Source organism: Varanus komodoensis, unplaced genomic scaffold (genome assembly GCF_004798865.1).
Source record: "Varanus komodoensis strain SLA01 unplaced genomic scaffold, ASM479886v1 scaffold61, whole genome shotgun sequence".
In the NCBI taxonomy this organism is placed as follows: domain Eukaryota; kingdom Metazoa; phylum Chordata; class Lepidosauria; order Squamata; family Varanidae; genus Varanus; species Varanus komodoensis.
Genome location: NW_025336236.1, coordinates 3,940,822 through 4,012,910, shown reverse-complemented (window position 1 = coordinate 4,012,910; position 72,089 = coordinate 3,940,822). Strand labels below are relative to the sequence as shown.

The window sequence follows — 72,089 nt, the reverse complement described above, 5'->3', positions numbered from 1 at the left end:
CAATTACTCTGGAACTAGGAAACTGGCACGATTGCCTTATGGAATGTACAAATGTGGCAAGTGCTACTTTGCAGCCAAGGTTCATTTGTTTTATGGATGCCCTGCTTTTTGCTTCTTGCTTATCCTGTGTGAGTGAGCAAAGTGCCAAGAGAGACAGGTGTTCCAATTTGGTAAAGCTGTGCCCAGTGATCTGCGCTGTGTGATAAATAACACCACCAGGCATTTCCATCCGTGCAGTGACTTTGGAGGCAGAGTGACTGAGCAGGTGTCTGCCAAGCTATTCCACGTCATCCAGAAGTTCCTTTTATCTGTTTTGCCATTTATGAATTTCTGAAATGAAACCTCTGAGGCTCGAAGGCACAAAGGACATCGTCAGATGGAAAGGAGATGAGGGGGAAGCACTGTCTATGCTGAGGTTAAAGGACTTTTCCCAGGCCCTGGACGTTCTCCTTCAACTCTTCATAAGGCAAGGTCTGGTCTGGTCTCTCACCCACTTGTGGGTCAGGTGGAGTAATGCAGAGGCAAGAACAGGCCTGGGCATCTACTTCAGTGCCTATGCTGTAGTGTCCTTTCCACTTCATACTTGTTCTAAACCTTTGCTTTTGAAAATAAAACACGAAACCAAACACTTTCCCACAAACACATAATTACCATCTGTGATCCTAAATATAATTAGACTCCAGTGAAAGACATTCTTTCATGCTTTTAAGACGAGTGTTGCTCATATGCTTAAATTAAGCCATGCTTAAACGAATGGATGAATCCATGCATAATACCTTTCCTCTTCCCAGTATTACCTGCATTTAGTAAAGATGTGACTATTTAGTTCATTCAGAATCGTTGGACCTCTCATCTTCAATACAAATCAGGTTCTAAAGGCAAGATATATTGTTACATGCTCCCCACTTTCCAGAGCAGAGAGAAGTCCAGGGGGAGTGCCTCTAGGGTTTGGATGAGAGAGAGCACTAGAAATGTATGGTGTCTCTGTAGTATAATTTTATCAAGGAACTTAAGAGCAGAGTGGCATCACTGTACTAGTTTCCAAAGAGAAACTTTCTGCAGATGTTGCCTCCGGACTGTAGCAAACTCCGGCTAAGTATGCTCACCTTTCTACCTCGGTGCACTGATGAACCCCACAAATTCTGATAGGTGTCCTATTCCGAAGGCTGCACCCATTCAAGTACATTTCTAGAACTTCTTGTTAAATCTCTAATCCCCAACCTGGTGACTTTGGGTAAAACTTTTTGATGGGCCCATTCACAATATTTAAGATAGCTGACTAATATTTTTTAGCCAAGAGAACACAAGGTGGCTAAACTAGGAAACAAGCTGAAGATGATAGAGGGAAAATAAATCCATGAGAAATATTACATGAACCCAGAATGGCCACTTAATTAAAGCAACTGCAGGCACATGGTGGATGTGGATGACTTCTGGTAGATGGCCGAATGATCTGAAGAGTTGCAAGGGCTTATGTCTCCCACTTGTTTCATCACAGGAAGGACAAAAACTCCTCCTCCTCCCAAATGAGAATGTTAGAAACTTTGATCTGCATTCACTGAGACACAGATTTGTACTCACAAGAGGGGAGAGGTGAGGGAGATGAAATGTAATGATGAGAAGATGCAGCACCCATGTACCACCATTTGCATTTGGTCTAGCTGATGTGCACACAGACACATTCATATTTCCAGATGTGGGACACATTCATATTTCTGTTACAATTCTGATGGTTCATGTTGTGAGCCTATCAGTGATCATTAGGAAGTAGTACAATCTGTGTAGATGCAACCTACTTCATACCTTCAACTTTGAAGCCTTGGGTGGTAGTCTCATGTACTACATGAGGTATGTCTCAATTAGTATGGCAGCTCCTAGGGTCCTGTGAGGTCTAAAAGGAACTCAGCTTGTCCTTGTTATTTCCCCCATTCACCAATACAACATCCCTTTATTTGTTGCCATTTTAGTGGGAAAACTGAAAAACAAAATGAACACCATCGATACTGTACATACACATTCTTTGTCTATCTAATTGATTGATAGACTAAAAGTGCCACTGCTCCAAATCTTCTGCCTAGAAAACATTTAGGAAAGGTGTACATTAGCATCTGTTGATTTGGAAGTTCTTGAGCAATATCAAGCGTGTATTGATCCTTTATTTGACAAAGGTGATTATTTATGCAGTGTTATGTACAACACTAATAGTTTCTAAAAGGAATGATGATAATAGTATGAATCATAATAATTTTTAGCCAAAAGAACATTTCCTTGCTTTTTAATTATTCAGATCTTGGCTGTAGGTCTAGAAGCTCTTTATTGTTTGAAAGACATTAAGAAATCCAAGGTGTAGAGGATTTCCTATTTAGGAAATTCATTTTGAAGTAGGTTTTACTTGGGTGCTTTAAAACCAGGACAAGTAGAATTTAACGTACTGTAGTTTTTATATCAATATTTTTGTATTTATTATGATGTGCTATTAATGTTTATGTTCTTTGCTTTGTAGATCACTTAGATTTATATTTGGATTATACTAAGTGGTATATAAATGCATTAAATACATAAATATTTTTTAGGATTGCAGGGTATATGTTGCTTTTCACTAGAACTTGAAACTTACTAACTGTAGCTAGAAGCAGAATAGGGACTCAGGGTGACAGACATAGAATAAATAAGGTGACTGAATGTTTCCTAAGCCCAGATGTTCGTCTTAAGTGGAGTTTGCATACAAATCAGAGAGATCTGCTCTCTGACCCCCTACACACTATTCAGCAGTGTAATTTAGAAGGAAAAGTGTTTTTCACTGTCACTACCATTGAGAGTCAGGAATTCTTGCTGGTCCACTGCAAATCATCCAGAGAGCTGCTGGCGGATTCTAATCTACCTTTTGCCTACCCAGCATTTAAATTATACAACAGTTGCCCCTAAGCGACCTGTTCAGGAAAAAGAATATGTACCTATGGTCCTCTTTATCCCCTCAGTATATAAAGATAATCCCTGAATTAACTTTAGTTTCTCATTTGTTTTATACAATGAAATAATGAGTTAGGTTGAAGTGGAAGAGCAAACATAATCCACAGACTTCACTTTTAATTCAGGAATAAATTGCAATATAAAAAATAGAGTGGGGTTGGATCCATGCCTATGGTAAGCACATTGAAATCAATAGGGCAATTTAGCTGCTATTGATGCCAATGCCATTGATTTCAATGAGTCTAAGTGTGAGTTAAATTAGAACCAACCATTGGCTTTTCTATTTTGTAGATGGAGTTCCACTTTTAGAGTCATTTCTGAATGATCCGCAAGCATATGTGGCTGCAATACCCGAACTCTCAGAATAACAATAGCTTGCTCCTGGCAGTGTAAACAAACTATGTGTATTCCTGCACCCTGGTGTCCTTTCTCTTCTTAATAAGTCCCTAAAGCACTGAAAAACTGCTAGCAACAGCTAAGCATCTGATTAGCTTTGCTCCTTCTGAAACAATCCTAATGAGTTATTCAGCTCCTATGGAAAGGATGATTAGTAGTTTTACAGTTGAACATGAACAATCTTTAGCACAGACTGCTCATGGTACCCAGGTCCAACGAGGGGCAACCTGGGATCTGTAGGAACCCAGGAGGGATATTTCTGAAGTCTGGTGCCTTAAGTCCGCTGGATGTGAAACGCTAGAGAGAGAAAAGCAAACACAACCAGCTGAAACCCTGAAACAGCCAGCTGAAGGCTCTGACCATTTAAGCGTCAGGGCACAAAACTTACAGCAAGCTTGAAGCCAGTTTCAACTCTGCTATTATTACCAACTGGCATTTCCCCACACCTCTCTGCACTCTTACCTTTATAAAAGCTTGTCTGTCTGTCTTTCCTCATTTTGGGCAATACCTAGGATCAGTTGAAAACCTTTTGCTTGTCCCTAGATCCCTTCTCTCCCACTTTTAATGGGATTACACAACAGTTGGTAAACTATGTGCCTTTTTTCAAGGTTGACAGGTAGGATCAGCTGGAGGTAAGCATAGGGTAACATCTATTTTATTTTTCATTTATCCCTGTTCTATGGCATTGAGACAGACAAGCCATGCTTGATCAGTGGATTTGTGGGGTGTCTTCATCACAAAGTCATGGAAAATGTAATGTGGAAAATACAAACCAATCAATATAGAATTGCCAAACCTCTAATTAGCTAACTTACTGTAGTATTTTTGGATCTTCCATTTGCTGTATACTTCCTGACTGTGAATATTGGGATGGCATAACTGCACAGCAAGTGTCAAGATGTTACCAGAAAATCCTCTCGGTGTACATTTGAAACTTTCACAGTTTGATGATCTTGCAGAAGACTGCGTACAATGCAAACAAGGGTTAATCTATGGGATTCTCTACATGTGCATTTAACTCAGTGCTTTAGCAAGGTTGCTTCTTCTGTGTTCTTTGTAGGAAGAGGAACAAGGGGTTTTTCTCCCTGCCTTTATATATGTTCCTATACATTATACAATGCACAGTGGCAATGAGGTATAGAGTAGAATTCAAACTTACACAAATCTTCTGTAATGGTTAATGGCATCCTCCAAGAAACTAGTTCAGTATCTCTTTTTTAAAAGCTCCCAAAAAGGCTGGAAAATGTGGGAGAGGCCCTGGGGAGGAGAATGACATCAAAGAGACACACAAACTTCTGTCTAGGGGTCACAGGATCATTCCCTCTGTTGGGATCCAAGCCAAAGTAATGGCTCTAGCAACATGAATTTTCAGCCATTCAGCATGAAGCTTCACTCACATGGCTGCAACAGCTGTTTTCACTTCCTGACAACACAGCATCTCTCCAGTCAGTATTGAAAACAGAACTGGACTCCATGAGCTTTGGTCTGATCTAGCAATACAATTGTTGTGAGTTTGTATCAATCTTTTTATTTATTTGATTTGTATTCCACCTTTCTACGAAAAGAATGGCACTCATGGCAGCTTACAGGCATAAATATGATTGCTTGGAACAATAAAAGTGTTACTACTACAAAATAAAGACCAGCCCCCAACCCAAGTGACTCACTCACAGGCTAAAAGATGCCTTGAATTAGGTGCTTTTTCCTGCCGTTGGAAAGACAATAGAGTGGGAAGAGGATGAGCCTCTCTTGAGAGGAACGTTTGCAGCCTGGGAGTGGCCACCAAATAGGTCCTCACTCAAGGTTGCCATCCATTGCACTTCTGAAGGCAGCGGTCTCAAAAGAAGGGCCTCTCTAAGGTCACCCTAATCATGTGTGCATTATGTGCCATCAAGTCATCTCCAACTTACGGTGACCCTATGAATGGAAGCCCTTCAAAATATCCTGTCCTCAAGAGCTCCATTCAGTTCTTCCAAGCCAAGACTGTGGTTTCCTTTATGGGTTCAATTCCTCTCATACTTGGTTTTCCCCTTCATCTCCTGCCTTTGAATTTCCCTAACATGATTGTCTTCTCCAGTGAGTCTCATCTTCTCATGATGTGTCCAAAGTATGACAGCTAAGTTGTACTGGTGTTAAATTACTCATTTCATTCATTTTTAGTTGCGTGCACAAGTCCAAAACTGTGAGTGTGCAAAACTGTCAGGAGGATGCCTATTTAAGGGCAGGACCCAGAGGTCTGTCAGCCTTTATGCCATGACAGACTGATCCTTGGAGCTCCAGGCCCCTGCTTCAAGAGGCCCCTCATATTAGCCGGCCCCAAAGAGACCAGTTCTGACTCCAAGGCTATGCTCCTTTTTCCATCTGTACTATTATTTTGTTCCTTTGTCTTGGACTCATGTGATTTTTTTCCTGCTCACACAAAATGTATATGAGCACATAATGTAACCGGATAAAGACAATTCTTAAAATAAAACAGGAATGTCTAGAAAACATATGGATCATTAAAATATAGAAGATGAAAAGAAATGCTATGGTAAAATAACCAGATAGCCATTTGTTCCATAAAGGCTTATATAAGCATCTATATAATTTACATGTTTACAAAAGAGTAAATAATTTTACAAGCTGTCTTCTTTATGGCTTTTGACTTCACAGTATCAGTTCTTAATAAGTACATTGTGAAGCAAAATGTTACCCACAGCATCAATAGCAGGGATAGAAATGAGAGGGGAGGAACAAAAAAGCAAAGCAAAACAAAAAAATTCAGAAAAATTTCAGTTAGTGTAAAAAGAACAGAGTGGGGTTGAGACATGCAGAATGGAAACAACACTGGACTATCAGAAGATTCTCTTTTTCTCCAAACAACTTCCACATTCCTTTTGTCTTTCCAGAGACAATAATTCACCTTGAACAGATAATCCACTCACACATCTGCAGACCACCTGTGCAGTGGCTAACGGAAAGTCAGCTGCCCTTCTATCAGTTTGCTACCTTTTTATTATAAGTAGGCTCCGCTACCTTCCCAGATTGTGTGATGCGGCTTTAGCTAGCATGGACAGGCAGTGCAGGGGACAGCTGTCCTTGTTCCACTAACAGGAGGCTTTTGAAGTCACAAGATGTGGCCAGTTCCAGGCTTGAATGAATCCACTGCTTACTGCTCTGAGTGGCCTCACTTGTGCCGCGAAACTGATTCCACCCAACCCACCACCACCCTGGAGCCCCGAGTCCCTGCCAGAATACCTCTAGTACTGCTAGTACTGCTGCTGGCACCAGTTGGATCCACTTGCTTGAAATTTACACAGACCCAAAGTACCTGGACAGTCTGAAAGTGTCAAAATTCCACCATGATGCCTGCCTGAGGGTGCAGCACAAATGATCATAGGCAGGCAAGCAGCCTGTTCCCACAATCACATTTGCATCCCAGTCACGCACTGCTGTTGCTCATCTGTTGCCCAGGGACTAGATGGCTTCTTTCATGGTAGCATTTCTGTTTTGCAGCTATCATACTTTCCCCAGTTTCAAAGAGCAACATTCTGTGTCTCAGAAAATCCAACTCTTCTCTTAAATAGCATTTGTGAGCATTGGGTGTAATGTGGTTGCTGAAACATTACAGTCCTTTGCTAATGGGTATAATAACCATGTCCACAATATTTGCTGGACTTTTAAAAGCATTGCTGTAATCTAGACTGGATATTGCTCAGCCAGGGAAAACATAAAGTCCTCGTTATTTGCACACACCACCACACTACAGCTTGGGAACATCTGACCAGTTATTCAAGGGGGCAAATGTCAGTGAGGTTAAGTCCCCTGTTTCTGTCTCACAACAGTTCTTCTTCATGGTCTCTGAACATCACACACATGGGCTCTGCGCCTGTGTGCAACCTGTTAGTGGGATTCAGGGCTCCTTCTTCCTCTGCTCTGCTCAGCTCTACTCTACTCATGCCTTTTATATTTAGTATACTTTTATACTTAGACACTAGAAAGGCATTTCATGCAAGGGCAGGCAATAGGAATACTGCAAACCTCATGCATACTACAAAGGGGGAAGAGTGAGTCTGTATCACAGGTGGCCGTATATTGTATCTCAGAGGAGAGGAGAGGAGAGGAGAGGAAAAAACCCAAACTCTTTTGCAGCAATTAGAAGAAGTATCACCTCCCACGAAGCGCTGTTTCAGATTTCAGCTGATGTAAGTGTAGAGCATAAATAGAAAGCCTGAAATGAAGGCGGCTTGGCTGACAACAGATGTTGACATGGAGGTACCCTTGTTATATAATGGAACTGGCACAGATAGGGAAAGCAAAATGCCTGGGAAAATATGGGAAAATGGTCTGGGAAAAGGCCGGGGGGGGGGGGGAGTGTGTTACTTCAAAGAATACCCAAAACATCTTATTAGAACTCAATGTTACACAGAAACAGCCAAAGAAGTGGGCCAGGGGGACAGAGGCTTAATGGAAATTTTTCAGAGCAATGGATAGGAGCAATGTGTACTTTGGTATGTGTTACTTGACTCTCAAACACAAACACACTTCAGTCCCTCCATGGATTTGGTACCCTTTTTCTTTTCCCTTTCTATCCCCAGGCATCCTCTTGGTTTCTTTTAAAAATCTTTGCTTTACATCTTAAAATAAAAGTAAAACTCTGTTATCCAATATCTGTTTCATAACTGCAAGCTTAGTGTATCCCAAATGTCAAGGAAAAAAAATCATTTAGGGTGGTTTCTCTGCCTTGTTTTCTATTCCAAGGAACTGAGACTTCAGAATTTAAGGATTTCAATTGAATTATGTTGCATTAACCAGTGATTCCAATGGGTTAAAAACTACCCCTTATCTGTGTCAGAATTTGTACTGTGTTTTTCAGTTAGCCTTCCACAAATAAACAATGGCTAAACTTCTTAGCATCAGAATGACAGACAGGCACAGATCTGGCCTTTTCACCAGCTGTTGTGCAACTGATAGCACTATATCATAGAAGTGACCTTCTGCAAATGAAAGTTACTGACTAAGGCAAGAACACCAAGGAGTAACTGAATATTCCTCATTTCCTGAATGTGGAAACTGACATACACCTCTGAAATCTCCATAGGTTTACATTTGCTTCCAGATTTGTTGTTTTGTTGGCAATACCAAGTTTCAGAGAGGCCTTGCATCTGCCCCCAGAAAGTTGGGTCTTTTGCTGGGGTCTATATAAGTACAAGACAGGCTCAGCAAGTCTGAAGCTTTGTTTGTAACCCCCTGCAACAGCATCCACTGCCCCACACCCAGCAGTGTTGTTACTAAAGCTGAATTGCCAAAAAAGGAGGAAATAGAGCATGGGGGGGGGGGAAGCAAGTTGTGCATATGTTTGTATGTAAATAATGGTCAATGCAGTGCTTATCCTCAGTTCCATTCCTTTCTGTCCCATTGATTCCTTTCCACAAGCAGTGGATCCTACCAGTACCAATGAAGTATCTACCACTTACATGGGATATTTCACACTTCCAATGGCTCCTGAAAGACTGGAAACATTTAGGAGGCAGCTCAGTAGGGTTTCCCTATGTAAACTCCATTGACTGCCTCCTAGAAATGAGTATTTCTGATCATTTTGGGGTGCTCTGGAAATGCGAGGTTTGCACTGCAGAAGAACGGTGGGGTGGAGAGAGGTAGGAACTAGTAGTGGTAAAAAATGGCAGGGGCACATGCACTCCTTTGGATTCTGGCCTTAGAAATTGGTAATGCAAAGGTGGAAAAGATGGGGGAATTCCTTAAATTTATGATATGTATTATTTATGTAGCTTGCAGAAAGAAAATGCTAGCTCTGCACTGCGTTCAATTGTCCTATATCTATGAGGCCTCAGGGAGGCGAAATAGCAACCAGTTCTGATGCGAGCACCAAAGCTTGCACCTGCGTTGTTCCATTGCCCACTGCCCAGCAAAAAAAAGGTCGGCCTGCCCTGGTGCCTTTAACAACAGCTTGAGCTGCAGAAATCAACAATTAAAGCTTTGCATGGTGTGGAGATAAAAATCACCACCTGCTCATCCCCACAGATCAAACTATTGTTAAAAGGACAGCTACAGAGGATTATTTGAAAGCTGACGATCCCCATCTGTGAGAAACTGAGGAAGAATGGCAGCCCCCAATGTTACGGTTTCCATGTAGACTAACTAATACTAGGGGGACCTCTGGCAGCCCCATTTCTTGGCTTGTGTCTGTTTGAAAGATTTATATTTGGACCTTAATATTTCCATTTAGTGTAATTATTAGGGTTACTGGTTGTTGGTTATAAGTATTGCCTCCAGGCTTCTATAAAATCATTGGTATGCCTTCACATGCCAAAAAATAGATGCTTGAAACTCATGTATGTGAAAAGAAATCCAAACCCAAGCTGTGTGTTGCCAGTGTGAAGGGATTTCCTGCTTTATTCTTTCCATTGTTGTATGGATAATGGACGATGGCTCAGAATTCATTCAAAGGGAGCAGTAGAAAGACTGAAACAAACTTAAGAGAAACAGGAAGTCTCAGTGCCAGTGCTCTAAGGCTCACTCCGAACAAGACTGGTAAAAGAAGTTACGTAGCATGAGGCTAAATGGCTTCTTGTGAATGGCAGGAACGTCTGAATCAGCAAAACTGAAGCTGGCAGCTGTTCTCTGAATTCTGACTTGCAGCACCTTCTGACTCACAACTGAGGTTTTTGGGCTTTCTTTGCTGGAAACCTGATGTGTGTTTTCATGCATACTTTCCCAAAATTATGCATCATTTGTGTGGTTTCTGAGATGTATGGATCTTTTCTCTCATTGACTAAAGCATGCTTCTGTGCATTTTTCAAATGTATGTATCAGTACCTGCTCCAAGTTCTGAAGGGTGCTAGGGCAGGACAGTCTGTGTCCTCACTACCATTGTCCCCAGCTGCTCCTGCTCTTCTGTCCAGCCATGGCTACTATTTGCCTGCTAGCAAGCTAGGGGAAAAGCTGCCCTTCATCTCCACTCTTGCCTGGACCAGAATATCAGGCAGGTGCGCAATGGTGAAGAGGTGGAACGGCTCCCAGGCTTTAGGCATGTGCCCAGCCGTGCCTTCCCTTGGCACCAGCCCTGCTACACCTTCTTAGGTGCATTCTTCAAAGGTTCATAGTTTCAGAACACATTTGCCCTTGCTGCTGCTTCTGCTGTTGTGTGGATCACATCTCAGGCTGAGAAATGTGTGGACTTCAGACCACAGATTGCCTTTGGGAAGGTACAAACTGAGTAAAATCTAGGCAGAAAAAATGAACTCTCATCCATGCCTAGTAAGCAGAGCGCTATTACGCACAGGCCATTAAGCAGTATAGGAAAACAGGGTGGAGTCCCTTCACAGCTGAGTTGTCAGAGTGGTGAGAGAAAGTGCTGATAGCCCAAGGCAAGGTGACAAGCTCCGGAGAGCAGCCTGAAGAACAGAACTACAGAGAAATACCCAGTCCCATCCTTGTAATAAAATATACAGTGTTACTTGTCTGATTTCTTCACATGGATGTAAGCAAACATGCCATGTGTTGGCAGCAAAACAGATTTGGGCTACTGTTTTTCAGCAATTCCCATGCATGCCTCCCCCCCCCCCCGCCCCACTGTGGAATCTCTTGCAAAGAGACCCCTTGCAGAGGTCGCTGCTTCTGATGTTAATGTAACTGTAACTGTATTGAAGTATTTTCTTGTCAGCGTCCCTCAACTGGGTGCCCTCTGGGATGAGTGGGAATGATGGGAATTGTAGTCTAACCCATCTGGAAAGCAGCAGATGGGGGGCAGTTGCTCTGCCTACTGCAGTAACTGTTGATAAGCTTCATCTGAGCCATGCAGCAAGTCCTCAGTGAGGGTGTGGCAATGGGTGGGAAAATGAAGCTGAAGGGAGATGACTTGTTTGAAGTTAGGGCTTATTTCACTTCCCTGCAAGGAAGATTTGCCTGTCCTATAGCAATCACTCCACTATGTCTCAATGATCTATTTTTTATTTATTGAAAATACATCTATATCATGGACATACTGCAAAAACCATTTATTTTACATTGACCAAGTTTTAGTAAGCTGTATATTTAGAATTTTGAACATGGCATTGGTCTCAGATCCTTGCTCCAGATGAACCGGGTTCATCCACAGGCCATTTTAAAACTCATTTCTGGCTGACTAATATATGCTTGATGCAAAACAATTCTTCATATGATGCATTGGAAAGAATTAATATATGCAAAGAATCAGTGGCTCCACCAACCCACTTCTGTGTATGCCTATGGGATCCTTGCCGTTCAGGATATTACATTCTTATATCTTTCATTATACGCTATTTCAGTAAGAGGGAGAAGGTAGGACTTAGCCGTTCGGTCTCTAGCGTCAGCAGATGATCGGTGTTCTAGCTTAATCTTTTGTAATGTGCCAGCATCAACCTGCCTGGCAAGTAATGGTGAAAAGCTGCAGCTTGCTTCATGCTCTTGTGGTTTACAGAATGACTCACTGGCTCTGAGCCCAAAAGAACTCTCAGAAGAAGGCTGCGACTTGCAGTGGGCCTTCAGAGACTGGAGCCAACAGGGACCCTTGGGACCCATTTTTTGAATACAATGGCTGTTACCTGGGAAAGCTGTGCCTCCAAATGACACCCAGTAACTCCACAGGCACCCCGCCGTGTATCGTCTTGGTCTCAGACAATCCTGTCCAATGGCCTAACGCTAAATTCTGAAGTGCGGGGCACGCATAGCCATGCCCTAAGGGGGGGGGGGGGGCGCATCAACCATTTCTAGAAGCTTTCATTTCCACCAGGAGCCGGTCTTTTGTAAAGCTAATGGGTCTCAACTGCCCATTCAAGGCTGAGCCAGCCTAGAAATACTTCAGATTGCAAGAGTGAAAAATATATTGTTGGTGGGAAAAAGCCATTTCCTCTCAGCATGTGTGAGGATTACAACTAAGCTTAGAGAGAACAGAGGGGGGTGTTGGGGGGCAGATGATGTCAGCATCTGTGGGTGCTGTGCCCCTCCAAAAAGGGCATGTTCAGCTCTGTTCCATGAGAGGACCTGGTCCCTATCAGATGGTGAGATAGAGGAACCTTAGTTCTTTTTAAAATATTAAAACATCAAATATTTAAAACAATCAAAAATTATTATTTGATTGTTACAATCTTACAACAAAACCAAGCATCAGCGAAAAACTACTGAAATATAAAAGAAGAGTAGAACCACAAACATATGCAGCAAAAAGGGGGAAACAAAAGAAACAAAATACTCACACAAACTGTATAGCCACTTTTAGAGATAGATTGAACTGGTCTTAAGTATCACTAATAATATATGTGTACATATATACTCATACATGCAAATATTCAATGTTCCTGTTGTAATCAGGCATATAGCTTGAGGCAGGTTGACCAAATGTCAGAATGAGTGTTGGGATGAAGTTGTTATAGTCTCTCACAGGATTCCAATGTGGTGAGGTCTGTTGAGAGTCTTTCCATCCCCATAGGATGAGTCTCTTAATTCTTAGAGTGGGTCTCTGAGTCCGGGCAGAGTTGGATGAGGGGTATTTCATGAAGACTGGAATAGTCCTTGCATGCCATCAGCTCATAATGTGACTGTTGGCTAGAGAATAAAGTGATAATATAGCCTCAACACTGTCTTAGGCCTGACATGTAAAAGCACTCCGAAGGTCATGAAAACTTACCTCACAGAAATAAAGACATTCTGAGTGGTTCTATCTTTTCCCTAGACTAGATAACTTTGCATTAAAGGTGGTTCTCTTGTGGAATTTCAGTTATCTACTGTTGGATGCTCTGCCATTCCTTATACTGTAACCATCAACTATCTAGTCAACACCTAGCTATATTTGGAAGGAATTTGTAGTTGTTGTACCTTGTTCTTCAAACAGAGCGTGGGAAATACTCTTGACTGGAGAAAGTCAAAACAACCATTCCTAGCACCTTCATCATCCCTTTCACATTGCCAAGTTTAAGACACCGGATTAGTTGCTCATATTGTGCCAATAAATGAATACAATTTTCAGTTAATCAGTGGAGAAGATCCTTTGCCTGTTGGTCTTTTTGCCAGTAAACAATCTGTATTTACTGATAATAGTATCGCTTGCATTTATATGTACATTTATATGCAGAGGCTGATCAATGAGTTTTTGTGGGGAAAGACAATGAGAAGATAACAAAGATGTTTTGATCTAGCAGTTCTCTTCTCATGAAGTTATTTGCTGCTAATGGAAGAATCCCAAAGTACTGAGTAAATGGCAAAGTTGATATTCAGTTGTTTTACACAACCTTTTGGAACTGGGGACACATCTGGAAATTTGAAAAAGCTGTCCTGGGGGCATGGCAAAGGGAAAGTAACCTGCCCAAAAGTCTGAGTATAAGGCAGAAGTGAAGTCTGAGCCCCAACATACTAAAGAACAGCACCTACAGAAACCTATTTTGCTGCAATTCCAGCTGCTGGTAAGAAAATGTAGGGCAACTGGGTGGACACCAAGAAAGCAGTTCAGGGGTGACTTGGTGCCCACAGGCCCCACGTTGCCCATCCGTGTTGGAAATTGACAGCACACACATGACTGACCGGGCTTAAGGTTTGTGCATAGGGAGTGCCACGCCCATAGGCCATGTCAGTGTGGTAAACCGTTCGGTTAATCAGCGTTCGGTTGATCAGGCATAACTTCCTTTGTGCAACCTACTTTTATTGACTCTCAGCCTCTCAGTGCTTCAGACTAATTCATACAAATAACTCCAATGTGTTAAGTTCAGAAAATAAGCCAATAAATGAGAATCCAAAATGTGGCAACAGTGAGAAAACATATGTTTGATGTGTGCACCTGAAAACCGTGCAAGGAAAAATGTATGTAATATATATCTGTAATGCACAGGCACATGCTTTTGTTGGTGAGCTCATACTAGAAAATGGCATGCATTTGAAAAAAAATGCACACAAAATGTACATACATTTCATTGCAGAAAAAGGGCTTCCGTGGGATCAGGACAACATGAAAGTAATGGTGGAAAATTGAAAATGTGAACCAGATCCAGCCAAGAGGGCCAAGTGACATTGTTCAGCTATTTCATTTTTAACTCTCTAGAGGATTTTTTGTGAAAAGTAAAAAAGATGGAAGCAGCAGTGGAAAAACATGGGGGGGGGCAGTGCTCCATACAGTTGTAATACAATGTTGCCCAGTCAGCATCTGTGCCAGAGGCAAGGTGATTGCACAATCAAAACCTTATCTAGGAACTTGCCTAGTGCATTTATGAAATTTGCTAGCAATAGCATGCTGGAGTACTTCCTCAATAAAACGATGGGCACTGTACTTGATCAAGTGATCCATTAGAAGAAATATGCTTAAAATAAAATTAATAATGATACACTTTTGATACATCCAGGCATACAAGGCGAACTGATCTGGAGCCCTAGACATGACTTGAGCCGTATGACACTTGCTTCTAGCAGCAAAGCTGCATGAAGAGAATGCAAGCCCTCACATTTCTGGCAGATCAGAGGAAGAGACTGGAGTACAAGAAATGGTAAAACAACATTTTTTTTAAATTCAATATAGTTATATCATAGTTATTTATCTGTCTCAGGGCCTTGCTCAGCACATCAGAAATTCATTTGCTTCCATTCAAACAAACAAGCAAGCAAGCACACATACACACACCCCTTTGGCTTAAAGAAATGTGTTCCAGTGGAAATGAGCCCAACTGCAGATTCATCATTGATAGTCTTTTAAGGGGACATTCCTATTATCACATGCTTGTGAGTCCCCAAACTTGCTGGCATCCCATGCAGAATGGGAGGAGTAATTGAGGAGACCTTTACATGCCCTGCATATTTCACTAGATGGGGATTTGGCCATCTCACTGGAGTATTTCAGAGGGGAAGAGAAGTTATTGTCCTTCATGAAATTCACATTCGCCCCCTTGTCTCTGAGACCCCCCTCCCCAGTTTTATAACTTTATATAAAAATGACATCGTCAGACCAATTATGTCGGGCAGGCCCCTTCCCTCCCCCATAATTTGAGCATTGCTAATAACAAGTGATTCCCAACCCCTCCCACAATCTTATCCTATCCATAGCCACCAAAACAATTGACATAAAAATATTTTTCACTGTTTCCAGGACACAGGAATTTGGAATTTGTGAAAGTTCCATGGGAAGGAACCACAGTTGTGTCTAATAGCAATGAGACTCCAACATGTATTTAAAATGTGTACACAGGAGCATAACAACCAATAGCTGACTTCAGGATCAGGGCTGGTGTCAAGAGTAGGTATGGCCGACTAGCTGCCAAGGGCCCACACCCCAGTAGGGGCCTCCTAGGCCAAGAGCTCACCAGACCATCTCCTCCTCTTCAGCATTATAGTCTGATTGTTCTCCTGCTCTTGCCTAGACAATGTTGACGAGGAGCATTGAGGCAACCGCCTAATTGCTCGCTGGCTCTCTCTGCCAGCTTAAGCAAGTGTAGCACCAATGTGAAGAAGAGGAGGCGCAAACAGCAGTTAATAGCAATGCTGGTGAGAAGGTAGCCTCACTGAGGGAGGCCTGTTGAGAGTGTCTTGCACCCTTGGCTATTCTTCCAAGAACCACAGGAGTTAAAGACCCGGACATTTCCAGAACAATATGATAATATAAACTATGTACACATATGTCACATTTATAGAAATAATCCATTTACATGAGCAGTGCAATGCATTATGCTAGCGAGGGTAGCCCATGGAGCTCTGGCAGGATCCTTGTATGATTGGCTTGGAGCAGTCTGGAGTTACCATTCAGCCATACTAATTCCTTCTTACTTCAGTCCAAGGTACAGAAACTTCCCTTTTGCAATTACTTGTATATCTTTGCTAAAGCAAAAAGCCAGATCGTCTGGATACTGGCACTGCAGTACAGGTGCCTTCTCAAAAGTCCTCACAAGACCAAACACCTCCACTTAGCAAATTGGTTGAGTAGTGAATTGCCCAGGTGCCTAAACACAGAAGACTCTTCCAGAGTCCATCTCAAAACTGGGGATGAGACACCAGCCAAAGCCAAGAGATTATTCTGGAATCTCCACCCAAGCAAAGGGTGAAAGGACCGAAAGAGATATACTCCACTAGAAAAGGAAGCTGAGGGTCTTTCTCTTCCAGCATGGGTTCCATGAGCATGTCTCCCAGAAAGTAGGGGAGCTTGAGGCAGGCAAAGGGGTGATTGCACTAAGTTTTCTCTGGTAGAAACACCCAGGTGTAGTTTTCCTCACACAAATCATGAGAGAAGGGGAGAAAAGATGCAGCACCGGGAGAACTTTATCACAGACATAATGCGTCTTCAAAGAACCAGGAAGTCAGTAGTGGATGCTAGCTACCCTGTGCTTTTCTCTTTTGTTTGCCACTGAATTGCCACTTTAAACTGTTTTTTGCTTGTGCTCTGAATATAACCAACCCTTTCCCCTGTTTGTACTGAATCCCTAATAAATCTTTTACCCTGTTGTTACCAAAGCCCAGACCATGTCCTTTGGGGAGAGGAGCACAAGGGGGTGTTCCACATTATTAGTCATGCTAATACAGATTTAACAACCAGGTCGCATGCACCTTGCTGAGCAAAACCTGTAACTTCACTGCGCCTCTCTAAGTGACATGTGTTGCATGCACAAGGGACACCAGTTGGATCCTTGGCCAACATCACCGGGGGACTGAAAGTGCTTGGTGACAGATTGACTTTGCTTACTTTCCATGGTGGCAGCTGGTCCCAGTTTTGACGCCGCTGCACCAGGCCTTGTGACCCTAGCCAGGATGCCTCCAGGCACCAAGTTACCACACTTCCATTGCAATGAATGCGATGGCAGAGGTAATAATTCCTCAGCATGATCTGAAGACATGTGATGCCAAAGCTAAGCATGATGGGTCTGCTTAGTGTTTGGATGAAGACTGCCTGAGAACCTGATTTAAGGTTCTATCATGGCAGAAAGGTGGAAAAGCATGAAATATGGCTGAGAGCCATGTGTCACTGACTCACACATAACATTTATTATAATGCACAAAACATGTGTTTGTGTCCTGTTTCCAGAAGACATTCAGTTTATATTACTTACTTGCTGAAATACTTCTGATTGGCTTTCCATAATAAAAATCCTCTTGAGTAATATATATATAGAATGATGTGGGTTGTAAATTAGGCATGCTTACTGCATTCTTTTGAGAGATTGTCTGACTAGTATTCTGAATATTCTTTGCTACTCTGTACACCAACGTTGGTGTGCAGGGAGGGAGGAGCGTCTAAAGGGAGCCAGGTTGCCCTTAAAGACATTTGCTGATTTTCTGAAGTATATTAAAGAACATTCTTCATGGTGATAGTGATAGCCTGCCTGTCATCCAAGCAGAGGTCAGGTGAGGACATGTTACAGAGTTGGCTGCAGCATGAATCTGCATCACCAAGAAAAACCAATTTTTTCCTCCCAGCACAGATGATGAAATGCATCCCAATACATATGAATTTTCTTAGGAGTATGTAATTTTTCTTCATTGCTAAAATCTGAAACATTTTGTGATCCATCTGTTCGAAGTAAGCTAACTTAGTAATTGCTTGGAACTTAAACTTGGAGCAACAGGAAGTAGAGCTTGTTTGGCAAATGTCCTCTCTTGCACAGGGAAATAACATGAAATGTTTTCTTAACATGCTGTTGTTATTTCACTGGTGACATTCATACCTTACCTAGTCCCAGCAAGTATCCTAAAGGGTAGGAAGAAATCAACCTCCATTACACAGGTCAGGGTCTCCCAATGAAACTGGGTTAGAACAGGGAGTTCAAAATAGGAAATAGGAGATGCTGGACAATTTGATCTTTGCAAATCCTGATGTGAACAGACCTGATCTGGGACTATTCCTCAGAACAGAACTCTGTTGTCCACACTTTCTTAATGGCTCCTGGCTCAAAAGAATATATTGAAATAATGCAGAAAGAAACACGAATATTTTGAGATAAAATAAGTGTGTAAACTCATTTCATGCATTTTTTAAAGTATGGATTGATATAGCAATGGATGGAACAGACTTATGGATGAACACATACAAAAGTGCTACAGGGCAGAAATAGCCTGATCTGCCCATCACTGCAAATAGACAAACACAGCCTTTAAGAGAATTCATGACTTTGTGAAGGATGGTGTAAATTGGTGTCCTGCAACAGCAGGGGGTTGAACTCAATGGTCTTCATGGCTGCTTCCAACTCTACTACTCTATGATTCTATGAGGGCCTCTACTTTATATGACTTTTTATTAGAAGCAAACAAACAAGGCAAAGCAGATCCATGGAAAATGCACAAACTGAGACCTGTTGGGCGTGATGGTCTATGTTCAGAGGAAGTAGCTGGGAAGGCTTCTGCATCCCTGCCTGTGGATTCTCCTGAGGCTTCTGATTAGGATCAGATGGTGGGTAAGAAGGAGCAATGTTCTGGTTCCCAATGCTCTTATGCTCACGGATCACAATCTGGCTTTCCCAGACTTATTTTCATGAACCACGTCTGGCCAACAAAGTTTTTCTCCTTGATCCGCACACAAGAGTCTCCAACCTCCAAGGTGGAGTTGAGGCCACACCATCTGAAAGGATACCTTCTCCATATCAGCCTGCCAGGATCTTAAGTTCTTTAGGAAAGGCTTTAAAAAAAAAAGATTTCCACCTTCAAAGGAGCGTTTCATGACGATGAACAGAAGAGTATTTTGGTGGACGGTCCTGGCTGTGGAATTTCCTGCCAAGGAATGTGAGATTGGCACCTTCTGTGATCTTCTTCCACAGGCAGTCAAAAGTCTTTTGATTCAAGCAGGTGTTTGGTGTGTAAGTGGGTCTAATTAGGCTGGATTTTTAAAATGTTATTATTGTGTTTCTATGCATTTGTTTTGTTATTGTTCTCATTATGTTTTATTTATAATTATAAAACATTTTTCTTGGTGGAAAGGCAGGGTACAAATCAATCAATATATAAAAATAGGAAATAATGAAGAAAAAGGGTAGGACTGATGTTAGGCTCGATGCAACTAGGCTGGATGCAACCCAAGCTGCTTCTTACGGATCTAAACTATATTTTAGGTTATTTTCAGGTCACCAACAACCTTTGCGGGGGGGTTTTTTTCGAATCACAAAAGAAAAGAAATTGAGAGAATGCAGGTTTCCTTATAATTTTGCATATGCTAATTTACATGCATAGATGCAAATTTTGAAATAATTACTATGACTTAAACAGGAATTCAGTGCCTATCACCATAGTGTGGAAGACTCTGTGCCTGTCCATCCCATCTGCTATCCAATTGCTAACATACAGTAATATAATCACATTTTTGCTGCCTTCATGGTGCCGTCTCCTACCTCCTCATTCTGCTGCGCTCGTAGCCCTTGACTCTGTTTAGAAAGGATATCACTGTCTCCACTGGAAACATCTTACCAGCAGTACCTGAGCTAGCACAGGGGAAGACAGGAGCAAATGCATGCTACCAAATGGATGCACATTTCCCAACCTAAAAAGCTGACCTAGGCCTGGGGCCTGCATTAAGCTCCATTAAGAATGTCTGAATAATGCCAAGTCATCCATTCCAGGGAAAAGAAAGATTGGACAACATTGCATCTGGCGCTCCATTTGCCTTCCCACCCCCAAAACAATCCATGGGATTTCAGCAAACTCAGTGAAGGATTGCAACCCAGAGCTTTAGGGAACGGCTAACAAATGACACAATAACAATACAGAGGAACAAAGCTTGTATGTAGTGGTCTGACCAGGCCAGTATCGACAGTTTTAAAACATTCCTTAGTTAAAATAGCTGGGCTCACTTGACAAATATTTTCCATGAATGTTGCCTAATAAAACAGCAACAAAAATAGGAGTTTCTAAAGCCACCGAAGAGGCAACATAACAGTTTTCTTTCCTGTATGAAGGTGGCAATCCTTTACATGCTTACCTTGGACAGAGTCCACTCAACTCAATTGGTACACATATTTGAGTGGAAACAGATTAGATTGCACTGTAAAACCATGACATCAAATGGACTGCCAGCAATAACTAAAATCAATAATGCTTAATGTTTTATTGACTGGTCATTCCATGCATTTTTTGTTTTAGTTGAAGGACCAGAACTATTTTCCTTTGTAAAGAAACTAACACATATTCCAACTTGGTTTCATACAAATAGCTGGACTCATTACAGCTGATCACAGTGGATTTGCTTACAAACTGTGGGCTGATGGTGTGGGTGGAAGGAGGAACAAGAATAACTTGTTTGTGGCTTTTATACACTGGTTTCTCATAGCAGAACAAGCACTTTCTGTATTGCTGTATATGTGCCCAATGTCATCTCCAGAGCAGTTACAAGCTGCTAGCCCCTGGGGCTGAATCTCTGGCAATGCCCTTGAACCATTCCTTTACTCTTCAGCAATTACTGTCACTTCAAGGCCTTCACATCACAGTACATGGGCAAAAACAGAAGATGAAAAGGTTTCCACATGGGAGAAAACGCTGCTCAAGGTTAGATGCCTCCTTCCCCTTAAATTACCAGAGGTTTTACTGAAGATGTTTCACTTGTTGTGAGCTTTTCTTTGTCTTCCAGGATTGGTGATGATGATCTTTACTTGCTCATCTACATATTAGGGTATTAATTAAAATAACAAAGAAAGAAAAAGAAAAGTGAAGGTTCAAAGAGAAGCCCTTATATATTTGGAGCTTCAGTTGACTCAGGGCTTGATTTCTTTCACTCCCAATCTTACTTTTAGTGACAGAACTCAGCCTTCAGCTGTGCATGCATTAAATGTGGAGCGGTATATTAATATCTTTGCACTGCTGTGTATATCAAGGGGTGGGAGCATCTTTCAGCCCAAGGGCTGAATTTTATTTCAGGGAAGCTCTCAGGGACCATAAACAAAAGTGGTGAGTCAGAAAAAAACAGAAAATAAAACATTTTAACTGAAAATACTTCCTGCCAGTAACTAAAAGAAGAAACATTTTAGTCTTCATAATATGGGGAAATGCACAAAAGCTAGCATACCATCCAATGACTGGTGGTCAAGAGAGAGACAGGGAAGGGAAGCATGGCCTTCTGGGAACCTCTGGAGGGCTAGATTGAACCTCTAATGTGAGATTCTGCACCGCTGCACTATTAGAAAAGGGCATTCTTCCAGCTCATGCTGGTACCTTTTCCCAGGCATTTTTGCTTCTGTTTCCCAGATTACTAATAAGCAGCATACTAGGTGACTGAATCTGGAATATAAAGGTATAAGAACACAGTATTACAGCACCTTTCTCTATCATAAGTAAGAAATGATGGCAGCAGATCCACCTGTGAAAAATCCTCGATGGGGATCCCTTTAGCCCCAAGCACTGGAAGCAGTACAGATGTTTAATTCATTAAAGGCTATCTGGCACCTGCTAGGATCAGGCAAATGCCCTCTAGATGCTTTGGAGTACAATTTCCATAAGACCTAGTCAGTATGGCCACTAGTCAAGTATTTGTAAATTTGAAGTCCAAAGTATCTGGTGGGTGTTAGGCTTGGTGCTCAGTCACATTGGATTGGTGCTACATTTTAAAGCTCAAGAGGCAAGAGTGCCTTTCATAAGAATTGATTAGTCTTAAAGCATACTGAGATAAGGGGATGCACCTATGATGTAATACGATATACCTGTGATAATGGAGGGACCATAGCTCAGTGGCAGAGCAGACACTTTGCATATAAAAGGTCCCAAGTGCAATCCTAGGCATCTCTAGGTAGGGCTAGGAAAGAAAGCCTACAGGGGTTAAGACAGTCAGTCAATGTCAACAATATTGGGCTACAATATATGGACCAATTTTCTTATTCAGTATAATAGTTCTTCCAGTTTTCCTTTGTAAGGCTGTGTTCCTGTCCAAGCATCACAAGCTGCATCATCAGCAAGTCCTATTCATCCAACCAGGGGAAAAAAAGAGATGTAGCTGAATACAGAAGATAAAGCACCAGGTAGCAGAAATGGAAGTAAGGGTGGGGGAAAGGCTGGATTAAGTTTGCAATCCTATGTGCCCTAACCTGTGGGTATGTTTTGGTGAACTAAGTGGGGGCTTATATCTGAATAAATATGCATCAGATCATGCTGTAAATGTAAAAGAGAAATCAACCTGCTATATTATGGACACAATATTCTCGTTAAAGTAGTGTTACTTGATATTTCCAATTAGAGCAAGATGCTGCCTCTGAATGATATTGGGTTTCTTCTCCATTCTTGTGATGAGTGATGAGGTTTCAGACCCATATGTCATGACAATCAAAACAAAAGCATTTCAGAGCCCTGCTAATTATTGAAGAGGCTTGATGGAACTTTCCTGAGATATCCAGAGTGGGGTTTGCAAACCGGAGATGGACTCTGACAGGAAGTGAGAGAAAAAGTAGGCAGCAGAAAGAGGGAGAATAAGGCAGTGACAGCACACCTTCTCCTTCTGGCCTTGCTCGCTTCTGGCTTCAGCCCACCCCACTGCTGATAGCTGCCCCCCCCCCCCCCCCCCCGTATTATCCATGATGAAATACAGTCAGTTTTCCACTCCTTCCCTAAATGCACAAGATCAGAAGAGATAGTGAGAATAGGATGCGTTCATACATGAATGGAATGAGTTCCAAAGGGCTCATTCATCTCCTGCTAGAATAGAAGCATAATTGCCCACTAGCATAGATGTGACAAATCCCAGACAAACAAAGAAGGGCGGTCTTTTCCAGCCTGGTGCCTTCAGCCATGCAAGATGGCAACTCTAGTTGTTCTGAGACAACATGACTAGCCATGTTGGATGGGAATGATGATAGCTGCAGTCCAGCACTGGAGGGCATCAGGTGTACTAGTGCCTAGAAGAACCACCCGTGCTTCTGATTTTAGCATATTATTAGTGGCATATTATTAGCATATTATTAGTGGCACCAAATCACTTTAGAAGAACTTTCCAAGTGTCTGCGGACTCTGATATATCAGCACTATCTCTTTGCTGCAGATAATTGTTATCAGACTAGAGGTACTGAATCATAGAATGGAAATAGAACAAAAGCATTTATTTGTTAATCCCATGCACTACTGTCTGAGCATAGAAAAGAAATAAATGACTGGTATGAGAACAAAGGGGCAAAAAATGGAATATAAAAGTACGGAGACCTTAGATTAAGAAAAAGACAGTAAAGGTGTAAAAGATAAGACAAGGAACAGTTTTAAATTATTGATTGTATTTTATGTATGTTGTGAGCCGCCCCGAGGCTTTGTTGCGATGGAGGCAGCATAGAAATGTTTTAAATAAATAAAAAAAAAGTGATTACCCTCTCACCCACCAGCATCAATTTCTTCCCCTCCTTCCTTATTGACTTTGGTGGGTGTCATCTGTTGTGTCTGTTCTTCCTGTGTTCTGTAAATGAAGGAGGAGTAGGACATGCTCAGGCTTTAAGAAAATTAATCCATTAAGACTGATGGTTTATTGATTAATGGTAGAGACCCAATTTCATATCCACACAGACCTGCATTTGGTAGGACCATGTACTGAGAATGGAAGACTCCCATCTCCCAATTCCCACTTCAGTGTCCCTGAGCAGAGGAAAGCATATTTCAGCATGATTAATCATTTTCCATAAGCCAACTCCTGTACTACATTTAAGCTAAGAAATGCTTTAAGCATGCAGCCTGAACTTTATTTTAAAATGAATAACAACAACGTGTCATTCACAGATTAATTCACACATTTCAGTGTAAGTTCTAAGTGATCTTTGTTATGGTCCATGATCGGCTCTGGGTCCAAATAATTATTTTCATGTGCTGCGAAGTACCTTTCACTAGGCAGTTCCATGGATTTAAATTACAAAGCAGCACTGCAGTGAAAATGGGCTCTTATATCCTTTTCACCTTTCCCCAGAGTGAAACACTTCCTTGCTAGACACAGGGTGGGTGTATTAAAGATTACAGAAGTTTTTATTGCAGGAAGCAGCCTACGCTTGTATAAACAGCTGGCTTTGAAACAACTTTCTACATGTATGACACCAGAACTTCTAGGCCAGAAAGTTCACAAAGTACAGAAAAATGTTTGTCTGTTTGTTTGTTAAATGCATTTTTATATGGCCCAATAGTCCAAAGGCTCTCTCGATAGTTAGATATTTTAGTGATATTGTAAAAATATTATAAGCAGTGTATAAACCTATTACTTAATAAATTAATTCAGGTGGAATTTTTTGCTCAATGAGGATTAAAATTTGTATTATTCCAGCCTGCTTTGATGAACTTAAAGTGAGTGTCAATGAAAAAAGGCTTTAATTCTGAACAGCACCATTAAAAACAAAAACCACAGACATTAGTACACACACAATGTAACAGTTTTAGAAGACACCTGATGGAAGAGGTTATTTCCAGCATGGCAGGATTTATAACAGGGAAGCCACTTTAGATCAGGAAGCTTGAACCTGTCTTTAAACATTAACATATTAAGAAAACTCAGCAAAATGGTTTAGTGATGCAGAATGAAACCTGAATGTAGAAACTGGTATACTTTTGCTTGTGCCAGAATTGTGCTCTGCTGAGAAAAAATGTGCAGTCTAAATGGGAGAAGAATGGCAGCCTCCATGCCAAATCAGTGATGTTGAAGCCTCTTTCATGTGGCAGTTCTAGGTTTTGCACTCGCTCAGACCTTTTACTCACGGTGCATCTCATACTGGCACAGGATGCCTCTTCTAGGAGTCCTCATGGACCACTGAAACATATACATATACAGTATGTTAATGGTACTATAAAAGTGACAGCTTTTCTCCAACTGCAAGGTAGACAGAGCCTTGAAATGAGCATGAAATATGAGAAAGCACATTGTCTTTCCAACATTGTATCGCTAGAACAGTGAATGAATGACTGCAGATATTTTACTTCTCTCACAGTTCAGCAGTGATGGCTCATCACACTCCTAGAACAATAACTGATTCCACCAGCAAAAACTAAAAATCATTTTAGGGGTTAGAAGGAGGGTGCAGGGAAAGAAGCAATAACATTAAAAGCAAAAATATATCAAGTACCATTGAGTATTGATCTTTGCTCTATTACCTTCAATAGACTAACATCCTTAGGAATTGTCCCTGAGGCAATAAATATCTACAGCAGGGGCAGGCAACTTGTGGCCCTCCAGATATTTTGGCCTACTGTTCCCATTATCCCTTCCCATTATCTATGCTTGCTGGGGCTGATGGACATTGTTGCACCCAGTGAGGGCCAAAAGTTCCCCTCTCCTGATCTAGATATCTAACCTTAACTTTGAGGTTTTCTCTTCCAGTTCTTATACAACTCTGCTATGCATTGAAACACAAAGAGAAGGGAGACATCACAATTTGTGATTCAACATACATTGGACCATAATTCAGCCTTCCCAAGGTTGTGCTGTTTAGATGTGTTAGATCTAGAACACCTATGATCCCCCAGCCACCATGTGGGTGGTGATGCTGAGACCCAAACACCAACACTTCTGGAGGCGACCAGGTGGGGGAAGCCTGACAATTAAAACAAAGCCTGAAAGTACATAGTGAAGAGCAAACAGACATGGCTACACGCAGAAACGGATGACAGACTATCTCTCACAGAGGGCATTCACAAACATAACAGTTTTATTTTCCTCTGTATTCAGCAGTGTTAAATCTTAAGTTATTTCCATTCTCTGGATGAAGGAGTTTGTGGATTTTGGTAAATTATGATAAAAGATGGAAACAAATTTCTCACCCATCTGTGCCCATTAGATTCAGTAGCTACAGCTATTTCCAGCATGCTGTCTCTGCCCACCATATAGCTGCTAAGATAAGGAGCCTATCAAAAGAAAAGAGGCAGCGGCTGTCATTCATCAACACAAACATGGTTGAATGCACAGGGAGTCAAACCTAGGCTTTTAAAAGCTCAAAGACTGGGGCCTGATAGGGCAAATCTGTCCATTTGGGTTAATCACTTTGCTTCATCTCAAGTTATTTTCATTTTGTCTATGAAGAAATTAGTGGCACTGTAATAAAATTTCCCCAAAGTGAATGAAGTTCTCACCCATCACTGCTCCTGCATTTTTATTTTGGTGAACCGCACTGAATAGGGCGGCTTCTTTTCTTTTCTTTTCTTTTCTAACTTTTCCTTTATAACTTCTTTTATATCGTTTATATTTTTTATTTATTTTATATTATTAATTTTAATTTTATATTGTTATTTTTATATTGTATTGTATTTTATTATGTTGTAAGCCGCCCCGAGGCTTCGGCAAGGGGCGGCATAGAAATGTTCTAATAATTAATAATAATAATACTTGGAATGGGACATATTCTCTAATAAGACTATTTAGGTATCATATGTGAAAATTGTGTTAGTCCATGTCTGCATCATGGCCCAGTTTCCATGACACAGCATGTCTCATGGTAGGTTATTTAATTATCTGCTCAAGGGTTATGCAAGGGCTAAATATACAACCTCATTGCGGCTTGAATAACCCATAGTGAGCCTTGTGTCATGAAAATCAGCCCTATATGTTTCAAGTGGGATTCAATATAAGTTTGTTGATTTCACAAAAAATAGAACTGTTGTTTGCTCTGGTTCTTACCAGGAATACCAATATCAAGTATTGAGACTGCTTGGTTGTTGTGAGAAGCCCAGAAGATTTTCATTAAAGTGGAACTCATGATCAAGAAGCATTTTAAAAAATATTTTGTTCTTGAAAAAATGCAATCTCTTCCTGCACCGTCATGGGAATTTGTGGCCTATAAGAATTCCATCTCTCTCTGGAGGCCCACTATTGAACTACTGATTAGTATGATTGTACCTTTGTCTTGGGTCAGTAGAACAGATTTGGGGCTCTGCTGGTACAGCCCTCCTGCTGTTCAGACCCCCAGCCTGAGCTGATGCAGGTAGCCTCACGTTTGCTGTTAACACTGTGGCTCTTGGGAATGTCAACATTAATGTTAGGGCATCTTGTCTGAGATGGCTTACAATTTCATGGGCTCTTTGGCAACCATGACACTGTCCCAACATGTTGTCCATGCAACACACCTAGCATGGCATACTCTAGGGTTTGGTTTTGTTTCAGCTGCGCATGGAGATGATGGCTTGAAGGTGGGGCACTTTGAACGGTTTCTTAGTCACGGACAGTGCATCACCTGCAGTGGTAGCTTTTCTGCATTGCAAGAGTGGGGAGCCCATTAAGATGGTTCACTCCTAAAAGTTAAAAGATCGGAATGGTTTCCAGAGGTCTTGGGGTGTGAGGGATCATTCTGGCTGATATGGTTGGCGAGCCTTTCAAAACCCTGGTACATCTGTGGAATGCAGAAATGGCCCAGGCAATTGACATATATACTTCTAAGAGCCCTCTCAGCAGTTGAGCTTGTATAGCTCCATGATATATTCCAGATGCAAGAGCAGTGAAGCAAAATAGGAGACAGGTTGAGTGCAAATACTAGCGTGTGCCTATGGTCGTGAATATTCAGGAGCAATAAGGGCAGCAAATATACAATATCTTGCTGTGTCTGTATTAAGTCCTCTGTGTGCCACCTAATGGAGCATTTCAGGGTCATCCAGAGCTGGCCCTACAAATGCTGCACACTTCTGAGACCTGCTGAAATATGCTTGATAGATACTTCTAAGATAAAATAATTTGACTCTACTGGGACTTAGACTTCAGTGTTATAATAGGTGAACTACGTAAGATACCCAGCATAAGATACCCATTGGCTTGTTGTGTTGGATACATTTCAGGATGCTCCAGGATGTTGGCAAGGTGTTTGGACAGGTTCATGCAACCACTTCCATATTGGATCCTTGCTTCTCTTGGCTCATAAAAACCCTCAGGGAGAAAACAGCCAGCTAGGCTAGGGAGACCATCAATGCCTTCTTGTGAGGGAAGCGATCCTTGGCTGCTTGAAAGAAGCAGTGCTAAGACCATTCCGGGGGTGCGGGGGACTTCCTTGGATGCAGAAATTTTTAATAACCTTTAGGCCAGTAGCAAATGTTCCTTTAGTTGCCAAACAGCTCCAGAAGAAATTATCTGGATCCAGTTCAGTGGGGGGTTCAGGTCAGGTTTAGACATGGAAACAAACTTGGGCAGCCTATATGACTTATTTTGGGAAAGAGATGGGGGGGTGTGATTCTGTTGATTCTCTTGGTGACTTTTATTAGCATCAACACTGGTATCCTGATCCTGGGATGCACGGCTGAGAAGGGAGTGGGAGGTACTGCATTGCAGTGGCTTCCTTTTTCTTTGGGTGACGTCTCCAGAAGGTGCTTCTTGGATGCTGCTGCTCATTCCTGCAGATTTTCCAGTTTTGCTCCCCACACACAACCATGGATTTTGGACTGTATTATGTATATGAAGATCACATGCAACTCTATTTTGCCTTTGCATCTTCATCAAGCAGTAAATTATTATTTCCTTTTCCATGCTTTTGGGATTCTGCACTGCTGTCTAGGGACTAGCATGAATGTTTTGCTAAGGAAAAAAACCTTGGTAGTCTAACTCGTCTTGCAGCGTAACTGACTGGATAATACTAATAGTTGTAGGACTTTTCCTGTCTACAAAAAAGTAGACAGAACGTAGCCAGGCTTCACCCTTAAGCTTTTCAAGAGAAATTCTTCTTGCTTAAGAAATTATCAAGTGATAGCTTTAATGTGATGTAAACCTGTGGTGTGAGGTCCTCTTGAGGATGCTGAAGCGCAGCAAAAGCTCTGACATACTGTAGAAGGTTTGACAGGATTCCTCACCAAAATGTATCAGGATCATGGGTCGTGAGCGCTGAAGTTGCAGAAAGGGGAAATAGGCCGAAACAATTGCAGTAGATATGCGGAGTTATGTTCTCACACCATCTGAGAACTCTTGCCTTTTACCACTGAAAAATGGATAAAGCTGGAATTGCTGACACTTTCTTCAAGGAGTTTTCTATCCTTTACATTTGTCATTCTCACATCCTACTTATCTGAACCAAGACAGCTGGTTTCCCCCCTTCATCCTGGTACTTAAGTCACACACTTACCACCCTCTAATCCTGTCTCTCCACAACCACTCCTCCCCTCTCCCACATCTGCTATCAGTGGTTTGTTTGTTTGTTTTTAAGCCTGTCCCTTAGCACTTATCTTTCTCAGTGTTACTAAAATAAAGTTTCACTGTTGGAACTTTTCTTTATTGCTGCAGCGGAGAAATTAGGAATTTAAGAAGAGCCCCACCGGGTCAGACCAAGTTTCCATCTAGCCTGGTATTCTTTTCACATGGTGGCCAGTCAGCTGCCCATGGAAAAAGGACACGAATGCAATTCCGCCACCCATGTTCCCCAGCACCGGGTGTACTGCTTCTGCTACTGGAGGTAGCATGTGGCCGTCAGAACTAGTCACCACTTGGCAGGCTTCTCCTCGTTTTACATTCCCATTTTAAATCTGCTCGAATGGGTTGGTCTTCACGACATCTTGTGAATTCCGTATTCAGCCCTGGGTTGTGCAGAAGTACTCGGTTTTCATTTCAGAAGCAGGATCTGCACGTTAAGTCTTTCTTCCTCTGCTTCAAGAGAAAGCTCACATAACCAAACCAAAAGAAAAGTTAAGTTGCCCCTTGGCAAACGTATCATAGGCTGAACTTTTCTTGCTCTGAATTTCTCTGTGTCCTCCGCTCAGCGGAAGGAGATGTATCTATGTACGCTTTTGTGTGTTTACAAATATTTGCGGTCACTGGAGGAAGGGAAGGAGCGCTGCGGCAGCAGCATTGCTTTCTGTGACCGCGGGTGGCAAGAGGAGAGCTTTTCTTGGCTTCCAGAGAGGAGGAGCTTGCTAACTTGGCTCAACCATAGAGCTAGAACCTGTGGCATGGGAAGAGGTTTCCTTCCACGGCTATTCCGTAAACAACGCAGGAGGGAAGGAACGAAAAGAAGGCACCCTAAGAGCCAGATTCCGAAAGAAACTTTTACTCCACCTCTTCCCAGCTTCGAACCTGCTGTCTGGGAGAAGACAAATCAAAATAGCTCTCTCCCCTTTACTCTCCGGGTCGGTTGTTAACCATTTCCTTTCGCGCTCACGGTTAAACACTTGCTTCATGTTCAGAAAGCGAAAGTTTATTTCCGTCCTTCACCGCCCGCATCTTGTTCTTTCCTCCCTGCCCCTCCCCAGCTTTTGCCACCTTTCCCCGTCTCTTTATCCGGGGGCCACCTTCTTTTCCCCGATTCTGCGGAGCCCGAGCGCCGCTCACCCTGCAAAGCTGGGAGGTGCTTGACAGCAAGGCGGGCTGCCGGGGAGCGGCGGCCGAGCGCGGCTTCCGCGTCGGGCAGCACCGGGGCCGCTTGCAGGGCAGCCGGTGGCAGGTGCCAGGCTGGAGCGCGGGGTCAGGAGGACGGCCGCGAGCGGAGCGAGGCGAGCAGGGACAGGCCGGGCTTGTTCTGCACCAGCCCCAGGCGGCCCCGGCGGCGTGGGGGCGTCAGGCCGGCGGGGGGCTGCCCGACCGCCCTCTCCTCTCTTTCCGCGGCGGGAGGGACGGGACCAAGGGCCTGCCGAAGCGTTCGCCTTCCCAGAGCCTGCTTCTCTTCCTCACTCCTCCCCGCCCGCTTCCCGGAGCACCACATGACGGGGAGGAAGCGGATGGTCGCCTCGACTCGCCAGCCAAGCGAAGGACAGCTGCAGCCGCCCTCCCAGCCCAGCCGCCCGGGGGAGCGGAGGAGGAGCAGGGGCGGGGAGGGGGAGCCAGGCTAGCCGGCTGCGGCTGCCCAGCAGGCGGGGCGGCGGGCGCGCTCGGCTGGGCTTCGGCGGCGCTGCCCGGCCTGCCTGCAGGTTTCTTGAAAGCGAAAGTGTGCAGGAGCCGCGGCGGCGGGAAAGGCTCGGGCGGCTGCCTCCCGGGGGAGGGCAGAGGCGGAGGGCGGGGATTGCCCTCGGCCGAGGGGCGGTCGGTCGGTCGGTCGGTCGGTCGCTGTTTGCTTCTGTCCCCGCAGGGGGAGAAGGAGGGAGGCAGGGAGGGAAGGCAGGAAGGAGCGGTGTTCTTGCCGCCGCCTCTGCCATACTGGGAAGAGACTCGGGGATCCTGGAAACTGGCGGGGTGATGTGTTTGGGGCGGGGGGCGGCGGCGGCGCTCTTGCTGCTGCCGCCGCCTCTGCTACCGCTGGAGAAAGAAGACGAGGACAAGGAGGGCGAGGAGGCGCCGGCGGAGGAGGCTGAAGCCGGGGGTGGCTGCTGCCCGGCGGGCCCGGGCTTGCGGGGACGGATGCTGCGGAAGAGTGCGCGGCTGGGTGGTGTAGCTGCTGCCGCTTGCAAGCAGACGGCGACGGGAGCTGCCGATCGGAAGGGCCGGGCCGAAGCAGCGGACAAGGAGGCGAAGATCCCGCGGAGCCGCGGCAGTCTTAAAATGTATTCATCTCGCCCTGCTCTCCAGCGGCCATGTTAACCACCAGGAAAGCTTCAGCTGCTGGCGCTGGAGGGGCTGCTGCCGCTTGCCCAGCTGGTAAGGAGGGCCAGGGCCGCCGGCGGCGCCGAACGGGTTTCACGCCCCTTCCCCCCTATCTCCCACGCCCCAAGCCTCCCCTCCCGCCCCAAGGCCAAGCACTGTCGACGGAGCCCTTCCCTGGATGTGGAACCCAGCCTCTCCCTCGGCTCCAGAAGCAGCCCGCGTTTGAATCCCCGTCTGCACGCTGCTCGTTTCTTGCGAGGTCTTGCTGGGTTTGGCCAGAGAGCCGCCTGCGCTTTCCGCGGTTGTCATGTTTCTCGAGCCGACAAGTTTGGGGCGAATGTGCAAGAGAAGCGCTTGTTGCAACTGCTCGGTTGCAGCGGGGCCGGCTTGGAACCGACGCGGCGAGGAGCCGAGCGGAGTTCCTGCGCTGTTCCTCCCTATACTGGGTTGATCAGAGGGGGGCGAGGGAGCGGGCTGATCCGCTTCCCTTGAGGCAGAGGCGAGATGTTGAGAACTGGATTGGATGAGTGAGCCTTCCCCCCTCTCCCTTTACGACGAGACAGACGGTACCGCGGGGGGGGGTGGCGGGGGGGAGGGATGTGTGCCATGCAAATCCAGTTTGGCTCCCCATTTAGGCTTCTAATGATTGTGGGTTAATCGTGGCTGAAAGGTTTAAGTGGGTTAACCCGCGGCGGCCTGTGCTCTGATTAGCCTGGAGACGCCCGGAGGACTTTGATGTGCGCTCGGTGCCACGTTTGAGATCGGCTTGCTTATGCTCGCTCCGACGCTATTGCGATGGCAGCCGGCGGAGGACGAGGAGGGGCGCTGGGGAGGGGGCTCCCGGGGCTCCCTCTTCCACTTCCTCAGCCACTTCCCCCTGCCTTTGAGCCGGAGCCTGCTGGACCCCGCACGCACGCCCGCCGGTCTCAGCCGGTCTCTTCTCCCTTCCTCCGCAGGCAGCAGGAGCGGAGGGGAGAGCGCTCGCCCGTTCCAGGCTTCCCCGGGGATTGGAGCCGGAGGGGCCTCTCGCACGGGCGCTGGGACCGGACCGCCTTCCCCCATCGCTCTGCCGCCGCTGAAGCCCAGCAGCGCCGCCCACTCGGTGAGAAGGAGTCGCGATTGCGGGCGGGCGGGGGGCGCTGTGTGCATTCAAGGCTCAGGTGAATCTGCCCCGGGAGGTCGCGGAGCCAGCCGGGCCACAACCCCTCCAGACAGCCCCGCTCCCCTGGGCCTAATCCTCTCCATTCTCAAAATAAGGTGCCAGCCTCTCATAAGCGCCCCCTCGCCCCTCCTCCCTTTGGTATTAATAGCAGTCAATGTGCGAGGTACAGTCAGGCTGCCAGCCAGCCTGTCTGAGAGGGACCTGTGAATGAGCCAGCACGGACCACCAACGGACTATGGAGGAGTCCTAATTATCCTCTCTAGCATGTCGCAACACGTCCTGGTCCTGTTACCTGTCTGGTTTCAACAGGTATTCCGGGGGACGGAGAAGAATGGGAGAGCCACCGTTTAGAGCCACTTGGGAACGAGGCTCCGGTTGGATCTTCTGTGCAGAGCCGGGGAGAGGTTAGGGGCAGAGGGTGAAGTCAACTTACTTGTGCCACCACTGAGTGATGCTGTGGCAGTTTTCTCCACTCCCTCCATTGCCGGAGAAAGATGGGGAGGGTTGCTGGGGAGATGGCTTTTGGGGCTCCCTTCCACTAAAGCCTCTGGTTGGGGGGGGGGGATTTGGCAGAACTGCAGCTCACATGGACCACTGTGAGACACAGGTCTGTAGGCAAGGAGTTTCTGTGCACTTCTCTGGAAGGCAATCTTAAAATTCCCTGCACTCAGTATAGATTTGGAACAAAAATAAGATGGGGAAAACCACTCTGTAAGTCCCCAGGGAAGGTTATGTGGTTATGCTGAGATGCTTCAATGGATTTTGATCATGCCATTATTTTTATTATCTCTTTCTCTTAATAAAGTATTATTATTTATTATTATTAATTATTATTATTAGGCATTTTACATTTCAGTGTAGTGCATGGGGTTAGGTAGGTATTTCTGAGATAGGAACAGCTTTGAAAAGGGAGTTAGTCACTTTAGTTCAAGGTTAGTCTACTTTTCCCAATTCTTTTTTTCCTCCAACTGAAAAATCAAGTTTGCTCTCCTGATGGTGAGACTTGCTCAGACCAATATCCCATTCCCGGGGAAGATGGGGTTGAGTTGGGCAAGAGAGTGACATTGAAAATGTAAACAGTTCTAACAACAGAAACAAGTGTTGCCTGATAGTAGTGCTTATGATTTCTCAAAGAATTTCCTGGTTGTAGATAACCTGTTGCAAAGGTTGGATCTAAGTGAGATGAGCTATTTGATGAGGCAGGCAGACAGGTGGTTTGCCTTCTTCTGCTACTGCATTTGACCTGGCTTTCAACCTGAAGAATATTGAATATGTGCTGATATGAAAGCCCTGATCCCTTATATTTATTTGGTAGAGCTGCTTTTTCAGAATGCTTATGCAATTAACTTGATGGAAGGTGGCTGTGGGTAGGGCGTGCATTTGCCTTTAATGTCTGTAACAAAAGAGGCTCTGTGGCTTAGAATTTCCTCAAAGTAACACCTCTTTGAGCTGGAAGCCTCTTCTGCCCATTATGGATTGGGTGTGCTAGTTGCAGGTGGGGAGAGGAGGAAGAGAATGCATGTTGTGTATGTTCAAGGACACTCTTACTAGGTAACATGTTTGGGGGCTGATTCCCGATGCTGAAAATCAATTCCAGAACTAAGCCTGTGGAGCTGCAGCTCAAATTAAGAAGTTGCATAGTTCAAAGTAGAACTGTTGGCATGGACGAATGTGTATCTTGGCATCTCTGTGTTCTGTGCTGTACACTGGGTATGTTCAAACCTGGTGCAAGTGCAACATTGAATTTAGAACGGGCTGTCGACCAAGATATTCCAGGTCCAGTTAGCTGTTTTGGAGGTTAAAAGAGGGGTAGCACTGCTGGCTACAACCTCCAGGGATCAGGTTGGGGAGAAGTATGTGGAAAATTGCATTTCCCTTTGATTTTCCCCTCTGGTTGGTATCTGCCCCCAGTGTCCTCCCACCATAAGTGGTTCATTCTCCAAACTATTCCCACCTCAAATACCTAAGTGATCTCATGTGGGAAAGAGCTATGCACTATAAAAGAAGCTTTGGCTTGTGCTCTGTATTTATGGTAACTTCTGTTGCTAAGCAGATGGACGGCTGAGTGTCAGGAGTGGCACTTTCTTAGACTATATGGCCTCATTGCATCCCCACCACTAAGGTTACTCTGAGGTGCTCCGATCACTGAGTGCCACATCAAGTCGGAGGTTCCTTTGCCCATTTTCATTTACATTCTAGGTCCTTTGGCTTTTTGATACTCTCTTGCAGCCCAGCCCTTTCATTCCTAATTGAAGTGAGCCAGTGGGTAGAATCCCATGTTTAGCCTTTGGCACCTGTAGTTCAGAACCCTGTTCAACCATGAAACTTGATAGGAACTTCTTGGCAAACTTTCTTTGGCCTCAGTCCCATCTGTAAATGGAAATTAAATACCATTGGGATGTTGTGACTAAAACAATTAATGGATTCCAAAATAACTTCATAAGTGAGTCATCATCTACTACTGTTACAATTCCCAAATGTCCACATCCTTGTCTCTTGACTTTGTGCACAGGTCAGATGTCTTAACATTGCCACGTTTCCTTTACACTGTTGCATAGCTCTTCCTGGGGAAATTGCCACCACAGAGAAATCATAAACAATTCATCCCTAAAGTCCAAATCTGTGTTTTTAAATTACGCCTTCTTACCTTGTCTTCATCTTCCCAGTCATTTATGGTATCCAAAGCGTCTGCAGCAGGAAGCAGAGATAATTTTGCTTCTGACATCTCTGTCCATTTTTATAACTTTTTCCTTTTGTGTTGCTAGTGAAAATTACCTATTTCAATTTTGATAGTAGAGGTGTCCCTTTCTCTGTTCCTTGATGTTGGTCCTGTTTACAGTAAGTCTTGTAATGCAGCTCATTCTTCCTTAATGGCTTTTCCCTAATCCTTAGCCGAGTTTGTGCCACTTTCAGATTCCTCCTTGGGCTGGTTGACACATTACTGTATGGAGTTGCTGGGTGTACCTCTTGTGTTAAAAAAAACACCTGAGCTGTATGGTGAAATACTGCAATCATGAACAGCAACCCATAAGAGCACCACTATTCCATGCAGAGATATTTAAAGTCCTAATGTTTAAAACAGGAATGGAAAATGTGTTGCCCTTCACCTGTTGCTGGAATACAACTCCCATTATTCCTAACCACAGGCTGTGTTGGCTAGGGATGATTGGAGTTGTTGTCTTTCACTACTGTAGGACCATCTGCATTCTGATTTTGTCAACAGAGAAGTAAGATATCTAAGCTGAAGTGGAGGATGTCAAGCTGTCAAAATTGTACCCTGTTATTTCAACAAATTCTGTCCAAACTTCAGAAAAAACTCTGCATCAGATCCAGATTTTTTTAAAAAAGAAAAGCATAAGGCTGTTTTTCCCAGTCCTGAATTCCCAGACTGTTGTTAAACTACAATTCCCATCACCTTTGACCATTGGCCATGCTGCTGGAAGCTGAAGTCCTACGATGTCTGAGCACCCGAGGCTGGGAACAGCTTTGCTTCTTTTCTCCTCAGCCCACATCCATTTACCTTTCATCAAACCAGGCTGTGCTTATTGTCTGAATGAGTTCTTCTCCTTGTCAGATGCTCCTTGCATACAGGACCAAATTACATTAAGCCATGAATTATTTTTTTTTCCCAAGGCAAAAAAATAAAATTAGATCATTAAATGTATGCAAGCAGCAGCATTGATTTAAAGCAAATTTCCTATCTTGAAATGCATACATTCCTTAGCAAGCATGCGTACCAGTTGGCTCCAGCAACTAAAATGTAACCAAATTGCAGACGGAACCTTTATGCAACCTAGGAGCATAATCCAGAACTTTGGATCACCTGTACAAATCTAAAATGGACAAAATCTAGATGACATCCCTTGTATCTATTAGAGTCATGCACCAACTCCCAGATTTGATTCCAGCCCTGATTCAGCAGTTTGGAAAATGGCCCAGTTCTGTTTGGACTAGTTCAAAGCTGTTTGACATGTCTTTTGCACTGCAGAATTGTATTTTCTCAGAGGCAGGAGGCAGAATGTTGCTTGACTCTCTCTATGCATATAAGCTTGGTATGCCATTTCAAGGCTGCAGTCCTGTACACATTTATTGCGAGATGCCATTGATCAAGTGAGCCTTCTTTCCAAGTAAACGGCCACATGATTAAGCTCTAATAATTCCCCAGAACTTTTCAGAAGTAAGACATAATCACTATGTGAAATGGTGTATTTCCCTGCAATACAGAACAATAATGATCCATTTGGTTTCCTGGTAGAACCTTAAATGTTATTTATTTTATTAGATTTCTATCCTGTTCCTTTATCCAAAATGGTTCACGATCTGAAAAGTGAAAATGTTGCTGGGGAGCATAAAATAGGAGTGTACAGTCTTCACACGGACTCAGTAAGCAGTTTGTGTAATGGTTTTCTAGTCACAAGACCCAAAGGGAAGTCCACAGTGTGACTTTTTGCACACCGTGACTTTGTGTTTAATGCAAGTTATGGCTGCAGCACATACACCCACCATGTTGCAACTGTAACCTCCACCTGGGGGTTCTTGTATCATGTCAACACAACCCCCAAATGGGGAATGCATGTGTAGTTTTGTCACCCATTGATAATGCAGCCTGTCTAACCCCGGTCAATAGTATGTGTAGCAAGTGAGATCTTCAACAGAACTTTGCAGTGTGGAATGTTCTCGCTCAGTGTTTATTTATTCAGTTTTAATTTATTACATTTCTTTGGTTACAATAACCAAAGCTTTCCAGATGGTTCATTCGCAATTTCAGCCGTGTCCTTTTGCAGAATATTTCCGTTTCATTTCCCTTTCCGCTTGCGTTTCTGACCCTCCTGCCGGCAGCATTCTGGGACCACTGAGCCGTATACTGGATTCTCACTGGGCCAGTTTTAGAGTCCTCCCATTATGTTGTTTTTCCACTTAAGGGGTTCTTTTTTGTACTTCTGCTGATCTTGGAGTTCCTTTAAACCCCCTGTTGTGTGTGGATGATGCTACAAAAGGATCCATGCTTGAATTTAAACTTTGGAAATAGAGGGAATGTGACAATCTCAGTTAGTCATGCCTAATTTTTCATGCCAATTTCATGACCTAAGTAAGACTAACTTGAATTGGATACAGCCATTTATTTTATCCCCAGTACTTCTCAAATAAAAGTCTGTACATACCTAAGTCCCAAATAAAATTATCCATACGTACCTGAAATGGACAAATCTAGATGGCATCCCTACCATCTATTAGAGGTGTGTACCAACCCCCAAATTCTAATCCTGATTCAGCATTTTGGAAAATGATCCAGTTCTGCCTGGACCAGTTCAAAGGCAGTTTGACTTGGTACTGAACCCAGGTTAAGATTGAGAAATTTGAAGCTTTGAGCCTCCCACTGACTACCATGAAAAATAAAAGGAATTTATTTATTTATTTAAACCATTTGTATGCTGCTAAATTGTGCCACAGCATTTATTTCACTTGTCATACTCGGTTATGTTGTCAGGCATAGTAGCTACTTCGGGGGATTGTACCTGCAAGATATGAAAGAACTGGATGGAGGAGATCTTTCTATTTTGGTGGCTTTGGAGGGCAGCCCAGTTTGCTTCTGAAAGAACCAGAATGGTCTGTTGGGCTTCATTGGAATCCAATGGACATCCCTGGTATTGATGTGATCAGTTGTAATTGCTAGAATGTTTTGCTATTTTGAAGGGAAATGGGTGAATTCTCATCTCAAAATTAGCATACTTGCAAATAATTGTGTATCAGTTTTTTTGTGGCACATTAGGAAAATGCTATACATTGCTGCACATTTGTTTAATGGTTTCAGAAAGTAGTATGTAACAAAGGCAAACCCACAGTCCCAATCACAGTTCCTTTTTGCTGTTTTCTGTGCATTTTTATGATAAAAATAAGTGTAGTCTTCAGAGCAGTTTTTTGAATCTGTAAAGTTCCCCATAATTCCAGTGACAAGGCACATATAATTGCAACTTTTAATGTATTGCAGTTAATTACAATACTGTTGTTTTGAAAAATAAAAAAATATGTGAAAGATGGGATCAGTACTGAATATGCACACTTAAAAAGGAAGAAAACAGGAAGAGGAAAAAGAATGCATAAAGATCCCTTTGCTTGTGAGAAACACTCTGTGGAGATTATTTTTTATAAGTTGTATTCGTCCTCCCTCTTCTGTTTGTGCCCTGACAAGTATCATTGCCATATATACCCAGATGGCTGCAAAAATAAATTGCAGTGCCGCCTGTTTCACCCGATACCACATATATCCTGCTATATGAAGAGCTGCACAGCTGCAACCAGCTGTCTTGAACAATCCTAGAGAGGAAAGTACCTGTTACTTTCCCAGATTAGTATCCACCTCGGATATGGTGATACAAATGCTTTTTTATCATGTGCTATTGCTCCATCATCACATTTTCTTTAGTAGTCTTGTCATATAGAGTGATGCTGGTTACATGCAGACAGCTAACAAATGTTTTCTTCTTTTTGGAAAGAGAGAGCAATAAATAGCAAAAAGAAAAGAAAACCCCACTGATAAAACTCCCTCATAGATAGTTCCCAGGTATTCTTTTCCAGCTGTCCCCAGAGGATTGGGCCTCTTTGATAGGCTGTTTGAATGGAACTTGTTCCCATTTATGCATTTATGGGGAATTTGCAAGGGTAAAGGTGTCAAGAGTTAAGCTGGAATTTGGAAGTCATGTTGCATTCTGAAGGCATAATGGGGAATCCTATATATCAAGAAACTATATGTGGTTGTTGAGGATATTTAAAAGGAATAGACCATAGGTTCCCAGACCTAATAATAACTAATCACATGTTGGCATTTCTTGAGCATGGGAAATTTTCTTGGGAAAATTAATATTACAAAAGAAAATATTATGCAATAACAGAATGTTGTGGATTATATCCTAGCTCTGTCCATGTAGAGCAAGGATAGTCAAGTCTCAGCCTAACACAGACCTCTGGCAGGAGCAGTTTGGCTTTCCCCCAGCAGCCTGCTGGGAGAAAGAGACAGACAGAGACAGAAGTGGTGCCAAAGAAAGAGAGAGAGAAATGTGGTCCACTAACATTTCGTTCTGGCTTTCCACATCATTAACTTCAGCCTTGCCCACCATGCCTGCTGATAGAGGAAACTTCAGCATAAAAACAGTTTCATACCCCTAATACAGAGAATAAGGGAAAAAAGAGATAGCTAATCAATGTCTCCTCAAAATTCAACCTAGAGCAGTGGTAGCAAACCTATGGGACACGTGCCACAGTGGGCACACAGAGCCCTCTGTGTCAGCACATGAGCCAAGTCATCTCAGCATCGCCCCAGCAGCCGAGCATCAGATAACAGCGCACATAGGGGCCATGCGTATGCTCAGAAAGGAGAAGCGGTGCCAGGCTATGATGTCACAAGCCGCCACTCATTAGCGACAACTCGTCCAAGCTTTTGCATGGCCGGTCATTGCACTGCCAAGGATATGTATGTATATATTTACTTAGACTGCCTGTGAGTTGTTTTTTCTAAACTAAAACCTCAGTTTTCAGGTTTTATTGAAGTGTTGGCATTTGCGATAAATAAGTGGGTTTTGGGTTTGCAGTTTGGGCACTCGTTCTCTAAAAGGTTCACCATCACTATATTACGGTTAGAAAAACAAAGGTGTCCTGGCATGATTTTGATGGTAGGAATGTGTGTAGAATGGGCAGAAATGTTGAGTTGTGCAGAAAGAGCTATTCAAGGAAGTCTTTTTCAAAATCGCCCTCTTTTCAATGGAACTTTAGCCCTATATTAGGGTTAGGGGAGTGCACCAGGGTAGGGTCAGGGCAGTGGTGGTGAACCTATGGCACGCGTGCCACAACGGGCATGCAGAGTCCTCTCTGTCAGCACACGAGCCAAGTCACCCTAGCATCGTCCCAGCAGCCGAGCATCAGATAACAGCACACATAGGGGCCATGCCCATGCTCGGAAAGGAGTATCAGAACCAGGCGATGACGTCACGAGCTGCAACTCATTTGCCGCGACTCATCCGAGCTTTCACATATCCAGTCAGTGCACTGCCAAGGATTTATATATATTTGCTTGGACTGCCTGTGAGTTGTTTTTTCTAAACTAAAACCTCAGTTTTCAGGTTTCATTGTAGTGTTGGCATTTGCAATAAATAAGTGGGCTTTGGGTTGCAGTTTGGGCACTCAGTCTCTAAAAGGTTCACCATCACCGGCCTAGAATATTATAAAAGTTTAGTTATCAGTTCAACAAGGTTAACTATCATTTGTCCTTGTATTTCCCAAGTGTAATTTTGTATATTTCCAATTGTTTAAAAATTTTTTGCAATGTACTGAATTGCTCACAGTGCTTGTTTGGAGATATTATAAGATATTATAAGATCTTGTTATAAGATATTATAATTGTTTCCTTTAACAACCAATTTGGTTTATCAGCTGTCCTCATTTTAAAGTGTTTGGCTGATGCCAGGAGAGGTCAGCTTGTCACACACCAATCACCCCAGACTTCCCAGCATGTCTATCATGGACAGGTGGAGATTGTTCTAGAGTAGTAGACAGAATTCACACTCTTTCCATGTCATCCTTTTGATCTGTCTGGTACTTCACCAAAGGCAAGGTTGTAGCTACATCTCCAGAAATGGAAATTTTTCCAGTTTCCAGAGGACCTACCACACCAAAGTGAAAAAATGTCCCGCATGGAAACCCTCCGATCCAGCCAAAAGAACATAGGAACGTAAGAAAATCCATGCTGAATCAGACCAATGGTCCATCCAGTCCAGCATTCTGTTCATATGGTGGCAAGCTGGCTGCCCATTGTATCCCACAAGACCTCCACCTACCCAACCAACTGGTTTAGGCATGCATGCAACCTCTGATAACAGAGGTATCACAGAGCCAGCTACTGATAGCTTTCTCTTCCTCCTCCAGTCTCGGCTACCCAGGATTTAATTGTCCTGGTAATCCATTTCGCTCTGCCTCCCCTAAAGTTTCAGGACTGAAGAGTGAGCCGTTTTGCTCCTGAAGGATGGCTAGTCTTGATGGCCCTATGCTGCCTTCAAGGGCACTATCAACATTGGATTTCAGCTGCTGGGGAGGAAACAGTAGGTTGACTCCTGTAGTCATATCCTGATACGGCATCTGGTTGGCCACTGTGGAATCTGGATGCTGACCTAGATGAGGGATGTAGCCTTCAAGTCCAGGTCCGCTATGGATCCCTAGAGTGCACTGCCCCTTTCCACCAGCCATCAAGTCACTGGGTGTTTTCCCAGCTTTTGTGTCATTGTGTTACCCTACTAAAAGCATGAAACACCTCCTCTAAGAGCTGTTCACAGTATTTTTGGTGTTTAGATCCTGACTTGTTTCAGCCCCACCCATGGCTGGAATTTGGCCACCAAAAACTTCTCTGAAATGGAATTTGCCCTCAGGCTGAAAGAGGTCCCCCCCCCCCCACACACACAGACCTTTGGTCTGATGATCGAGCCAGACTCCACTTACGTCCTTACTGTATCAGCTGTTCTGTAGTGCCAATGCCATTGTCCTTAAATGTGTTTAATTTGTTAAATCTTGAACTCATAAGTTTAGAGAACCAACCTTTTTATTGATTTTACACAGTCTGCCTTGAATCTTTTCCTTCTGCTTCTCTGTGTCGTGTGCCCAAATAAAAAGCTTAATTTGGAACTTTGTTCTGCGTTGCGAAACTGCAGTCCCAGAAGCTTCTCCCAAGCTTAGCAATTTGCCTGTGATCACGGTTTGCCAGAGAGAAGGGTAGGGGAGAATGAGCAGAACTTTGGCCTGTGATGAGTGTGAGAGAGTATCCTCATTTGGTAGAGCAGCTGGAATGTTGGACTGGGGACCTGGGAGACAGAGGTTTAGTCTCTGCCAGCCATGCAGCTTAACAGGTGGCCAATCATTCGCTCTTAGCCTAACCTACCTCACAGGGTTGTTGCTGTGAGGATAAAATGGAACTGTGTGAGATGCCTTGCATTTATTACAAGGGGAAAACAGTGGGATATAAACTATTACCAGCATTGACTTCTAAGATGCAGGGACAGCAAAGTGTTGGGCATGATCTTGGCCTGGCCAGTGACCCCAAGATCCTGGACAAGCCAGAAACATTCCCCAGTAGAAATCAATTGGGATCCTCAGTGAAAAACAAGAGTCCAGAACATTTGAACTTAGCTGCTTGAGAAATCTCAGTACTTGTGCTGGAAATAAACCAGTATATAAACAACTCAGCCTTTTCCCTGGATTTAACTGTCTTCTGTGGAAGAGCTTCTGTCTCGATCATCTCATCCATTTAGATAGGAAGTAGCATTTGCTGTCAGTGTTGGCTGTCGTCGCTTATTTTCCGAGTAGTTAATAAAGTGCTCACATCCGTGGAATGCTTGTCTGTGTTTTGTCAGTTTCAGTATTTAGGGAAGAAGTGAAACTGCCTGGGCAGGTCCACATTTGGCAGCTGGTGACCCAGACAGAGCTGCCTGTTGTGGACTGATTCAGCCTGGGGTTAGCAAGTGTATGATGAACTTCCCCGGTCTTACATCATCTCCTTATCTAAACATGGGAGAGGCTGTCTTCTCCAAGATGTTGTCGGAACATCTTGCTTTGGAGGTCTCTGTAGGGCGGTCTCCCCTGACTTGGTGCCCTCCAGATGTGGTGGTCTGCAACGCCCATCAATGCTGGGTATGGATGATGGGTATTGTAGCCCACCACCACATCATCATCATCATCTATTTCATTGCCATACCACCGATAGCCAAAGTTTTCTGGGCAGTTTACAGCTAAGTATAAAAACAATAAAATACAATGGATAAATAATTAAGAATTTAATAATTTAAAATAACATAAAAGAACATTAAGAGGCAATTTAACCTCACTTGGCCCCTGAGTGACCAGGCCCCTGAATGACCAGGGAAGTCTCTAAAGGCCTCTGCAAAGAGAGGTGTCATAACCTGGTGCCCAAAAGAAGGCAAATTTGTTGCCAGGCAGGCCACAGCAGGAATCTTGTTCCAAATATGGAGGCCACCACAGAAAAGGCCCTCCCCCTAGTTGCCACCTTCTGAGCCTCCGGAGGGGTTGACACCCATAGGAAAGCTCCAGAAACTGAGTGTAGTGTCCAGGTAGATCCGGGCTGGGAAAGGAGCTCCAACAGGTATTTGAGTCCCAAGCTTAGTTAAGCTTTATAGGTTAAGACCAGCACCTTGAATTGGGACTGGAAGCATACAGGCAGCTGATGCAGGTGGGTCAGTACTGTTCTTACATGATTGGGCCTCCGGTACATCTCAAGGGTGCTGGGGTTCTAAGGTCCTGTGAGCCTTTCCCCACCAGTGTATTGTTTCAGGGCTCATTTCTCTTCATATATTTACAGGGTGCAGCTGTAGCACCGCAGTCAAACTGATAGCTCAGCTGCTCTTTGGGATTCTTAAAAAGCCAAATAGTCTTATTAATCACTTCTTTCTTGACAAAAATGCTGTGGAGAGCAAGAGAGGCACTGCTATTTTCACCGTTCCTCCGCCCCCACCTTTCTTCTCAGTTTTGAGTGCACATGTGGAGCTATGACCTGCTTGAGCTAATAGCCTGTCCCTATGTCCAAAGTGGGGCTGCGGCTGCATTTCCTGGCATGCGCTCCACACCAAGCCCCACTGCTCCCTTCACAAATGTTGCCTTGTGCAGCAACGAGCTCTGAAATGTAGTTCAGCACATGTTCAGCCAGATGCAAGAGGGATCTTCTTTGCAATTGAGGCCCTTGGAATGTGTGAATGAGACCAGTAACTAAAGAGAACCTGGTTTTGTTTCTAAACATACTGTTAATGGCAGTCATTTCAGGACAAAGCTGAGCAAGCCCTGCAGCCCGGCTGGAGAGCCTATTGCCTTCCCTTTGTTGAAATACAGTGTGGTGCAATGGTTAGAGTGTTGGACTGCGGATCTGGCATGAACTCACTCTCAGCCTAACCTGCCTCATAGGAATGCTATTGTGTAGATAAAATGGAGACAAGAAGAACCTTGTGAGATGTCTTGGGTTCCTTGCAAAAGAAAAAAAATGCAATGCAACGGCAACAATAACAACACAGTTCCTGTCATCCCTGATCAGCTGATGGGAGTTGGGGGTCTGGGAACATCCTGCAAGTTGCCCACCCCTCCCTTGTAACGTTCTGTCCGCAGGAAAACATAGAAACGGCTCTTTTTGAGGCTGTTGGAATGAAGGTTCTTTGAATGGGCCTTGGTTTGAAGCCCATGTCCTTCTCACTGTGCCTTACCTCCTTCCTTGGATGGGGAAATAATGGTGCTCCCCAGCTAGTTTTGGGTATAGAAAGGAGGGTGGCCTGTTGCCTCGCCTCCTTGGAAGGATGATGGAGATGCCAAGGTACAGCAACGTGAGAGCCAGTCTGGCACAGTGGTTAAGAGCATTGGGGGGGGGGGGGGGGCGGACTCAGGAGATCGGGGTTCTAAGGCCCCTCAGCCATGGAGCTCACTGAGTGACTTTGGGCCAGTCACAGACTCTCAGCCCAGCCTCCCCCACATGATCGTTGTTGTGAGAGGAGGAGGAGGAGGAGGAGGATGTAAATCATCTTGGGTGACTTGGGAGGAAAAAATGTTGGGGTATATAAAAAAGAAAAATATCAGTACTCCTGTGCTGATTTACGGCAGCCTACTACTCACACGTACAGTGACAGTAAAAACATAGCCACCTAAGTTCCAACAGGGCAGGATTAGCTAGTCAGCATGTGTGTGTGTGTGTGTGTGTGTGTGTGTGTGTGTGTGTGCGTGCGCGCGCGCGCCTTTCCAAAACTGGCAGAAGGAAGGGAGGATTTTTCCCACCTTTTCTGCTCTTTAAATAATTCTGTTTGGATTTACTCCTTATCCGTGTAAATAGGTCATGGCTGCAGCAGGCAGGTTCAGTGTGAGTGGGAAGCAAAGCGAAGGCGGGGTAGAGAACTGTCAGCGGCCAGTGTGGGCACTTGGAGCATCCTGTCATGCCTGACTGGCTCAAAGGGACCCAGGACTGCGAGTCACCGCTGGGACACTGGCAGTGTCATTTGTTCCCTCTGCCGACTGTCTCGAGGCTGATCTGTGTGCGTGCATGCAGTGACTTCTGACTCACCTTTGTGGAGCCTTTGACAAGCTCCACCGGAGCAGCCCGTTGGAAGTCAGCATGCAGGAATCCTGCTTGTCCTCGCCTTCATGCCCTTGCGGCTGCCCCGCGTGGATACCTGTGTCCAGATGTCGGGGCACACCGAGTCCTGTGGATGCCACACTCATGGACATACACACCCCTGTTGGTGGTATGCATAGCTAGAATTCAGTGACTGGTTTGGAGACCAGGACCATAGGCTTTCTTGTTTCTGTGTGGTTCTCCAGAACTTATCCTGGCCCGTATTGATCAGGCCCCACCAAGCTTTCTTCCTTCTCCAAACTGTATTGCTGCAAATTGTGTCATTCATTCTACTTCTCTTGGAGAAGGGAATGGGTAAAGCAGAATGGGAATAAGGAAGTGATGTGCACTCTTCCATTCCTAGTAGGATCCTCCTTTATGGAGTAGCTTGGCAATGGGTTTGATCTCAAAGATGGGCTGCTTGTGTGATCAGAGATAAGTGAAGCATGGTGTGTCTTTGGGTATGACCGTGCACGGATGCTGTGTGGTTGCATGTGTTGTAGGTGGGAGGCATATGCGTGTGTTAATGGGTGAAACTCAGTGGTCATGCGTCAAAGCTGGCAAGATGGTCTTCAGGAGAATGCACAGCTGTGACCTGTTGCAAGTGAACTGTAACATTGTATGGACTTAATGGCAATTAGTATCTGTAGTCCTTTTACAGTGATGCAGTCACCAGCTTTTGTTACCAGATACAAGCAATAGAATAGACAAATAATGGCAAATGCATACTAAAGACTACTTAGTACAGATGAGTTCCCCCAGAACCAGACTGCATGGGTCAGCCTACATATGTGGAAACACTGCTGGACTGTCTTCTAGACACAGAAATCTTTTATTTAGTTACTTGTGCAAATTATGAGTCTCCTGATAGCCACAGCTCTCAGAGGAGTAAGCATAATTATGATATTATATTAGCTGACATTCACATAATAGACGTGATATGCAAGTCCAAACTATGTGCTGGTGTAGTTGCATATGTGATTCAGCCCTTTCTTGAGCTGCCAAGACCAATGGAACTGCAACAGTGCCCTATAGCCGGGTGAATTGGGAACTGCAGAGTACATGTGGACAGACTTGGGACCTTCTTTGCTTGTTTTCTCTACTGGAACTTAGCTAGAAAAGAGTGGGCTGGGCTGGTAGACATACCCTACAAATTAAGAAATTAAGGATGCCCCTGAGCATACGCTCAGCAAAGGAATTTGCAGTCAGCACCAGAACCACCCTCACACAGGAATTCACTCTTGGTTCCTCTTTTCCTGCACTCCTTTTCAGAATCTTAATTTAACAGAAAGAAGTATTTTCAGGGGTTGCTGTTGTTAGGCAATGGGGAGCTGAAGACCTGTGCAAGTTGTGCCATAGAAAATCATTGCATCCACCCTACCTGTCTCTAGCATGGTTGGTAGTACAGTAGTTTGAATCCATTTTCTCAAACCTGAAACCTGCAAGATACATAATGGGAGCTGCAGTGTCAGAGCAGGAAGGCACAATTACATGCTCTTTCCATCATGCAGCCATAGGCCATGGACATGCATGTCGATCATTTGGCGGCATTGCTGCATGCAGCCCAGCCCTCTTTCACACTCAGAATCAGGATTTGGAAAGAATGTGCTTTCCCTGAAGTATCAGTACTTTTAGTAACTCTGAGGTAGGATTCAGGGTTTGCTTTTGGAAATTAGAAGGGCTTCACTCATGGAAGGTACCTCCTTCCAGTTTTGCGGGTTTGCCCTTCTTCCCAGCCCCTGCACTGCAGGGACTTGGATGCTTTGTGCAGCATCTTCAGAAGGTGGGATGTGCGGGCAAATCGCATCAGTGAAGTCTACTTTCAGCAACATAGTTAGTTGCATGGGACTAATCCAGATCCATCCCCTTGTAACAGGAAGGATTGCCACCTTTTCAAGTATGCCTTCATTAGCCCAACAACAGGTAGAAATTCAGCAGGTGTAGTTATTCTCATTGAAATTTTCTTATTGGGAGAAGTTCCACATGTCAAATGGCTACCTGTGCATGAAGTTGTTTTAATCACAGAACCATGAACAGGAAAACATGACAAAGACAGCCAGAAAAGAGGCCCCTGATTTCCTGGTACTCAAGACTCAATGCTTGTGCCAAAGAGAACTCAGAATATGCAGGGGTTGGGGTTTTTGTTTTTGCTTTGTTTTGTTTTGTTTTTTGGTTTTAGTACCTAGAAGCAATGATAAGAATCAGATGCTACCCATATTTTGCTCATGTCTCTAAGGAGCAAGGTAACAGAATTGGTGAGAGAAAGATGTGACATTTTGCATTAAAGGTTTCTGGATACAACCACACTTTTTCCTTCTATATATTTCCTACATAAAAAATCCAAAGTGATGGTTTGACAGCTGTTGGTTTATCTGCATATTATTGCAGTAGCATTATTTCTTAAAGGTGTGATAACGATTTTCCAACAAATCTTAAACCAGTTAAGGACAACACAAAAGTAATTTCAACCTGTTCTCCACAGACACAGAGAGCGAGACTGTAAATAGATCTGATAAACTGCTGTTGGTTTAATAAAATGCATCTTTTTCATTCTGATTCATTCTCAGTGACCAGCACAGTAATAATTTTAGAGCCAAACAAGTTTCCAGGAAACTGAAGGTAAACAAATACAAGGTCATGTCCTTTCTCTTTCTCTCGCTCGGTCTCACACATGCACAACGCCCTCCCCCACTCCCACTGAATGCATTGACAAATACTGGCAAAGACTTGAGCAAGCCAGTAGCATCTTTCCAATCCTGTTTTTTGTAACCCTTGTTAGGGTCTGCAATTTACTTAGTGCCTGCTTCTGAATCCATATGGGGAATGTCTATATCCTTGTATTATCTGTCCACGTTTAATGTGTGTCAACAGGGTCAATGCACCATTTTTCCACAGGTTTTAATTCTTTTTTTAACCATAGCTCTAGCGCTATTCATGAACACAACCAGATGGTGTGTTTTAGATATGAGGGAGAACTTGTATCAGCCAAGTCATTTTGGTTGTTGTGGTAGGACTCTCATGCTGCTGTTTCAGATATATCTTAGAGTGAGCAAGAGCAAGTAAAATGTGAAAAAAACCCCTCCAAATATTCAAGGGAATAGGATTGCATCCTGCCTTTATTTATTTAGGTTCCATGCTGACCAATAGCCAGAATTCGCTGGTTGGTTTACAATAATCAATACAAAAATCATTTTAAATTATTGTATTGGGAACTGCAGTGGCAGCTTCTTGCAGAAGGCTAAGTTTAGTTGCATCAGATGTTACATAAAGGAATAACAACATAACAGTAGGTGGTCGGATGGGGAAAGCAGGCATAACTTTCTGGGATGGAGGGCAGGTTGTCTGGCATGGGGCAGTGGCTGTTTGGAGAGCACCATATCATGGAGATGGACCCAAACGTGCCCTTCTGCCAGTGCAGAAAGGGCTGATTTCCAGTGGAGGCTCATGCTTGCGATGAAGGGCAGGAAGTTTTTGCTGATTCCCTCTGTAACCGATAGAGCTCTTCTCATGCTCTCATGCTCTTCTGGAGGGTTCCCACAAACCCTCCCAAGCAGTTTTTGAGATTTCTGGGACTGTGTGTTGAAAGAAGGAACAATGGCCTGTCCCTCTTCTTCCAGGGGAGTGTGTGATGGGCAAAGTTCCACCTGTTGGTAGTCTGGATCCTGCCTAATGGTTTAAGTGTGCAGACCAGGTATGGCCAACAACCAGGCCCAGCCCCCTTCACCAGGAACTCATTGGGGGCTGCATCCCCGCTGCTTCCCTGCTGCCAGGTTTGCTACCAAAATCTGGTGGCATTGGAAGGCAGGAAGTTCGGCAACAAACTGCAGCTTTTTGGTGGTATGGTTTGGTGGGAGCTTCAAATAGATGAGGGAGAAACATGTTACCCACTCCCGGTGTAGGTCCTTGAGAGCACGGTTGGGATGTACAAATGGCTCTTGAATAAAGAACAGGATCTATCTCCTCCACTCATTTATTCAGTTTGGAACCATTCCAGCCTACCTTCTTTTTTAACTGGAAAATTGTGCTTTGTATTTTAGGTTGGTGGAAATAAGCACACAATGAATGAGCACCTACATGTTGCCAGCCATGGGCAGATACAGGTTCAGCAACTGTTTGAAGACAATAGCAACAAAAGGACCGTCCTGACAACGCAACCCAATGGGCTTACAACAGTAGCAAAATCAGGATTGCCGGTGGTGCAAGACCGACAGCTGGACAGCGCTCATAGGCGGCAAGGGAGCTCCAGCTCTCTGAAGTCCACAGAGGGGCCAGGGAAGGTGAAAGCATGTCCTTTAACTCCAGAGCAAGCAATGAAGCAATACATGCAAAAGCTAACAGCCTTTGAGCATCATGAAGTCTTCAACTACCCTGAAATCTACTTTTTGGGTCCAAATGCAAAGAAGAGACAAGGTGTAATTGGTGGTCCAAACAATTGTGGATATGATGACGACCAGGGGTCTTACGTACAAGTACCCCATGATCATATCTTATACAGATATGAGGTCCTGAAGGTTATAGGGAAAGGAAGTTTTGGACAAGTGGTGAAGGCCTATGATCACAAAATGCATCAGCACGTAGCCCTGAAAATGGTGAGGAACGAGAAGCGTTTTCACCGCCAAGCCGCAGAAGAAATTAGAATTCTGGAGCACCTAAAAAAGCAGGATAAGGATAACAACATGAACGTTATACACATGCTGGAAAACTTCACATTCCGCAACCATATCTGCATGACATTTGAGTTGCTGAGCATGAACCTTTATGAGCTCATCAAGAAAAACAAATTTCAGGGCTTTAGCCTGCCACTGGTTCGTAAGTTTGCCCACTCGATTTTGCAGTGCTTGGATGCTTTGCACAAAAACAGAATCATTCACTGTGACCTTAAGCCAGAGAACATTCTGTTGAAGCAACAGGGTCGGAGTGGCATTAAAGTTATTGATTTTGGCTCCAGCTGTTACGAGCACCAGCGTGTCTACACTTACATTCAGTCACGTTTTTACCGTGCTCCAGAAGTCATCCTCGGTGCTCGTTATGGGATGCCCATAGACATGTGGAGCCTGGGCTGCATTCTTGCAGAGCTCTTAACAGGTTATCCACTCCTTCCAGGAGAAGACGAAGGGGATCAGCTGGCTTGTATGATAGAACTGCTGGGCATGCCTTCTCAAAAACTGTTAGATTCATCCAAAAGAGCAAAAAATTTTGTGAGCTCAAAGGGTTATCCCCGGTACTGTACCATTACTACCTTGTCAGATGGTTCTGTAGTACTCAATGGTGGCCGTTCCCGGAGGGGCAAGTTGCGTGGCCCACCAGAGAGCAGAGAGTGGGGGAGCGCACTGAAAGGATGTGACGATCCCCTCTTCCTTGACTTCTTGAAACAGTGTTTAGAGTGGGATCCTACCTTGCGCATGACACCCGGTCAGGCTTTACGGCATCCCTGGCTAAGGAGACGTTTGCCAAAGCCTCCGACTGGGGAGAAGACATCAGCAAAAAGAATAACAGAGAGCACTGGTGCTATCACATCAATTTCCAAGTTACCTCCAACTTCAAACTCAGCTTCAAAACTGAGGACTAATCTGGCACAGATGACAGATGCCAATGGGAATATTCAGCAAAGAACCGTGTTGCCAAAACTTGTTAGCTGAGTTTGAATAATCTGATGCTGATTTTGCAAACAACAAGAATTATTATGTCACTGAGCCTTATTCATATGAAAAAGTAGCTCAGATTTCTATTTTTATTTGCTCAGTAACTTTAAACATTTGTATTTTTTCAGTACTCACTTTAAATATGTAAGAAAATTGGGTTTGATTTTATAAAAATAACATGGGGACAATGCTTTAAGTTTTTACACTTTTTTTTAATGAAATGTTTTTCTTATAAAATACAGTTAGCCTTACTATGGGATTTGTGTGGCACGATAATAAGTGTCAGTGGCAGGCCACTGGTTATGACCTAACAACCATATATTATAGTTTGATGGGGAGTGGAGGCTCTGTTCTTCACCCACCCCATGGTTCATATTGGCTTTTCCTTGGAGTGAATAATACTTGCCTATTTCTGCTTTTGATTGTAGCAGTAGACTCCAATCCCGCAAACATTGACCTGTATTTTTCTTTGGCGATTTAGAAAACATTCAGGGGTACAAGTGAAGGTTCTGCATAGCTGCTTGTAGAAGCTGCATCCCTAATAGAGATAATTAACAGATTTCTCGCACCTATAGCAGGTATCTGCTACATGACAATGAAGACGTTGAAAAGCTGTAGGGGGTTTTCATTTCGGCACACTCACACCAGCCCCCGAGCTTGCCCCAGTTCCCATGTGGCATTTCCCTGTCTGGTGTCCAGAGAGGGAAAATGGAAATTCTGGAAAAAAGTAAAATATATGCAAGACTTTCTTTCTAAAGTCGAACTTATTTTATTGCTTTTACAGCATAAATGCATAATTTATAACTTAGCTTATAAATTGCAGTATTTGGCATATTTATGAACTTCAGAGAGCAATCACCTGCATGTTTACTCAGAAGTTTACAGTTATTCTATGGACCTTGCTCCCAGGAAAGTGCACCCAGAGGGGCAGCCTCAAAATTTAAAATGCTTTAGGCTGCTATCCTATACACTCTTAAACCTGGAAGTAAGTCCCACTGGACTAAGCGGGACTTATATATCTGAGTAGACAGGCAAAACATTGCACTGTTTGGTAGCAGAGCGTCTGTGTCTGACTCAGCTAAGAGGAATAGCGAAAGAATTGACTGCAAGGAAGGTGCAAAATGCATTTTGGAGATGAATGTTGTGTATGCTGACTGTACACAGGAATTTCCATTCTTGAACATGGCCATTCATTTCAAAAGGGAAAATATTTCATGAGAGTGTATTTCAGGGTTCTCCCAAATTTCCAATTGTTTGATTGGAAAAACTCAACAAAAAAAGGAGCCCTTGGGAGGAAAGAATAAGGAAAGAAGATTCCTGCACCCCACCCCACTTCACGCAGCCAAACCAGAGCCTTTTTCTGGATGCAAGAGCAGACTTAAGCTGCCCTTTCAGCTCTGTATACCGCATGGGTCTAACATTTTCAGGATTCTCACTGTCTACCAGGTCCATCAATGCAGGCAGCAAGCATACTCTGATTGACGTTTCCCTCTCCTTTCCTCCAGGTTCTGTATTGTGGAAGTCCCACGGCTACCTCGGGTTGGATCACTTAGGGGTTCCAGCATGTGCCAGCCAGCCTTGCTAACTGGGGCATGCTCAGAGTTGTAGGATTATTTTCTGTCTATACATGCTTAAGATCACGCCCTTAGGGACTCACAGTTCAGTTTTACATGTAATACTCTTTTTACAGGCTGTGAATAATTACTCGTACCGCATCAAATGAGGTACGAGTATAATTTAACTATTACAGAATTAAACCCAGAGGTAGGCAACCAGGTATCCTCCAGGTAGTTTTTACTACAAGTCCCATAAAAACTAGGCATTTTCTGGGGCATATGGGAACAGTTATCCAAAACTTCTGGAAGGCACCAAGTTGCTTATCCTTGTGCTGAGATATATATGTGTGTGTGTGTGTGTTTTACCCCATTGAACCTGTGGGTTCAGATCTGTTAAGGAATGGACAGAATTCTTTGATTTTTCTCCAGAAACAGCACAGAGTTCCTGGAATATTTCTGTATGGAAGTTTTCTTGCCAGGATTGGTTTGAATGTATTGACCTGGCTTTATTAATCCATTAATCCATACTAAGATTCCAAAACTTTGCTCAGAACTGGGGCAGACCAACACAGTATGTGTGATATTTGTGTGCTCCCAGTGTCCAGTTTCCCATTAGCTCTCCCACAAATCTGCAGAAATGAGCTCCAAAATATATTGTTTAGGAATTTTCAATCAATCAGTTACTAAATATGAACAAAATGTTCTTCAGAAATGATATAATATCCTTATTAGTATAGAAGGATAAATGAAGGTGGATGGAAGCATGCTATCTATAGATCTGATGTGATTTCTGAAGGAAAAAACCATGCAAAGCAAAATATTGCATACTGGACATTGAAGCAGTAAAAACTTTGAGATACATATTTGTATTCTTTTGTTCTCACCTGTTATCTTCTGTCTACCTGTGCTTGAAAGCACAGAGCAGCCTTTACATGTGTATTCAGAAGAACTGTCTGATTTGAATCTGTGTTGACCAGACCCCTGTAGAAATTTCAATTTTTGCTTTGGACAGTATCCAGTGTTGTCACAGCACAAGTGCTAATGATGTTGCTAGGCAAAGGGGAAAAGCGGTGAATCGCTGCTGAAATTTGGTGGTAAACAGCACCACTGAAATTTGGTGATGAATCACTGCCTTATCTTTTTCTTAGCAAGTGTTAATGCCATTTTGCTCGTGTCACTTCATCCCTGTGCAATGATATTGGCAATAGCACTGAGAAAGCATTGGATATCAACCCTGATTTTTACAGAGAGAAAGGTTAGGCACAATTCACCAGGAAACTTAATAGTACACTCTTATTAAATTAAATACGAGTGGTACAAGAGTTCCACTTGTGCCCATTCATTTCAATGGAAGTTGTGCTGGAGAATGCCTTGCTGGATATGGTTGCCTGATGGATTATGACCTCAATGATACATCGTACCACAACTGAGGCTACCATTATTTAGCTATTTCTGTAAACCATATTTGGGTTGTTGTTTTTAAAAAATGGAACTCTAAAAGCAATATGCAGTATACTATCTAAATATTAGAGCTGTGCTGTTTTACAATTGTTGCAAAACATGTGTTCAAGTTACCCCTGTGTGCACATCTAGAACATCTGGGCCAATCAGGTTTTCCAGACATGTTCACTGGTGTGCTTAAATATGTGTGCTAATACATATTTCACGTCTACATTGTATGTATCTGTTGCTGAAAACATCAATACACCAGTGATGATTCCTACAGTAATTCTATAGCACTGCCATTAGATTCTAGAGGCATTACTTGAATATTTAAGGAGCTGTCTATGAGATATTCTAGTAATCAGTGGAGTTGCATCTATTCTTCTAGTGTCTTTCCTTAGGAATCATGTTCCAGATTTGTCGAAGATCTCGTCCAAGTGTTGACTGGTACAAATGAGTGGTTTGAAAACGAGACAGAAGCATTTGTGCAGCAAATAAAGGCATGTGCAAGCTTTAACTCATTTACAAGTTTGGTATGCTTGGGAAGCTTGTATGGAGAGAAAGTCAAAAGACAGTTGCAGCTTCATGTTACCTCTTAATGGAAACTTCGAATGAAAGAGCAGGCATTAGGTTGATTTTTCAGTTTTGTAAACATGGTCATTTTCAAGGAAGGACACCTTGGGCCTGTTCACTTGCTTCTTCTGTCACAGAGAGGCTTGAAGTTTTGATCAGATAGACATAGGTTAGATGTATGTAGTGCAACCTAGTTAATTTTTTATTTATTTTGCATGGAGAAGGAAAGCCAAGACCAGGTTGAATGAAAATAATTCAAATACACGGATCCTGCATTGGAAGATTTTTTTTTTCAAATGCAAACTAACGTTGTTAAAATCAATGTTACATATGCAGTGATCATGATATTTAGTGAGAAGTTTTAAATTGTCTCAGGCTTAAATTCAAACAATTGTGGGTACTAGAATAATGAGAGATTTGGTTTGGTTTTAGCAAGCTTCAATAATAATGTTCACAACTTTGATGATATGCACAAATCTAATTACAATAATTGTAAACAATGTCTTTAGTTACTTAAAGCATGGTCCCCAGAGAGGCCAAGAAAGTTTCCGGTCAATTTCTTTAAAAAATTCAGATATTTCATATTTTTTAAAAAATGAAAATGTGTTTTTGTTAACTATGCTTTGTGAAATGGGCATACATTAAAAAAAATGAATTCTCAGGAAACAAAAAATTCCCTTGCTTGCCAACCTCCCCACAAACTGATCTGTGGCTAAAAGAAGATGTTTGTTAATATTTAGCAATGTTCGTTATTATGCCTATTTAAATTCCCATTTTTAGAAACCTCTTAAATTCCCAAATGACACTAAATTATTTATAGTATTAAATGTATGCCATTCTCTAGTGTGTGGCTATGCAATATGCATACATGTGTGTAACAGCAAAAGCAACTTTGGGATCTAAGCGTCCATTGATTACCTTGATGATTAGCTATACACTTAGCCTGTGATCCCAGTCCCCATGGGCCCCCAGTGCTTGACTGGAGCTCTGGATGTACAGCTTTCTCCATTCAGAGAGATGCTGGGCAGCATGCGAGCAACAGTGGCTATATGGGGAGCCCTGCATAGATGTGAATGGGAGTTTTACATGCACAGGAGTGTGCTAGTATGGGCCAGGTGCTTGGGATGGACCTGTGATTTCTTCCCCCACCCCGCAAAATTCATAGTATTAAATAAATGTGTCCATTACATTTTAATGCAATCCTGCAGATGTTAACATAAATGGGAAAGAATTGTGATGGAAACAAGGAACCAGAACTTAAATACTGATCGTGCATTTGTAATTGGTCATAATCATAGAGGCTACCGGAAACTTTTAGGCCCAAATACAGTGTGCAGAGCTGCTGCTTCTTCTTTAATCCTAATATGAAACATCCTGTGTGCTTTCACAGTAAAAAGGGGCAGAAATCTTACAGTTTTTACTGAGCTGGCTGCTTTTTATTGTAGTTTATTTTTAATTGGTATAGGGAGGGGAAATAGGGAAGAAAAAAAACACATTTTAAAGGATGTTGCCTCTTGCTTTGACATGATTTTGTTTCTAAGGGCTCTAATTAGTTGGTCTGATAGAGGTTGGCTTGGAAACTTTGCTTAGCATCACTTGTTACCATTGTCTGGGGACATCTGTGCTTCTTCGCAGAAGTAGGAACAGCACAGTGTTGCCTTTTCTTGAGTAGCAGTCTCATTTTGCCCAGCTCGTGTGCTGCTGGAGGGTTGGAAAATTTGCTTCTTCAGTATGTTGGTATAACCAGGAGGACAATAGAGTGCAAGATGTGTAAAAGAAACATGGAGAATCAAATTGTGCCCTTGATGTTAACAATGTGCCTTTTGTTACGAACAACTTCATGTTGTGCAGCATGCAATGTTGTCTCTTTAACCCTTTGAATGCTGTACTATGTACTAAGGTGGAAATCTATTTTTAAAATACTATACTTGTTTTTAATATGTCTCTCTGCCTAATCTACTAGCAGCTTCTCCTGTGTACATCTCAGTGAAATTAATGAGTGCTCCATGAGAACATTTTAGTATATTCTCAAAAGATTCACAATTCTATCCATTGGGTATGAGCAGGAGAGGTTTCCAGTTGATTTTGCCCCGAGTTTTCAGGGCTTTACTATAGATCAGCAAGGCTATCATACTATTCAGCAGGAGACAGAATACTCTGTTGTAGTTATTTTCATGCTCCTTCAAGGGTTAAAGATGGCACTTCATAGTAGTTAGCTGTAACCTTAACATTGGACTGATTTTTAAAGAACTATTTTTTGTTTTGGTATGACAGCACTAGACAGAATCAACTGTATTTGTAAAAAGGAAAAAAATTACCTCAAACTGTTTAATTTTATAGTGAGAATTAATCCCAGGGCATTTGGTATGAACCAAAGTGCATTCCTTTTCTACGCGTCTGGCTCCAATAAATGCAGCCGGGAATTTTTACAATTTGGGTGCAAGGCATTTAATGCCACTTTTACCTTGGTGGGTGGTTTGGGGGTCATGAAAGGACTCCTGAAGAATGTTGTTGTTGTTGTTGTTTTAATAAAAAGACACTTTATGGCTACTGCGAAGCAGGCAGCATTGATGACAATGGGGCTTGCATGAAACCTTGCGCAGATGCCATTGAAGTGAATGGAGACTGGACAGCAACAGTGCTTGGGGGATTGTGTCTGTTAAAGTAGCAATGGGCTATATTAGACTCTTTAGGCACGTGTCAGAGTTCTTCAATTCCGTCTATTTTTCATAAGGTTTTTTTCAATCAGAGGTAGCTGGTAAACATATATTCTTTTCTTTTTTAAACATTTTTATGTCAGTAAAGATTTTAGCATTACCCACTTGAAATGCTATGGTAGCATTAAAATAACAAAAACATTTGTGAATTACATGGTTTCTAGGGGCATGTACATCTGTGCTACAAAATACAAAGTAATATGAAAAAGTCATTGTATTTACTCAGCTCAATTGCTACGATTATGTCTAAGGTGTACATTGGGTTTGTTTTTCTTTTCTTTTTTAAATAAGCAATGACTTAGACACGTGACTGTAATATGCTGCAATTGTGTGTACTGAAAATGTGGAAAAATGATTGAATGTGGATTGTGTATATATGTATGTAAATTTTTACGTGAGATGCTGCTGCTGTCACAGCCAACTTCACATTAAATATGTTGTAGGAGGTTTTAATCCTTGTGGCCAGTTTTATGATACTGCATATGTATTGTATAGCTGAGAACAGGAGTTAAAACTGTTTTAGTGAATATTTGTTACATTTATTGTTGTGGCCAGAGATCATTTCAGAATAAAATTTTATGTCCTGCATAAACTTCTTTTCTTAGTTTTTGGGGGGTTTATTATGATGAAATTAGCCTTTTGAACCCTTATCTCTCTCCCCCTTTTTATTTTTTTGAAGGAAGAGCTTTGCTCCTTTCTTTCAGATCATTTGGTTTGCCTAATAAAAGTATCACATAAGTTTTTTGTTCCCAACTGAGATGAATAATTTGTGTGTGAGTACAACATTGATAAAGTGGAATGTTCAGGATGAAAATGAACATCCAAAACCTCAGTCTATCTGGTACAGAATACAGAATTTTAAAAAGCCTACTTACTATTTTGGAAACATATTTGAACATTTTCAGGTACCTACCTGTTAGCAGGTTCTGAAAACAAAGAATTCAAGCAGATGTTTTGGTGGTATTTTGAGACCCGTGTCTTGCAACCAGTGTCATGGCACTGCACCCCAGTGTTCCTGAAGTCACTAATATCCCCAGCATAGTTTTTCACCACCAACACCAGTCCTTGGCACTGTGGGCTGATCCTTAGGAAAATCAAAAGTATCCCATGACTCTGGACTCTACACTTCCAGGTAAACTCCAAGTCCGTTTACAATGGATTAATCACAGACTAGCCCAGCTGAACTTCAGCATCATTAACATCAATGGGAGGTTTCTCATGGCAGGTTGAGCCGGGGCTCTTCCAGATCCCTAGCATCCTTTATGAACATTGGGTTTGGATTATTCCCAGACCGCTGCCTTGTCTCCTCTGATGAGCAAAAGAAACAACCCAGCAACTGATCCTGAGCTTTTTCTCTGGTGTGTAGTTTGCGCAGGGTTTACATTGCACAAACCATGGCCCAGTGATCCATGGTTTGCAGCCGAAGTGAGCAGCATCCTGTACAACGATGCAACTAGTACACAGTACGTCAGAGTTCCTTTGCCTTACTGTGCACAATAAGGGTTCTTCCCCCTTATCATGCAGGATAAGCCAGGGGTCCTCTGGTAGCCAGGCTTATAAAGTGAACACTTATGGACGGCCAAAAAGAGGGTGTGTCCCCTCTCCAAAAATAATAAAAAAGGACAATAGCTTGCATGAAAAGTTTGTATCCTCTTTCATCTGTAGGCATGCAAAGTTAGAAATACAATTTCAACAGAAAAACTGTGCATCTCGCCAAGGTGTGAAAGGCTGCTAGGAAGAACCTGTGTGCCTTGCTTAGGGTGCTTTCCAGGTGCTGTTGATGGGCAACGGCAAGGCCTTGTCCTTCTGACAGTTCTTGTTCTCTCTGCTGGACTTGGACTAGAAGCCTGTCAGAATATAGGACTACCGTCTGTATATAGGGAATGGTGCCATCCTATCAGTGGCTATGCATGATATGAATTGGGTCAATGGGACAAGTTAGCCACCTAGTTAGCCTGAGTTTAGTTACAGTCCAATATCTACTTACCTGAGAATAAGCCCCATTAAAGTCAGTGGGACTTGGCTTCTGAATAGACATGCATGGGACTGCACTGTCCATCTAGACATAACGCAATATGTTTATGGAAAAGACACAATTGTAATAAATTTGGGATTATTTTCTATGGAGTTTAAAAGGAAACCGCAAAGATGTTTACTTTCTTGTACAAAATAAATATAAAACTTAGCGCAGGTATTTATCAGCATGGCTATGAACTGAGCGGCATCTACAGACACTGCAGTTAATTGTCTGGTTCTGGTGACAAGCAGGCAAGTAAAATAATGCATGCTTATTCATCTGGGAACTGTTATTTATAAATAACCACTAATTTATTCATTTATTCATTTTCTATACTGTCCAGTGTTTTCTATACTGTCTTGGGTGGTTTACAATGTCACATTAAAAGTACAATATAAAATGCCCCATATTAAAACATCATTAAAATTTTATAATATAAAATTTAAAACCAATTCTAAAATATAAAAAAAATTACAAAAATTAGAAGAAAATCTTAAGACCTGCTTTAACTAGCTGGCTCCAGTAGACTAACTGAATGCCCTGCAGTAGAGGACAGTCTTTACCTTGCATCAAAAAGAAAGTAAAGCTGACACCAGGCAGGCCTCAGTGGGGAGCGTGCTCCAAACCGGGGAGCCAACACTGAAAAGGCCCGTCTTTTTGTTGCCAACATCCTTAGCCTGCATCAGAGGTGGCAGTCAGAGTTAGGCTCCCAAACTTGGAACTTATTTACAAGTAAGTATGCGTATGATTGGAGCCGGGACTAACATCACACATTCAATGCCAGGTCAAATATACCAGTGTTTTTGTTGTTGGTTCTTACAGCTTCCCTTTCTCATCTCCCAATCTTCCTTTTGTTTATCTGAGCCTTCCTTCATGCACACGCCCCCCTCTTTTTCTACTCTTTCATTACCACATGTCACAAAGTGATAAGTAGCGGTTTCAATACAAACAGCAACAGGAAAAAGTAGGAGGAAAAGGAGGGGGAAGGACAATTAAATGCCATCAGTACTTGTTATTTTTGTCTTAACCAGACCCTTTGCTCAGATGGTTCAAAATTATTTCTCATGTGTTCTCTCCAAGAAAGATGGAATAAGAAAAAATAAGTATAATTCTTCAGCTATCCTTTCCAGCGGGCCTTTATGGCTCGCCAGGTGTTATTCATACCTGGAACATCAGTCAGTGACTCACTGACCTGCCACCACCTTTTCCCCATGCAGACCTCATGGCCACAGGATCCGAAAGCCCTTCCCCATCCTCTGCCTCTCACCCAGCCTAGAGCCTGGCTGAGAGTTCTCCGAAACGTGAATGAACACAAAATATTTTAATTTACTTTGGACGGTCCTAGTAAAGATACCTAACTGTGAATTTTGGGTTTGTTCCTCCGGATTTGAGGATGAGGATGCTTGGACCAAACTTGGTGGTTGCTGCTATTCAGAATCACCATAGGCTCAATCCTGCACATGTGTAGACAAGTTCTTCAACTCCCAAGATGCCCCAGCTAGCAAGGCTGGCTGGCACAAGCCAGAAGTTGCTGGCCTTTTTTTCCTACCTAAGCATGTAGAAGGTTTTACCCTTAGTTTATCCTCTGGAAGAAGGAGGCTGTGTTTTACCATTGTTTACAACTTGTGTTGCTCGTCTGACAAGTTCCAGGATGTTCTGGAGGAAACATTTCAAAGTTTCAATTACCAGTGTTTTTACCCTTCCTAATGTGCACACATTGATTTACATATTTCTGAGCCCAGTTCAAGGCGCTGGTGCTTACCAGTAAGAGCCCAAACAATATCTGAAGGTGTGCTTCTTCCCATATGAGTGTGGCCAAAATTTGTGTTAGTCCTTCTTATACGTGCCATGTCTTGGCGAGGTGAGGTCAGAGTGTATTTGTAACAGGGCCTGCTGTAGAATGTTGCTAGTCGCGAAGTCGCATCTGACCCATTGCGACCCCATGGACAACATTCCTCCAGGCTCTCCTATCCTCCGCCATCCCCCGGAGTCCACTTAAGGTCACGCTGACTGCTTCAGTGACTCCATCCAGCCACCTCATTCTCTGCTGTCCCCTTCTTCTTTTGCCATCTATTGTTCCCAGCATCAGGCTCTTCTCCAGGGAGTCCTTCCTTCTCATTAGGTGGCCAAAGTATTTGAGTTTCATCTTCAGGATCTGGCCTTCTAAAGAGCAGTCAGGGTTGATCTCCTCTAGGACTGACTGGTTTAATCGTCTCACAGTCCTCAGCTGATATTTATTTATTTATTTAGCAGATTTACCAATCCACATACCAGTTCAAAGATTCCATAGTCTACAAGAATCAGACAATATGTTAAAATGATGTTGGTGATGATCTATAAAGCCCTTAACGGCTTGGGTCCTGGTTACCTGAAGGAGCGCTTACGTCCATATATGCCCGCCCGCCCCTTGAGATCAGTGGGAGAGGCCCTTCTCCGGGAACCCTCCGTAAAGGAAATTAGGAGGGTAAGTACTCGGAGGAAGGCTTTCTCTGCGGTGGCGCCCAATCTATGGAATGCGCTCCCCAGAGAGGTCCGCCTGGCGCTGTCGTTATTTGTTTTTTGGCGCCAGGCGAAGACCTTTTATTCAAATGTTATTTTAATTATTAATATTATTAATATATATTATTAATTTATATTATTCTATTTTGAAGTTTATTTATCGAGGCTTCGGCGAATGGGGCGGCATAGAAGTCCCCTGAATAAATAAATAAATAAATAAATAAATAAAACCAACAAAACTCCAGCTGGTTTCTTCAAGAAGTCTTCCTGTTTTCAGGAGGCACCAAAAATAGCACGATGTTAGTTCCTGCCTGTCCTCCAGAGTTGAGGAGGGATCTTCTCTGGGGACACTGCACTCAGGCCATGGGTCCCTGTGTAAGCACCAGGGGCATGTAGGCCAGTGACGCCAGCAAAGTTAGCGAGGCCTCCTCAGTCGTAACCTTTGGATGGCAGAGGAAGAGAGCTTAGTTCCACCACACTTTTAACAGTCAGTGCTCCTCAAAACTAAAACCTGCTTCAGGTTTTTTTGTATTTTTGTGTGTTTTGTTCTTCCCAATTCCTGGCTCTATGGAACTGGAGCCCACATCAGGTAGCCTTAACTCTGACCTTAAACCAGAAGGCTTCCTGATCGCTAAATATTATTTGCATCATCTTAGTTGGCTTAGCAGTTCATGTTAATGGGCTGGATAGGACAAAGCAGGGCTGCTTTAAGAAGGGATGTGTCTGGACTGCTTCTGTGCAGTTTAATTCAGTAATCTGTGGCCAACCAGGATCTACAGAAAATACAAGTGAAAACCCCTGGGGATGATGAATGCATAAATGACTAATTTCAGTGCAAATCAGAAAACCCAGAAATAAAAGAAGACCATTTGAAAAGCTTGATTTTTCAGCAGCTGCACCTACACAGAATCAAATGGAGGAACTGCCACTTTTGCCTTTGGTAAAAGATACTCCTCAGAGTTAATGGACAATTGGCAGCAAGAAATAGATGAAAAATCTTCATTTTAAGAATCAATGAACATGCACATTGTTCTGTTAACTGCTTTTAAAAATATTTTCATTTTAAGGCTATTTTTCAATTGGATGTTGTATTTCATCATTATATTTTTAGCCATCCTGAGCTCCATTTCTTACAGAAAGATGGAACATGGAAAAATAAAAGAGTAGCACAATCCTGTGGTCACTGGAGATTGTCTGGAGGACCACAGGCATTCTTGCAGGTCCCTCTACGGCCTGAGAAACTTTCTCCAAGGTCCAGGCTGGGACTTGGATCTTCCACCCACATCATTAATTGCTCCTTTACTGCAGGTGCCCCTCATTTTAATTTCCAACCATTAAATTTTCACATATTTCTGCATTATTTTTATTTTTAGATCTGTCATGGAACTGTCGCAACTAAGTGTACTGAAAGGAAGACATGGAAAGTGGGAAAGTCAATATCTCCCCTTTCTGAATAGAAGAAGGTTTGGGGAAGTGTTGCAATGATGGCGGACAGTGAGAAATGTTATTTCAACTCTTAAAACTGAGAGGATACATTCTTAAGTGGGTGATATCACCTGACCCATTTTGTGACGCTTCTTTTGCTGCTTTTCCTCCTTTATGGGTGCCTTTCAATGAACAGCTAGGAATTGGTGACTCAGCACAATGAGATTAGATGAAATGCTGTCTTACCATGTCGATTTCCATGTATGTTATCTACTGCACTTTGCTCTTTTTGGCAGCTGAAACTTACAACATCAACAGGGGAAGACTACACATATCAGACCACCCCAAGTGTGTACTTGTGCACTTGAAAACAACGACGACAAAATTTTAAAAATTACAAACACAGCTGTGCAATATTTGTGGACCTTTTTTTAAGGATGGCAAGCCAATGATAGTTGCTCAAAAGCACCACTTCAGCTTCAATGGAGGGACTGCTAATAGAGGCACCATGGGCAAGATCATGAAGAACTCAGAGTTGGCAGGGGTGGGTGGGTTGCTAAATGTTCCATGGACTCCATGATGAAATTACTCCCCTGCATCTGGATGACCTGGGATGAGACAACCCCTAGAACCAGTCATGGGTTGTCAGAGTAGCTTGTTGCCGAAATAATAACCCACCCTGTGGCAAGTGGTCTGAGTTCAGATGACACATCAGCCCAACTTCCCCACAAGGGGAAGTCATATTGTGCAAACTCAAATCACTGTGTAGTTCCACCCTGACTGTTGTTTACATTGTTTTGAGGTTTGTTTGTTTGTGTTTCATAAGCCAAATATAATTAACTTTGCCTTAGCAAGTTGTTTTATTCAATAGTGATGGACAGAAAAGCATGAAAGAAATTAGCAGCTACCAAAAATGATTAATGTTGCAAATTTACCTGATCTGTTAGGCAATCTTGCCCAATGTGCCAGCCTACAGATGTATTGGACAACAAGTCCCACTATCTTGGACTGGCATGACTCATTCACCAAGCTGATTAGAGAGGATGGAAATTGCAGTCTAATACACTTGGAGGCTAGCTGGGTGGGCGTGCTGCATTAGAGCAATCAGGTAACAAACACTTGCCCAAATCAGGACTACTTTGTGCGTGGGTGGAGGGATATAGTCTTATCTCTTCGCATATATGTAAGCCACTCCTTTCCATTTCCTGTGGAGGAAGCAAGCTCAGCAATCCATTTCTGCTCCTATACAGAATTGTATATTACTGGGATGAAAGGGGTTTGAAGTAAGCACCTCAGTCTGGAGCCCAGATAAAGAATTTATCTTATAAAGGCCAGGGCTTCCAAAAATAGACTCTTCCTGGCTCTTGATTTAGAATGTTTGAGTAAGTATGTAGCTATGTGGAAAGCTGATGGACCTTTTTAATACCTGCAGTTCATTCTATTTTGTATATCATGTGAGGGCAATAACATTCTTACAATGAAGGCTTTTAAAATCTACTATTGACAGGTTTGCAGTAAGAAAGAATATTAGATTTCTACATACAAGAGTCACACTAGCAAGACTTTCATTATTTTTATATCAGCAGTTTCCCCACAAGTACCATTAGGCTTTTTTAATTATTATTTTTGGTGTATTCTATGAATCTGAAGATTGGCCTAAAGCGAAAAAAGAAGCTGTGCTGACAGTCAATTCTCCAAAGACTCAAGTTGCAATGGGATTTCTTAGTTTAAGGAATAAAAGAGATTAAAACACACCATAGTGGTTAATGCCTCTGACAGCTATTCCTAAAACCTTTTTGCTCATATTGATCATGAAATCAACACAATTCCATTTAAGTTGGAAGCCTCTTTTACTTATTCATGTTATAATTAATAGTTTAATTTACAGGGGTTCTGAAATTGATTCCTTTAAACATGCATGTCATTTGGGAGATCAATGTTAAACAGTGAAGCTTCCTTTGTAATAATTTTACAAAACCAGGAGGGCCATTTTTAAATGAACCCCTTAGCCTCATGGGTGATTTAAATACAATTATATTTTAACTGTCAATGAAGACTTTATATGAACTTTATATAAGACTTTATATGATCTGATTGTCTGCAACTTTACAGAACTGCTGTCAGGCTTTTGCCATATCATGAAGGGCTCAACCTCACAAGGTCTTTTTTCCTTATGCATATTCGTTTCAAATCACATTTCAGATACTCACTATTATAAGAATGCTTGCATAATTATGTTGTACGCCACTCTAGGTACTTTTGGCAAATCAGTGGAACAATCATTATCACCATGATTTGGGTGGGTGATGATAAATTTCATGATCTATCAAAAGGCATCTACATGAAAGAGTTACAGTTTTCTACATGAGACTGAATTCAGAATTCTATGGATGAAAATGGATATTTATTTATTTATTTAAAATATTTATATGCCGTCCTGTCACAAAAAGCCTCAGGATGGCTTACAAAGGCTCAGGACGGCTTACAATATATATTACTGTCTAGAGGGCCAGTGTGGTGTAGTGGTTAAGAGCACAGGACTGGGACTCAGGTGACCTCTGCTTCTAGTCCCTGCTTGGCCATGGAGCCAACTGGGTGACTCTGGGCCAGTCAGAGACTTTCACTCCAACCAACTTCACTAGGTTGTTGTTGTGGGGATAATATAGAGAACAGCAGGAGAATGGCATAAGCTGCTTTGCATTCATTAGAAAAAAGTGGGATATAAATCTAACACATACATACATAAATAAATATTAGAAAAGATATCTCAACCATAATAGCAACAACTGATTCCTAAAGTATAGTCTGTATCTTTCCCCCACAAACACTTTTATTTGATTTGCAAGGTTTGAAGTACATTCACTGGTTTTCCCCATCAATTATGGTTAAAAGATCAGGAAAACCCTTGAACTTCTGCTCTCTTCCCCATGCATGTCTCTCTTTTCCTCTTCTGCTCAGCTTTCCCCTTCCCTTCCTACTTCAATTCTAGATAGGGCCACTATTATATCTGTTCTACTTCTTTGCCAACTACATTTAGCTTTAAATCAGAATGTTGAAATGATAATCAGATGCACATTTCACAGTCTTGTTTAAAACTCGGATTGGTTAAACACAGTGCAGTTGTGACATTAACAATGGTGTTGAGCAAGGAAAGGAGGGGTATGAAAGCCAAGAAGATGGGTGAAGGGGGAAGTCTGTGAGGTTGTTGGGGCATGATGGGAATTGGATTCCAACACATTTGGAAGACAGCAAGTTCAGGAAGATCATCCTAAATATGATAAAGAGATTGGACCAAGCTACTGTTGACGTTTCTCTTTGCATGTTTTGTTCTGTCTAGAAATTTATATTATGCTCACATAATTATTTAGAGAATATAAACCTTGGCAGCAATGGAAACTAGCAGATCTACTTTTTTTGCACTTAAATTTCTTTCTTCACAAACTACTTATTTTGTGTTTTCAAATACTTTTACAATAATATCTACTGTTGATATAAAAACTCATATGCATAATTCATTTTATGGAAAACCTGACTAAAAGTGATGTTTTTTATTCTTCCTGGCCATCTTTTATTTCTCTTGTGAATGGAAACAGACCAGACAAGCACCTGTATAATTCTAGGGAGATCAGAATTGTTGGCGTATGAATGAATGGCATTGCCCATGTGTTTTGTCTGTTGTACACAACAGAGCCATTTTATATCTACATATTGTTTGTAGATGCACATTAATTCCTTTGTTACACAAAAACCTTTTTTAAAAAACAAACTGTATACTCTTTGGTCAGTCCTGATGTGTTTTTAAACCTGGTTATGATGAAGTCATTGATCCAATTTGCAGGGTGAAGAGGACTAAAATCCTAATCCAAGTTTGTGTACAGTGAGGAGTTAAATTGTGCCTTTCAGCTATTTTAGACTACATCTCCCAGAGACTCTGACGATTTTGCCTGCTAGCCTGGGATTTTGCAAGTTGTAGTCCAAAACACCTGGAAGACAGCAGATTCTCCACTCCTGGCATAAGCGACAATTCCAAGAACCTATTTCAATAATGGAATGAGTCATTTTCCTGGTGATCAGTATAGCATTTTGAAGCATAGTCATTACTGTTAACAGGTAGAAACTAGTGCTTGATTTGAAAGATGTTCACATGAATTCCCCCTAGGCCTACAGAACAAAAAACATACAGATGTGTACTTCCTCAACTTCAATCCTTCTGCAAAGAGTACAATTTCAGAATACATTAAAAGATGTTTTCAGTTTGACAATTTAACCACTGACTTAAGGCTTTTATCGGAATGGTATGAGCTGTTAATAAACCATGTTTCCTGGTTCATAAAATATGTGCTAGGATAAAAAAATAGAAAGAAACATCTCCCAAGCAATGCTAAGCTGACATATTTAGTGAAAAGACTGAAACAATATTGTTTTAATATTGAACACTGCTTTATGGAGTGGTTAGTCTAATATTTTATTACATTCTGTCATATTACACTTGACTGCATGTAAGCATTACTCATCCTTAGAATTATAATGAACTCCTAAAAATATTTTTACTAACAATATTAGTAAAACACCCCCACCCCCCAAGCATAATAATGATCCCAGAGTTAGCTGAGGGGTTTTTTCCCTCAATGGAATTATGGCACTTAGTGTAAATGGAACGGGAGCATGAGAAAGTCAGGTTCCAAATAGCCTGCAGGGATTATTTTTATTCAGCAAGAAAAGACACAGCTGCAAATCAGAAAGCCCGCAGCGAAAGTGTGCTTTGTGTTTCTTGAACATGATGCAGCTGCTTCACTATTAAAAATATCAAAGGTATCCATTGCAAGAAGTGTTCACATCCAGAATGAGTCCTAGTTTCATGGAAGACTAAATAGTTTCATAGCACCTTTAATCAGTAATTTCATGGTAAGAGTGCAGCAAAATGAAGACATAATGCAGAGCATAACTTTGCAAAATCAGGGTGGGTGGGTATGGATAGTCAGCCTCGGGGCAGAAGCAATGCCATGAATAATTGGAATTATTGATTCTCCTCTTCTCCAATATACTCCCTCACATGTACACACAGAGTTCTCTATTGGGAGAACAGAAATGGGTAGGCAAGCTAATTAATCTTTTCTGGCTTTTCATTTCTCTTTTGGCTTTTTGACACACAGTTGACCTCTCTTAAGAGAGTTTCGGCATTTCAGTGCAGATGTTCTGAAGACAGGCGAGCAAACAACGTTGTTAAAGTCTCTTTCTGCAATATTGGGCCATCTATCACTCTACTTTGAACAGAATTCCTTTTAAATTTCTTTTTCTTACAAGTAATTTTGTAATACATTCCCAAAGTTAAGTTTGACAACAATATAAAACAACTAGAAAAGGGAAGCATTAAAATCAGCACAAAAGCAATGGAGAGCAATGCTTGACAAAATAGAAACTGGAAGGGAAAGAGCTCTGTGAACCTGACCAGCAAGACACAGTGTTGAAGTCACTCCATCACCTCACTCCATCTTTCCCATGCCCTTTTCCTCTCAAACCCTCGCTCTCGCTTTTGTCTCCTTTGCTTCTCTAAACAAGTTAGAGAGGGGGGCCAGTGGAATCATCACACTTCCTCTGAAGCACCACTAAGGAACAGCTCTCTTGCAAAAGCCCAGAGGATGCAGATGCTGCGGAGTGTAAACATAATGACTGTGGCAAATTTCTCCAGGCTCCGTCTCTCCCGGTCACCCAAGCAACCCTGCTGCAACATACTTCCTGGATCTAAATATGGCAAGTCCCCTCCTTGGGCAGTTCAGGTCCAGTTCTGGCCATGTGGAAGCATCTTGTGATCTCCTTTTGCAGTGCTTGGACTATGGTCACTTGCATGCTGGTCATATTCTGTCTTGGCATATTGTACATTTGCTCAGCCCAGATCTGGGGGTGGGGGGGGTGTTGCCTCTCATCGGGCAATTTGATTTTTTAAAAGTTATGATGTGTGTCAGCTGCCTGCTGGGGGAAGCCATGCGCCCTTGCCCTCTCCCATCCATTTGCTTTAGCTGCACATTCCAAAAAGCAATGCTTTTATTTTCCCATTTTCCCCCATGAGATTTTATTGCATCTTGGAATAAAGTCACTAAAATATAAGCAAGAAAAAGAATGTGCACAATATGTCAGGATCTTGAAAGAAACATTGAAATTAATTAATAACCGGAATAATTTGATTTCCTTTTCACATACTACTTTCATGTGCTGAATAAATTGCACTGCAATTCTTTCATTACTTATTGAGCTCTTACTTAGCCTGTTTTGCTGTCAGTGTTCCACAAGCATATTTATTATAGATTATGCTTATGGAACATCTACCATAAATCAGCCTAAATAGCAGCCCACTACATAATGAAAGAGTAACAATACAATTTATACATCCTATAAAAGAGGTTTGTGTGAAAATCAAAACAGCATTCAACAGGTTCATTCATTCCACAAGATGCCTGTCCCTTTATTTACTAGAGCTTCCTTCCTCAGCCTGATGCCCATCACATGTGTTGTACTACCATTCCTATCATCCATTGCCATGCTAGTTGGAGATGTGGGAATTGCAGTCCATATCAGGAGGACACTAGGTTGTAGGAGGCTGGATTGTAAGATGGATTTTCTAAATTATTATTCTCTCTGTATTAAAATGTTGCTTATTCTCTGTGTTATTAATATGGACACTGCTTTATGGAGATGGTTAGTCTAATATTTTTACTACATTCTGTCATATTACAGTTGACTGCACTTAAGCATTACTCATCCTTAGAATTATAATGAACTCCTAAAATTAATGCAACTTCATTTTGTATAGGAAATGCAATAAAACCTTGAGCAAGCTTCTGAAAGGTTAAACGCACATTAAATTCAATAGTTAGAGAAGAGGAACTGTGATTTTAAAATATCCTTTTGAGCATGTAGTGATCTCCATTAATTATTTTTGTACCCCAGTGTTCTAAATTTGAATCCAAAGCCATTATTCATAAATTTTCATTAGCACTTCATGATTAATTCTAGGGCTGCACTTCACTTTCAAGTTTTTTTCTATTTATTTATTTATTTTATTTATTTATTAAAACATTTTTATGCCGCCCCATTCGCCGAAGCCTCGGGGCGGCTTACAACAATAAATAAAACCAATAAGATAAAATATACATATAGATAATCATTATAATTTAAAACACACTTTTTTTAGCTTGCCTTCTTTGATTAGTCTTTCTGCATGAAGCAGTCATTGTGTCTTTGTGATGACAGTCTGAGAGTACTTCATGCAATTATCTTCAAGGCCCTCTCCAGTGCTGTAGGACTTGTCTTTTAAATGGCCATTAAATGACACCAGGTTCCTCCAAAGAGCACTAGCCAAGAACGCAGTCGGTTCAAGCATGAAGCCAATATTTCTCCACCTCTCTTTTGTGCTGTTCACATTCTTGGTGTCCACACTGGTAAGAACGAAAGCCACAGCGTGTTTCCTTCTGATGAATTTCCCTAACGCATGTGCATCTGTGCGAATGTTGTTTGCTCCTCCCCTGAGCACACATTCAGTTTCTTAGAAATGTTTCTAAAATGTCACAGTACTCTTGAAATGAGTTATAGTGAGACCAGATAGAGCAGACTGGTTACAGTATTTTTACCAGGTTTGGGATATCCTGTTTTGGCGTGCTTAGCAGATGATCCTAGGGCTGCAACGGAGAAGGCAGAGAGTTTGGTGCATCATTGGAGCCCTGCATTTATCTGAATTGTTTCTTGCTTTCTCTTGGAGTCTCTGATTTTCATGATCATTGCAACCACTGTCCATGGAGATTTGATGCTCTAGACTGATTCAAGGAGATTTGCAGATAGAAACTGCCCCAGCCAAGACTGTTTTTCCCCTATTTTCAGAAGGTCTCAAAATTATTTTTTTAATGACTGAAAAAGCTGATCTTGGGATTGGAGAGGTGGATGGATTTAGTGCATGTTTCCCCAGCCAGGGGGATGCTCTTAAGTGCTCTCCAAGTATGTTTGGCAGTCAGCAACCCTCGCTCCACCTATTCACACACACAGTCGAATTTAGCTTGGTCTCATAAAAACCCAGCATGAATTGCAACTAGATCTGAAGATGACTAAACTCCAAATGAGGCATAGACTATAACTGATAGCATTATTTATGCTGGGTAATTGCATTCTTCTTTAAGCAATAAATAATTAATTCATGCATGGATTCATTCAGGCCTTTTTAATGCTGTATTTATGTGAC

At 42.7% G+C, this 72,089-nt stretch overlaps 1 protein-coding gene and 1 long non-coding RNA gene across 4 annotated transcripts; one reads left to right on the top strand and one right to left on the bottom strand.

Annotated features, from left to right (window-relative positions):
- Positions 1-20,040: 20,040 nt before the first annotated feature.
- On the bottom strand, positions 20,041-25,003 carry LOC123033314. The gene is made up of 3 exons (XR_006416601.1): positions 24,827-25,003; positions 23,613-23,698; positions 20,041-20,932 (listed from the first exon to the last, which is right to left on the bottom strand). It is a non-coding gene; the product is annotated as an uncharacterized LOC123033314 (long non-coding RNA).
- A 6,221-nt stretch (positions 25,004-31,224) lies between these two features.
- On the top strand, positions 31,225-58,513 carry DYRK2 (dual specificity tyrosine phosphorylation regulated kinase 2). Of its 3 annotated transcripts, XM_044449854.1 has the most exons (3): positions 31,225-31,744; positions 32,647-32,792; positions 50,028-58,513. In XM_044449854.1, exons 1-3 carry the CDS (start codon positions 31,681-31,683, stop codon positions 51,627-51,629), a joined length of 1,812 nt encoding a protein of 603 aa, XP_044305789.1. In that variant the 5' UTR covers positions 31,225-31,680; the 3' UTR covers positions 51,630-58,513. The 3 variants fall into 3 exon arrangements, with proteins under 3 accessions (XP_044305789.1, XP_044305791.1, XP_044305790.1); XM_044449856.1 differs by lacking the exon at positions 32,647-32,792; XM_044449855.1 differs by lacking the exons at positions 31,225-31,744; positions 32,647-32,792 and adding an exon at positions 32,914-33,161.
- Positions 58,514-72,089: the final 13,576 nt, after the last annotated feature.

Excerpts from the sequence above, each read along its gene's own strand:
- DYRK2 (XM_044449854.1), top strand. The coding sequence starts at position 31,681 with ATGTTAACCACCAGGAAAGCTTCAGCTGCTGGCGCTGGAGGGGCTGCT. Across the intron at positions 31,745-32,646 it reads TGCTGCCGCTTGCCCAGCTG|GCAGCAGGAGCGGAGGGGAG; the intron begins GTAAGGAGGGCC and ends CTTCCTCCGCAG. Across the intron at positions 32,793-50,027 it reads CCAGCAGCGCCGCCCACTCG|GTTGGTGGAAATAAGCACAC; the intron begins GTGAGAAGGAGT and ends TTTGTATTTTAG.